The sequence below is a fragment of the Rhododendron vialii genome, chromosome 4a (genome assembly GCF_030253575.1).
Source record: "Rhododendron vialii isolate Sample 1 chromosome 4a, ASM3025357v1".
Taxonomy (NCBI): domain Eukaryota; kingdom Viridiplantae; phylum Streptophyta; class Magnoliopsida; order Ericales; family Ericaceae; genus Rhododendron; species Rhododendron vialii.
This window is the reverse complement of record NC_080560.1, coordinates 36,792,828-36,847,579: the sequence shown is the minus strand read 5'-3', so window position 1 is coordinate 36,847,579 and position 54,752 is coordinate 36,792,828. Positions and strand designations below refer to the sequence as shown.

The following is a 54,752-nucleotide window of genomic DNA, read 5'->3' as shown; positions in this document are numbered from 1 at the left end:
TGTCAAATAATCTAGCAATCTGGGGTGTAAATGAAACCCAAGTTTAGCTCATGGATGATGCACATTTTGAAGCTATGTCGTTGCAACGAGGATACATAGAGGTGGTGCAAAATTTTGTTGGTTTTTCTTTAACATGGGTGCAGAATTTTTAATTCTCAACTCAATGGTAATGCCCAAAGGCTCCCTTGGTGAAGGTCAGAGTTCAAGCCTCATAAGGGGCGTTTCGGGTGTGATTTCTCTTTCACTAGAACGCATGTTAAAAAGCTTGACACCCTTCATTATTATTACTTTTTCAATATGAAAAAGAAAAAAAATGAAAAGGTCATCACGAACCAATCCATCGTTCAAATTAGACTCAGTTGATCAAGTGGTTTAAGCAATTCAATCGGTTCCAACGGCAATTCAAGATCAAGTGGCTAAACAACCTCTGGGGGTATTCAAATACTTTGGGCTTTTAATTGGGCCAATTTATTTGAGCTGATGATAAGTAGAGTTGTGAACAAGAGAGACAAGCCAAGCTCCATTTGAATTCGGCCCAGTTGAATGGGCTGATGATAAGTAAGGTGGACGAAAGCCGAGTAATTATTCAGTGGTCTTGGGGTAACGTCACGTGATGCCACATAAGGTTGGAAATGGGAAAAGGACAGGGTCAAGGCTGAAGGGTACTATCCCGATCCCCAAACCCCTTACCTGTCCCTGTCCCCCACCCCCAACGGGGATTTGTTTTTCCCCTCCATCCCCACCAAATGGAGAATGGAAATCTCCGTGGAAATTCGGGGATCCAAAGTTTTTACAAAGACAACAAATTATAGGCGAGCATAAATACTAAGACAATATCTAGCATCCACACAATATTATACGCTATTTGCTCACGATTCTATTTTATAAGTCAATTAACATTCATACGAAAGATTCAAAACAGCGACCTCATAGGCTTTCACTTTCGCATCTCCCTAAAATTGCAGTCATGGTAAAATCTTGGTTTATTTCATCATTGGGGACTTCCAAGCACACGGATTTTCATAAATAAAAATAGATAACGGAAAACTTGTTATTCAACAATATAACATGACTTATATGCCCGTGTCAACCAATATCTACATAGATCTTTCATAGTAATTTTTAATTTCAAACCGACTCATTTACTATCTATTATGTGATTGACTAATCCCTTATACCTTTTTTGATCGGGACTAATCCTTTATATTTGACACGGTAAATGGTCAAATGTTTTTGCAATTTCTTATGCCTACGACGTGGTGAATCCAACGAATTTTGAATCAAAGCTCGGATTTTTGTTCATCCTTGGTGTAATAATATCTCGTGGTTTGCAACGATAATTCTGTACATCTATTATACGACCAATAACTATAACATATGTATGATTAACTATAATGGGCTTATTTCTTGTATTGATTGAGTTGTTGGGCTTGGTTATCTCGTGGACGACGTAGTGTCTCGGGTTTGTACTCTGTACTTCATATCTGATGTAAAATAATCTCTTCTATCGATTGACAAAAAAAAAAAAAAACTAATTACCGGTCTCCGAGAATAGTCGAAGCCATACCCAATTTCAATAATTGTAATAAAACTCGACCGGTTGGCCCCTCGGCTTTTCCGGCGATACAAACGTATCTAGTATCTAGTAGTATCGTTATGTGAGACCATAATTAATTGTCGTTCTGTAAGGCCATAATTGTCGTTCTATATGTTGTACCGAATGCTCGTACGGAAAAGTCGATCGACACCCGGGTTTCTTTTAGATGTGGTTTTTTTTACAGCATCTTTGTCAATTATGCAAACACGAAAGATAAGTACTAATTGAGAGGTCCATATATAGCTTGATGAATTAGTCTAATCAGCCTAGCTTGGAAAGATATACAGTATACGAGAGAATAGAATATGGTCAAACTTTGATGTTACTCCATGTTTGATTTCTTTACTTTTTCGTTTGTTTGAAGATTTCTTTATATGCACAGTATAAGTATATATTGAGAGATCTTGTTTGTTATTCTACTTTAGACTTTTGGGCAACAGTGCCTTGTTTAGCTGTTTTTAATGTTACTTATATGGCACATAGTATATCTCATATTATATACTGTAATCCATACGTGTGTGTATACTTGTAATTTCGAGGAGAAATATGTTTGTCTAGTTTGGGGGTTACAGCTCAATAATGGATATGGAGACGTGATGAAAAAAAATAAAAATGAAAATAACCGGATGTCCGGGTCAGCTTACGCACACTTTGACTAATTTTGGGATCCTGAAATTAACGACAAGGCAAACCCTCCTAGCACCCCAAGGTTTGGAATGTTTTGCTTATGTGGGATTCAAAAACAAGCAACGTCATGGAGGACAAACGAACCAGCCCTCAACTTTGTGAAAAGGCCAAATCCTATTATTTTTTAACTCCGAAACGTAAAACAGATAGTTGCTTGCCGAGTGGAGCTCTGCTCGTTCGAAAAAAGCTCGGCTTGTTAAGTTATGCTCGGTTCGATTAAAGAGGCTCGTTTAATAAATGACTAAGCTCGGCTCGTTAAGGCTCGAGCCGAGCTCGAACTCAAATTTTTGATTCGTGTAGTAAACGAGCCGAACTCGAGTTCGACAAAGCTCAGCTCGTTTCTACAGTACAATAACAATATATATACACACACACTAAACTCAAGAATATGTAAGAATAGAATGAGGACCACTCTAGGTGGGGGATGAGTCAAAAGACAGCCATTCAAAATCTTTTGTAATGCAAGGCATCCTGATCTTTTTGAACACTTTCTGTGAATTCAATACCCCATTTATCTTTTGTTTGTATTCCTAATTATTGTCATATCCTTGTTTTTATATGCTTTTTTTCTCTTTCTATTTTTTGCTTTTGTCTGAGTATGGCCATTCCAATCAATTCAGACCAGCTTGTTGATACGTATGGCTTGCGATAAATTACAAGTTATATCGATCATATCATAGTGATATTTGATTGTGAAATGATACGATCTCATTATTTGCGACGGTATTTATATATATACTCCGCTCTTGCTTTTGGTAACTGATCAAGGTACGCCGCACTTCTTGTTAGTTTTGCGTTAAGGCTTTTGTCTTGACGAGAGGACTCCCAATATATATATATAGTAGTACTGAAAACTAAAAAAGTGCGTTACAGACCAAAATAATTTAGAAAGACAGTTTTTCAGTCTCAATTTTTTTTCCTAAAGTTTTTTGAATTTCAGCCTTCATTTTTTTTTCCTAAAGCTTTTTTTTCTTTTGCTCATGTTCTTAATTATCCACCTCATATGGCAAATTTTAGGTGTCCTACCATTTTAGGCTTAAATAGGAAGTTGGACTAGCAACAACATGCAGAACGTGGGGTGCCCAAGGGGGTGGAAGCTGCGTCCTACGCATCCCTGTCAGCCAAGAACGTGGCTAACTTCATTTTAACGAAACATCATCTGTCGATATGGTGTCCCGTACGACTCTATCGAGATCTCATCGTCAGGATTTGAATCATTCAACTTGCAGAGTGCGTTGAATACTGCTTCTATAAAGAAAGTGAAATTTACCCGATAAGTGGCATCCATATGGCCGTTATCGTTAATTTTGTAAATCATACTGACCATCCTTTTCTTTTAGATATTAAAGGTCATACGATCAAGTCACTCATGATATCTGTTTTTCTAAATGTTGTGCTCAATGAATTCTGTAAATTGAATGGTTTGGATCATAACGATGTGATTTCGATGGAGAGTCCATGAGGTGCACTACTTTGTCGTAGTGCATTTGCGCACTCAAGAAGCCTTTGTCCATTTTGAGTCTTTGACCGTTGATTTCGTCCTTATTTGCATTCTGGATGTTGGTATTCCTTCCTTGTTTAGTTTTTTTGGTATTGAGTCTAATGACCAATTTTATGTTATTTTGATCACCAATTTTTTTTTTTTATTGATCTTTGGATAGGAATCATAGGATTACATCGATTAAAAGGATCACGGGCACATCGATATATGCCATCCTAGAATCAAAACCAAATGAAGGTAAGATGCTAACTAAAATACCACAAACAAAATACGGAACCCAAACACCCTCTAAAAACAACCCAAACGAGAGCCAAACCAAAGCAAAACTAAAGCCAAAAGAACAACCCAAAAGAGCAGAACCGAAGACCAAGAGAACAAATCAAAACCGCCAAACCACCAAATTAAAATTCCAGAGAAAGAGAGGCACATTCCTCGAAGTTCTCATCATCCTCTGCGAAAACATCTTCCTCCAAGTCGTAGGCTCCACATGAGTGATATTCATTTATAAACATTTCATAAGCTCATAAATCCACCTAATAGTTTTGTAAAGCCACAAGTCCACACAACCTAAACCCGAGGGTACCCTATGAAAGTGCCTAAAACCCTAAACCCTATGAAAGTGCCTAAACTACTAAAACCGAAAAGTGCACCCTAAAACCCTATAAAAGTGCCTAAACCCTAGGGTACCCTATCCTATAATAAAAAAGTGCACTCTAAAATCTCATGAGAGTGCCTAAACCCTAGGGTACCCTACCATACTCTAGGGTACCCTAAAATGGACTTGAGACCTTACAAAATTAATAGGTAGACTTGTGAGCTTATGAAGTTCACATAATGGACCTAAAGACGTCTAATTTTCTATTTATTTAAACCATTCATAACATCTACAACGACCTTTCATGTGAACCTAAAGACTAATTTTCTATTCATTTAAATCATTCATAACATCTACAACGACCTTCTCACTATCCTCATCGGACTCCGCATCGAACTCAAGACGAACCTCGATCCCCGATGGTCGCACCGCACCCTTTATTTGCAACTACAGCTTTGCCTTCGGGTAGTTAACGACAACAACTTGCTCCTCGATCACTCTAGTTAGGCAGGGTAAAGAGTTACCGATTGATCAAAGTCCAAAACGATCACTTTTGATTGACTGCTTCAAAGACATTGGTTAGTTTATACACTTCAAAATTGACACATTCCATAGGCACATGTGGCGGGCCCCACAAATTATCTTCCAAATTGGCCTCTATCGATCAGTTAAGTTATTCATTCAGTCAAAGAAAAAGAAAGAGATTTGATTGAGGCTTTTCCGTTTTTATGTGCGAGACTACTAAATAAATACTATTACATAGAATTTGACTCTTAAATTTGTTTATTGTGAAATCAAGGATGATGTTTCAGATCAATATTGTTTTTACACTATGACTCGATACGCTTATTCATGGAAAATAATGGTTCAAACTTTGTAGGGGGTTCGATTTGACGGAACCTTGACCTGAGTTAAGGTTCTCCCTCCGCTAATCCGTTCTCCTACCTCTGGACCTGCAATAAGTCACGAGGGCTATGGAACCCTAGTGACCCTCCGACGATCAAGTTAGATTTTAGGAAAGAGTGTAGATCTAGGGTTAGGGAAGATGGCATACCTCTCAAAGATGAGTATCATTTTGTATTTATAGACCTAGGTTTGCTTGGCCTCCAAGCTAGCGCGTGGAGGTCAATCTCGGGTAACCGTCTCGGGTGATGTCATGGATGACGCACCGGGTAAGGTAGTTGCCGAGCATATGGCCAAACCTGATCCCAATGATTACACCTGCTGCATGATTTTGATGGGACCCGTCTGGGGTAACTGCCTCTCTCACAGAGCCTCGGATAAACCGAAGCGGGAGGTCTCGTTGATAGCATTCTCCGAGTTCAGTCTCGCTACCGATCGATTCCCCGAGAAACATAACAGGCCCATAGGTTCCAACCGACTCGTTGACCGAGCTCCCACGGGGTTCTGGCTCGAAACACCTGGCCAGGTTACCGAGATGGTAACCTAGGCCACCACAAACTTTAAATAATCGAAGTTGTTACACAGGGTAGCCAATAGTTTCTTTCTTGGAAATCCATAGAATAAGTCATCGTTTTTTGGATTTTTTTTGTTAAGTTACGAATAAAGGTGTACGATAAATGCCCAAATAGTTACTTATATCTTTCATTTTGCCTCTATCAGTTAAGTTATGCATTGCTTTTTCGATGATTATGTGATTCAAGATATAGTCCCACAATTCCAATCTAACAACATCAGATTCTCCTAAATCTTAGGTTTACCATTTCTCTAGTGTAGAACGATGGAGTGATATCTTATGCGATGTATGGATACCCCACTCTTTTTTTATAACCGGATGTTCGAGTCAATTTATGCACACTTCAACTCATTTCAAGACCCTAAATTTATTTAACGACTGGGTAAAATAGCCACAATTTTATTAAATGAATACTTGTGGTACAAAGATGAAGCTTCGATATTAGCCTCGCTATAAAAGATAAAAAAATTAAACTAATGTTCCTAACTTTTCGCTAAAATTCTTATTTTTTAAGTACTTATTTTCCGTCTTACGAGACAGATCATTCAAACAATAACTTTTCGCTTCAATCCAAACAATAAGTACTTATTTTCTTTAGCAGAATGGGGCCACTGTTTCCTTTTTACTTGTAGATCACCTCTTTAAACTAAAGGGAAAAATAATTGTGTATCATTTGTAATTTTGTACACTTCTTCTTCTTCTTCCAGATTTTTTAAATTTTTTTTTTTTTTTTTTGGGGGGGGGGGGGGTGGGGCCCGTGGGGGGGGCGGCGGTTCGGTGTGATTTGTATTTTGTACACTTCATTGTCACTCCACACGCCAGATCCATTGCGGTGGCCCCACAACTCAGTGTGCATCTTTCAATTCGCCTTCGATCAATTTAATTATTTAGTCAAGGGAGAAAGAATGAGATTTGGGTTGAACTTACCATGTGTCTGGCTGCTAATAAAAATTACAAAAATTTGACTCTTAAATTTGTTTATCGTGAGATCAAATTCAAGGATGATATATATATATATATAAATAAAATCAAACTTGTTGCATGGAGTACCCACTAGCTTCTTAGAAATCATATATAAAACCAAGGAATCAGTCATCACACTTTGCATTTGGTTTTTTACGTACCTTATGAAAATCGTAATCACCGTATACGTTTTTGTGGACTTGTAAATATACTTACGTTATTAAAAAAGACATTCGGACTACAGATTATTGGCAGATTACCATAGGTTATATCTCACTAAAAGTATACTGCAAGCAGGCGCGACGGCACATGGTTGAGTGCGGGGGACAGGGAAAATAAATTACTATACTACTGCTATATTGATATTTCATTTTAATTAAGCAATGACCCATAATATATAGTTGAGTCTTGCCAAGTTGCCACCACGCTACGTTATTTTCCTTCCTACCCATGGGTCTCGCTTGTGAAACAGGCAGATCTATTAGGAAAAAAAAAATGGCTAAACACAGCATTCGCAAAATCGCCTTCTTTATCATCTGACATATCTATTCTTTCCCGTAATTTGGTGCAACTATCTTGTAGTCTTTAAAAGAAAGTCATTGCGAAAATTGCTTTTGTAATCTGAACCATTTATTCTTTAAATCTCTATTTCCTCATCAATTCTATAAATAAATAAAAAAAAATTACTCTCTCCGTCCTAAAAAAGATGACAATTTTTGAAACTCGTGTCATTTTTCATCGCTTATATCTTTCAATCTTTAATATTTTTCATGAGTTTGAAAACTTTGTATAATATAACTAATCGGAAACTATCAAATAAGATTCATATTGCATATTTTTGAAATCCATATTGAAATATATAAGAAATTAAAATTAGCATGGATATCAAAAATTGACATCCAATTTGAGACGGAGAGAGTAAGTTATTCGGTTACCGAGAAGTACTTAATTGACTTCTCATAAAGTACAATTTGTTTTTTCCAAAACCGGAGATAGCATTTGTCATACCCATCCGTGCACCTCCGCCCTTGTTTATAAATCACCCCAAGCTCATAAGTTCCTAGAGTCGCAACTGACTACCAGGGCGGGATGAATTTTAATTTCTATAAGGAAAATAATTTTTGCACTTTATTTTACAATAAATGCACCTCAAAATGTGTCTTTAGTACTTGCACGAATTGTGTGTATTTTTTAGCACTGCAAGGCAATTTTAAAGTTTATTTATGAAAACGCGGAGTGTAAAAATCATTACTAGTAGTAGCTTTTTTGCAATGGAAAGTATTCAAATGCTGTTGGAGTTTATGCTCAAAAAAATACTAAATACGAGTGGAGTTTATGCGAGCCCACAGTAATAACGTATAATCTGGATCAAATCACCTAAACAATCAGTACTAAACTCATTCTGATTTTTTTTTTTTTTTTGAAAAGAAAGCAAAGTGTTTGAATTCTCTTGAATATTCAATACCTAATAATTCTTCAATTGACTAGCTTTTCAATCTGACCCAAGAGAAAAATAATTATCGGACCCAACTTCTCTAATTGCATTTCAATCGTTCATCTCGGCCATTAGTAATATTTCAGATTTCAACCAAAAAAAAATTCCAGAAAAATCTTTTAACAAATCTAAACTATTGAAAACACTTATAAACAGTCGAGATTTATCTCGAACTGCTGAGAAGCCTGATTCAAGATTATAAAGCACATTATTGCAAATGTGTTTACACAAACCCTTCCAAAAAAAAAAACGAAAAGAAAATCGAAAAAGCAAAAAGTACACCGTTAGATGTAAAATTCTAGCACTCCACTACTACTTCCTCTTTACGGCCCCTCCTGTACAAAATAAGGGCACAAACGGCGCCGGCTCGTAGGAGAACGGCGCCGCCGGGTGCTGCCACTTCTTGAACGCCGTCGGCTTCTCCGCCTCATTATGATGGTTTTTGTTGTTGTTGTTGCTATTACCACAAGACTGGATCTCGGCCGCCAGATCGTCCGACGTCGGCGACGTGATCAACGGCGATAAGAGGGGTATCGCGGCCTTCCAGTCCGTTGCCGGGCTGATCTGTATCGACGCCGGCGCCCGCCGCTGTAACCGGCTCGGCTGGCGGAGGTTGCCTGAACTCCTCATCGCTGCCTCGGCCATGTACTTATTTAGGTCGTTAGAATATGTATATGAACAATCGCGTATTCGTGTGGGTGGGTACACAGAGAGAGAGAGAGGGAGGGCGGAGAGGGGGGTAAGTGATGTTGGGGGAGAGAGAGAGAGATGAGATTTGTGGACAGAGAATTTGGGGGCTATGTTGCGGTGATTATATAATGCGGAATGTGGAGGACACACAATTAGGGGTGGAACGGTCAACAGAACGGGGGAGAAGATGTGACGTGGCTCGGCTTCTTCGGAGCCGTGTTGACTGAAGCCTGTGTGAAAGATAAATTAGGAAAATAATATGCACTCCAAAAAATTGATGCAGACAATCCAAAATCAGCGTAATTTCAAAATCTACTTTTCTTTATTTTTTGGAGTGCTTCCATCAATTTTTAGAGTGTAAATATCATTTTCCCGATAAATTAACAGTTTCGTACTTTTTTTTCTTTGACAAATGTGAGAAGTTGAATATACACAGTTTTGTACTTTTTGAGTGGTTTTTTTGCAAGTGGAGAGAAGTGCAGTTGATATCTTCCTTATATTCACGTGCACATGGGTAGAATTTGATTCCTATAAGCAACTCATCCCCCTTCCCAAGTCCCTTAAGATACACTCTCTTCGTCCCATTTCGGTTGTACATTTTTGATATTCGTGTCAGATTTCAATCATTTATATTTTCCAATGTGAATCTTCAAAAATATGTAATATGAATTTTATTTGATAATTTCAATTTGTTCTATAAAACAAAGTTGTTGAAATTATGAAAAACATTATAGATTGAAAGATACACGCAATAGACATAAAAGAGACAAAATGAATAATGAATAACAAAAATGGGACGGAAGGAGTTGTAAATTAGCTTTAACGAATGAAAGAAAAATAGAGTTTTTTTTTTTTTTTTGCATTCCACAAATTACTATCTCCATTCGACTGTGGAGTGTAGATGGTAATTTGTGGGGTACGAAAATCAATTCCCTTCCTCTTATCCTGTTTTTTTTTTTTTACATTTGATTTGTACTTATCTTTTTGTCAATTCATAATGTGCATTTATGAAATTATCCTTTCAAATGTAAAAAATTCTACTCCTAAAAGGCTAATCATATATACATGAAGAAAAAAAAGGGGGGGAGTGTTGTGAAAAATGAGAAGTGCGAAAATCACTTTCCTTTTTCTTTCCGTTGCTTATTTTCTTGAAAAAAGTTACATCAATGCTACACTGACAATGATCATAAAAAAATTAAAAATTAAAATGGCTACACAGGCCAACGCGAAAAAATCTAGATACTATGCTTGGAACTGTTTAATGCATGTAGTTTGGCACTTGCAATGTGGGATCCACGTGCATCAGACGATTTCGGACCATTTATTTTGAATTTGTTCGCTTCTCCCCATACCATTTTTGAAAAGGTTATAGCTAAAAAAATGGTTGTTCCAACTCGGACGGATGATAAACAATCTTGTTTTTTTTTTTTCCGGAAATTATAAGTACATACTAGTATTCATTATGTTGCACACAGGTTAAAAACTCGGTCCAAGTAGAGCACAAAAATAGGCAGAGAATCTGGTAGACTTTTCTTTACTATCTTTTCTAAAATTAGTCTTGCATTCATTTATTTAATAAAAATTCATTGTCAGATCATACTAAAATGTATGTTCATTCCATTAATACTGCAAATGTTGTTTTTACTACAACTTGGAGTATTAATTAATCAAAACCTAATGATATAATATTTGTGATTATACAATGCTGCTGAAGCATCTTTCGGGACAATTTGTTTATCACCATCCCAACTTCCTAGATTACCTCGTGTGCTCCTCGAGGCTCGAGTATGGCTCGGTCTATGATATATTTTAAAATATTTTATTTACTTTGAAAACCTAATGAGTCACATCCTATGTTATTTCTCTTTTGTCTCTTGTTCTTTTAGTTAAAGTAACATCACTTAAAACTCAAAGGGGTACGTTTCTTGAAAAGTTGGAACTTTACGACGGCAATAATTGCATTTTCTTGAAAAGTTAAACCTAGAAAAATAAATTGGGAATGAGAGAATAGCAATTTGTTTCTTCCACTATTTTTTTTCCCTTTTCAGTTCTTTTTTACCTAGAGAAAAATCTACGCTCAACTTTTACTAGTTTACCTCCCTACAGGTCCTGTCATTAGAGCATTTACAGCAATGCTCAGGTAAAATTTCCAGTCATTCTAACTAATCATTTTTTATTTTTTATTTGCATCCATACGCTAAGCAATAAGTTGTGGATCATAACTTATTGTTAAAAAATGTTAAGTTGTTTTCATTAATCCATGAGTTGTGAGTTAGTGTAAATGACTTGCCAGAATTCAATAAGTTGTAGCCCAAATTATTGTTGAATAATGTCAAATTGTTTCCACTAACTCATAAGTTGCGAGTTAGTATTAAGTTGTAAGTTAGAACATCTCCAATGGGAGATGTCAATTCCTACGTGGACATTTAACGGTAAAAATTGACACCAAAATTCAATCCAACCTAATAGCATTCCTTGATGCCAAATACACGTGGATTTGAAGGCAAGCCTTCTCATGTCAACTTTGACAGCTACCCTCCTCCATGTCAAATTTCAAAAAATGACCATTTGTATTTTGGACATAAGGGTTGGAGAGAAATAATTTGATGTCAAATAAATAGAATTTGACATAAGGGTTGGAGAGGAGGTTTTAATGTCAAATTAGAGATCCCAAAATGCTACATCAGCCTTCAAAAAAAAATTGGCATCCCCAATTTGAAGTCGAGGGTTGGAGATGCTCTTAGTGTGAACAACTTGTTAAAATGCCATAGAGAAAAACTTATTCACGATTCTGCGCAATCTCAGCCGTCTTTTTTGGTAACCAATGGTCTGGATTTTAAAAAAACTCTTCCAGCGATTAGAATTTTTAAAATCTGGACCGTTCAAAACACTTTTGGGCACATGGGATTGAACGCTGTAAATTATATTCACGGCTCTACCGTAAAAAAATAAATAAATTCTCAAATGACATAAGTTGTTGCCCAAAATACTAAGTGCAAACACCCCAAATCATATTATTGTCTATTCTCCTCGTTTTCTTTTAACACTTAATATAATATGGTACATTTTAAGAGGACTTAAAAGTAATGTACTTCGGTAATTTTTTTTTTTACACAAATTGAAAGAATTCCTTGATACAAAAACGTAGATTTCTAAGTTATCGTTTGGCGGATTGGATAATTTTTTTGGGATGGGAGTAGTAGTTAAAATAGCTTAAAAAAAATACACATTTAACTAGGTTTGTTCATGCACTTTACTTTTCTCTCCGAAAAGGATCCAACATTTTAAAAATATTACTAGTAATAACCTGAGCCAAACATATATAAAAATAAAAAATAAAAAATCTAAGAGACGAGCCATAAGCCGAGCCAATTACTTTACAACTGGACGGCTCAGTCAAAACCAGCGAGATCCCAAAGTGGGGTGAATCTTTGACGCCTCCGTAACCGCCCTTTATTTCACATCCCTGGATCTTGACCAGATGCTTCAAACGAGCGTTACTTTCTCCGTTAAATATAACTCTGACACCACAATCGACCCCCACGTGGCATCACGTGCCCAGTCGATATTATAATGCATCCAACGGTTGCGATCAAGTTACGTGGCTGTTTCTAGTCCTTTAACCAACCAGAGGTCTATGATAGACAAATTAAAAGCCTTTGGTTTGGGCCCAACTTACGTGGGCCCAATTTACGCGTACGTTAACTATTTTCCTCTCTGGTTCTGTCAAAGATAAGTCATCTATGCCGGTACTAGCCGTATTAGAAAATTTACAAGAAATTTCTTTATTGCAGTCTGATCCCAAGAAATTGGCTAATTTCGAATTCAAGATTTCTCGATTTACAATTCATCTCTGTTGCCAATTGAGCTACCTCAATACCCATTGATGTTGGACAAATTAAAACTGAAACATTAGTTCATATCCCTTGTTGTCTGAATCTGACTTTTTAAACCTAATAATCACAAGATGCGGGTGTATCTTTTGTCAAAAAAACAAAGCAGTCAAGGGTTTTAAGTGTCTTTTCCCTCTAGAATATTCTGGATCATGAAGAAATTTATTGCTGGCCTAAAAGTCAAATATTAAGTGAGTGAGTAGAGAAAAACAAATACTACTATAAGTGTTGAATGAGCTTTGACAATGGAGTACTAGAAACCAATTCACCAAGTGGGAAACTTCAACAAAATTGAGGGTGGTCTAACTGGCCCTAGTAGGACTCGCGGCTCCAAATTCATAGAACAAGCTTTACAAGAATTTTGAGAACCAAAGATCGCCTCCCAAACTCCGATTTAAACGTGATTTTGAAGTTAGCCTACTGGTACCCGAGTAGGAATTTGTAATATGAAAGTCCTATTTCGCAACTCAACCAAACAATAAGCAATAAATAGGAAAATGAAGAACGACAATGAATACAAGATATACGTGGAAAAATTCTAAATGGGCAAAAACCATCGGAAGGAATCAAACACTAAAAATAACATCATGCGATTACAAACAATCTTAACTCACAATTGAGAATCCTCGCAATTGACTAAAGACCGAATGCCAATCCTCGTTCACCGCATCAATTGTTTGATTGCCGATGCTTCGAAGCCTTCTGAAATACTTTAAAAAATCCATTGAAAGTCTACTCACGTAGATGAATCAAAATTTGTGATAACTTCTTGGAGTTGTATTTAACGCACACCGATCAACCGATCTTCTTCGGACTCTTAAGAATCAATCAAAATGAACCACTGGAAAGTTTCCCCTCACAAAACTAAGAATGTCTTTGGCTGCTCTCTCATACTCTACATCGTTGCCACGCACGGACAATGAATAAAGGCGTGTATTTATATCTCCAGCTTTTCACAAACACACTCGGTCGACCAACCTCCTATGGAACTCGGTCGACCGACTTCCCAAATTCAAGCGAGCCAATTCTGGACGGTAGGTTTCGATGGAAATTGCCTTACCAATTCTGGACAGCAGGTTGACCAACTTTACTCTTGTAATTTACCTTTCCAAAACACCTCAAACCAATACAACTCTCAACTACAAAAAAATATGACTCTTTCCACTCTAGCCATTTACAGACTCGCTACTTACTCAAAGAAGTGAAAAAAAAATTACAACTCAACAAATAATGGAATACACATAAATGTATGATTTGCCAACCGAAAAGAAAGCGCGGCTTTTGGAGCTAACATAATCTTTCAGCTATGGACACCTTTGGAAGATGTAATACAGTCTCAATTTGTAACACCATATGCCAGATTTATAGACCTAGTGGGATTCTATTGTGTCTCTGAATCATCCAACCAAAAAAGCCCTTGAGAACAAATTTACAAAATTGGGGGTGGTCTCATTGACCCGAGTTGGATTGTCTTCCCAAATTCATTGATGGAGCAACGAGAATTTTGAAAATAGAACATGGCTCTCCTATACAAAAAAATGCTCCTCCCCTTAGAGCATCAACTTGCTCTCTAATTTAGTCTAAATTGTTGATAAGTGATAAGAACATAACACAATTTACACAATGACAGATTTATCTGAAGAGCATTTTAAGTTCTTCAATCCTGGCTGATCGGACTTCCTCATCGGTCAGAGCTCCGGCTATCATCCGTTGCTTCCTTGCTTGAACTTGTTGCATCCTTTCCTCCACAGTGTCCTGTGCGCAAAATTTCGGTGTTACATTCAGTACATAATGTTTAAACAAGCATTATGAGTCGGAAAAAATAAGAGTTTCAAAGAACACAAATTATACAGGAAATGTTTATTGTAGTACATTGTCTAGTATAGAGTTTGACCAATCTTTAAGCAGATCAGAAACTACAGGAGGTTGAGTTACCTTGACAATGAATCTTCTAACTGAGACGGTTCGTTTTTGACCAATGCGATGAATTCGCATTATTGCTTGCTCTTCTACCGCCGGATTCCACCATGGATCCTGCATATTGGATGGAAGAATTTGACCATCAAAGAGGGGGAAAGAACATTGGAAAGGACAAAATGGTAAAAGCGGGAAAAAAAGATCATAGTAGAAGCGAAGGTATGTTGTGTACCATAAGAAAGACACTAGAAGCTGCAGTCAGATTTAATCCCACGCCTCCTACCTTAAGTGACATCAAGAGTACCTGAAATGGGAACAAAATGGGATTCAGTCTTTGATTGGGAAAATGTTCATTTGGTATGTCTCAACTGCCAAACTACAATCATCAGAAGAAACAAAGAAATACGACTTTTAACTATTTAGGCCCTTATGCTACAATCCTATCCTTCGAAAACAGAAACGGATTTTGAAACTTGTTTTCGGTAAGCTTTCAAATGATATTAAAACCACTGTTTGTCTGTGAAGCAGTTTGATAAGGTTTTGGAGAACTGTTTTCTCGAAAAAGCAACTAAACAAGGGGTTAGACACAGAAACTACACTTACCATTTTCTCATTAGTCTCATTGAACTCTTTCAAAACCCTCTCCCTTTGTTTCTGCGCAAGCCTTCCATCAAACCTCAAAAACCCAATTTTTTTCCTCCTCAATGGTATCTCAAGCAAATCCAAAAACGAAGTCCACTGGCTAAAAACAATGCTCTTCTCCCCCAAGCCAGACTTTGCTATATTTTCCAGGCATTCCAAGAGCTTTGTAACCTTAGAAGACTCTTTCCAGTTCTTCTCCACATCAATACGAAAACGGTTTTCTGACGGACAAGTAATGAGGTCAGTCTTCTTTAGTAGTTGGCGGCATATTGGGCATACTCCAGCTGATGGGGTCCGCCAGCTTGAGAGAAGGCATTCCCTACACATTCTATGTGCACAAGGTGTGAGGACTGGATCATCTGCTGATTCTAGACATATGGGGCATTCGGTGTTTTCACCACGCCTGATTTCCTCCACCACCTCTTCAACATATGCTCGAGTTGGGAGTTTTTGGTTTGGAGTGGCAGAATCAGGATCGGTTTCAAGGAACCTTCTTGCGAGCTTGTTTAGGTCTGCATACTCCTGTGAATCCCCTCGGCTGCAGATTTCAAGGAGAACAGTATGAGTTAGGAAATTCACAAAAAATAATCCCTGTGGTATCACTTCATTTCTGTTTCAATTTTCTGACAAATGCAAGAAATTCCGAAAACTGTTCAAAAAGAAATGGGTGGTATCGCTTCATTAGTATGAGTTAGTTATCAAGATTTACGGCTGCATTCTCACCTCATGACTAGAAACGGGTGGTTGCAGCATTGCCTCAATCGAAGTAGCAGCTCAAGAATATTTGCATAGTTGTGAAGCACTTTGCCTTGTGCGACAAATTGGTCAAATTGGACCTGGTGACAATTGCAGAAAAGATCTAAGTTGCCTTGTTCACAATAGTATTAATGGCTTCAAGAATTGTGCAAACCAACACGTGAAGCATTTAAGCAGCACAACAACATCCTGTAATTCCCGTCACCATAAAAATCATATTAGAACATAACTCACTTTAGATCTCTTGAAGAGAGCACTGTAAAAGTCGTGTTCAGCTTCCGACTGTTCACATTCGATGATTTGGATGTCGGTTGGTGGGAGAGTAAGTATGGGCCTAATGTCACACAAATCAGTTATTAAACGGCTAAACATGACAGAATTTGCTCACATTAAATTCAGTAGGTAAAAGAAATGGAAAAGTAACCAGAATAATCATTCACCTTCCTTCTTTATCCTTTGTCTCCTTTGTCCTCCTCAGCATCAGTGGCCTCAGAATTGCTTTAACCAATCTCAGTCCTCTCTGGTCACCATTCTCATAGGGCCTTTGAATCAGTTTCGACCACCTAAGTCGAGGAAAACAAATAATTAAGGGTTGTAATTGTATATGGTGCATGGAAATCAGAAGTCAATCGTGCATTGTGACAATCAAATTGTTTTTGATCCATACCATGCCCAGTTGCACCATGGCTCAACATGCAAAAAGCATAAGAGGCTATAGAGGTCTTCCAAATTATTCTGCAGCCATTATCAATGACATTCATTAGTAACTAGCAAGTAAAGATGAATTCCCATTAAGTTTTACTCATTCTCTTTGCAGCCACAAAACATACAATTTCCCATCAATTTGACAACTGTTGATCATTAAGACTAGCTTGACAAATGACTGTTGCAAAAGACATTTCGCCACGTTTGGTTGCAGAAAATTTTCCAAAAAGCTTTTGAAAATGTAAAACCCTTATCATTCAGTCATGTTACCAAAAATTTCTAAGGAAACTAGTTGCAAAAACCCTCAACCAAACAAGTTTTGTTTATGTTTCAAAAACAAATCCAAAAAACGAATGATGATAAGTGACAACTTAACATGGCCTTGAGTTGTTTGTCGAAACAATAATGAAGACGCATAGAAAAAAGTGATACAGGAGCCTATGGTGCTATAACACATGGAAAAAGTTGAAAGAGAAGAAGCATACCTGAAGAGGGGTACCTGTAAGACACCACCTACAATGAGAGGACAATGCAAAGGCAGCTTGGGCACCTTGGGTCTTTGAGGCTTTGATAGTATGAGCTTCATCTAAAACCACCCTATACCACTCAATTTTATGGAAAATGCTGTTTTCACCATCCTATATCACCATTCATACGAGTAGTTTAACAACCATATAAAAACAGCAGCAAAATATATAGAACAATAAGTATTCTCGAAATGATGGGACTTTTGTTAGTAAAAGGGATTTCAGGGTAATTTACCTTCTTATAAGCTGCAGTCAACACACCATACGTTGTCAAGACCACATCATGTGATGCAATCACCTTGGGATCATTGGTTCTATCCCCACCATAGTGTACAAAAGTTGAAATACTTTCTGGCTGTGAATGGTTATCGAGCTCATCCTGCATGCCAAACATAAGTGATGGGACATTTATATCATCTGAGGATTAAATCTATAGCACCAATGAATTTAGCAACCATCAAATTGGTTGAAACATCACGAAAATGGGTTAAATTTGTAAGATTAGCAAAAACAAAGAAACCAAATAATTCAGCTCCTTTCTTAAGTCATTACGGAGATAAAGATTCCCACCTTCCACTGGCCTAGCAAGGCCATAGGACAAATAATTAGAGTACGGCCTCTTACTCCCGGCTTGTTTGTATCAGAATCTTTCTTTTTCTTTACATGCTCATCTTCATCTGAGGCTTCTGAAACAAGCTTTTGGTAGTCAGAGCTCCTACCAGTTCTTGAAAGTATTAGAGCAATTGTCATCACAGTTTTTCCAAGCCCCATTGCATCTGCTAAAATCTACACATAGTATAGTGAAGTTAGAGAAAGTAACATCTTCACCTCAGTTAAGCCAGAACAAACTACACAGAATGAGAGTGTTGGCAAATCTTTGTTCAAGGAATAAAAAACACCAGTTCCAGACACTAACGAAGAAATGGAGAAACTCACTCCTCCTCTTGCCATCTGCATTGCAGTTGGAAATTTCGTAGTTGCTTCACCGGAAAATATGTTCACATAAATAGAAGAAGCCCTCCTGTTACAAAGTGTGTTTGGTCAAGTTGCACATTCAACACCATTATAAGGACAAAGCTGTGATAAAAAATCTAGTTATTTTACCATGCTGCTGTTGATACTTCATTTGTACACCGGATAAATTACAAAGCAAGTGCAATGAGTGTGTGCCCCCCTCAACACTTGGTATGGGGCCTACAAATGTTGTGTCTAGTTGTTACTTTTTGTGGTATACAAATTACATCCACTGAACATTTTTCTTATTGTTTTCATTGTTCTCTCTTTCGGATATTTAGTGAAGGGAAAAAAAACAGCATACCCATCACATATTTTGTATGCTGCCCAGCATGGATGAAGGGTTTTTCCTGCTTTCTCAACATCCACTCCCTTCTCCAACTCTGACATCCAGTAGAGAGCCTGCTTCTGGTATGGCCTTAAGTCACACATAAGAGTCTCAGGAGGCTCCATCTCCTGTAAGGATTTAAAACCCAAAGGGCATGATGAGAGAGAAACAAACAGACCTCCCCGAAACAATTTTATTCTTGTATCTGAAAAGGAAGTGATAATATCTCATATGATGCTAATGCTACCTCCAAGTTATACACATCTGCAGCACCAACAAGTTTGTTCAAAGATGATTCAGAGAGAGCTTGTTCATCCTTATTCTGTTCTGGGTACTGCTCGCAACCCTTCCTCCGTTTCACTATGGGCATCATGGATGCTGCTTCATCTGAGTCAACCTGTTTCAATCAATCGCCAACAATGTCAATTTAACTTGGCTTGTTATTTGGAGCTTACAGTCAATCATGCCGATTCAATTTGCGCATCTGTGTGATTGGATAAAATGTGGGGATAGCGGTATGTTAATAACTGCACGAGGAATTCAACCTGACATGCATCCGTCAAAAAAATGAAATAAAAGATTGAATGTTTTGGTGAAATGCGGTGTATACACAGCTTTAGCATACTTCATAACAACTCGTGAGGCCAAGCGTTGCACCACCTTGAGCATTTAAGATGACAATAATAATTAGAGAAAATGGGAAACTGATATGACACGTACTTCTAGATTCAGTGACCGTTTCCGAGAATCAAGTTCCTCTGGTGTGAATTCAGCCTGGTTCAAGCAGTGACAGAAGCATAACAAATAAGTAACTATGCATAACTACAAGTCCAAATGTTCATCCAAAATTGGATTTCAGTGGAACTGAAACACAGAAATAAAGTACCTTCTGAAATGGATTGTTCTTCAACAATTTGAAAAGTGTTAGGAGAGGGTAAATTGTGGTGTCAATGTTTGAGGGTGAATCCAGCCTCCATGAGGACTTCTCACACGCCGTGAAAATGGACTTGTGAATATAAAAGCTACAAATTTTGGATAAAAAAACAGTTTAGTATGTAAATAACAATACACGATCGAATCTAATAGCCTAACCAATTAGCCAAAGCAAATTAACTCTCAAAAGAACTACAAGCAAACATAATAGGACTTAAGTTTAACGAAGGTTTGTAATTTACCTGACATATAACATTATCTCTTGCATCAACTGAAGATTTGCAGGTGCAGCTATACACCGGGCAAGGACTTTAACCTTTGTAGAATTGACTAGCGGAATGAGGCATTTTGCCCACTCCATTGGCAACCTTCCAATCTGTAGTTATAAATCACATCTACATCCTTTCAGTACAATCTAAAGCACAACCATGTATAAATCCACACTATTTTTTCTAGTTGAAAAGTTAGTATGAATGAGCATACATCAAATAAATACAAGCTATATAACAAAGTTATATCAGATAAATCTAGAGCTTGCCTCCCCAGACCGTTTGGTGGAGAAGCGAACGATTTCTGAAGCTGCAGACCTTGCACTCAACCACTTTGAGCCCGACCTATTCCTTGCATCCAAGGACGGGAAAGCAAGATGAACAATCTCGTTGTTCTCTAATTTCCTTCCCCTAGTAGTTGAAAGCCCGGTAACCATATTCCTCCCCACCAATAACCAATCCGGGTCCTCTGGAAAATCCCCGTCCTCAATCACAACTGTACTCAACTGCTTCCTATCCTCACCCATTTCTTTCTTCACTTGAGCCGGCTTTTGCAAACCGCGCTTAGCCTCCATTTCCAACCTACAATGTTCTTCGAACTTCTCGCGAAAGCTTTTCGATGACCATCTATCTTCCTTTGCCTCTTTCATAGGAGCCTTATTCTCCAACCCCAAATCAGGCTCCACTTTAACCACTGGTTCTTTCTTCTCAGTACCAACAATTACTTCCTCCTTCTTCACACCCCCCTCTGACCCACAATCCGACTCACCTTCCTTTGGCTCTTTCTTCATCTGAGCCTTGAGATACTCATCATCAGCCATAACTTTTGTATTCGTAGCCTTGAGAAACTCGTCAAACGACATCTTGGGCCTTGATTTCTTAATAGAATCAGACCCCACATTTTCAACCTCCACAATCTCCTTACTCACAAAACCCACGTCAGGTTCTTCCTTAACCCTAACATTCACTTTCAACTCATCATCCAAACACACTGTTTCTACCTCCATATAGTCCTTACCCACAAAACCCACATCAGATTCTTCCTTAACCCTATCACCCGGTTCCATCCCATCAACCGATTCTCTAACACAATCAGAGAGCACCATTTTGTCTTCCTTATCCAAGAACCCCATATCACATTCTTCCTCATTCACTCTCACCCCATCACCCGACTCTTGAACGCAATCCAAACCCACGATTTCTTCCTCCATATTAGTATCCGCGATTTCTCCCTCTACATCAAAAATCACGGGGTTTGATTGCAAAACACAATCAGAACCCGCGATTTCTCCCTCCACACTACACTTATTAGCCAAACCCACATCAGATTCTTCCTTAAGAACCCTAACATCAGGTTTCAAAACACAACCCAGTTCAGATTTACCTGCTCCCTTGATGGGTGCGGAAACCCTGGCTCCAGTGCTGGTAACCGTCCGCTTGACGTCTGAGGGAGGCGGTAAGAACCCGGGGGTGTCGAGGATGTAGTTGATTGCTGCGTCTGGGCTGTTTCCGCATTGAGAGAGGGCTTTGAGTATGTCTGAGTCGGTTAACTCGGAGCCGAAGAAAACAAATCTTATTTTCTTTATGTTCCGATTCTGGTCTTCCCCTCCTGTGGCCATCGTCTCCATCTTTTACAAGGAGAAAATAAAATAACGATTGAAAGAACTGGAAGCGAATGTTGAGAGAGAGAGAGAGAGAGAGAGAGAGGGAAGGAGGAATGGTTTGGGAGGGAGGGAAGTGGAGGGTTTTAGTGAGATAGTGGGAAGTTGTTTTGGCGGGCGGGATTTGTGGATGGATTGCGCGAAAGATTTTCAATTCATCAATTGAACTTTCGCGGTAAGTTTTTTTTATTGGTTTTGGTGGTAAAGAATTTGGCGCGAAAAGGAGGGGAAAACTCGGAAAAGGCCACAGAAGGTGAAAGTGTTCATGGTAAAGTGGGGGTTATCGTAAAGGGTGTTTTTTTTGGAGAGAAAAACTTGTTTGTGGCTGCGACGTAAAAAAGTGTTTACAGTAATTAATCGTGACCGTTCAAAAGTATTCTGGACGATCCAAATGTTAATAAAAAAATTTCGGAAAAGAGTTAAACTTTTCATTAAAATTCAGACCATTCAGAACACTTTTTGACAACTGTGATTAGTTGGTACTGTAAACAGATTGTTTATAGCACAGCCCGAAACAAGACATTCTCTTTTTTGGAAAGGATTTGACAACTTTCTTCAGACAGTTAGCCCCAACAATAATGATACGTACACAAAGATTTATCACAACCAGCTACAACTAATGTTAACGCAGCAGAAAAGTCATGTGAGTCAACTCATTAGTCGACTCATCATGTAATTGCAATTGGTTGTGATAACATTTGTGTATGTAGCATTATTGTAACCCCAATGGTTAATGCAAAAAACAATTTCTATGACCACATCCACTTACCCACACCTTTCATGTGAGTATGTGTATAAGTGAGTGTGTGTTTAGGTGTGATTTTAGAATTATTAATGCAACAATGTTGTGGACACGGACCAATGTGAACATATTCGGATACACGTATCTGGTTATAGTTAATATGTAGGACCCACGTGCATCAGACGATTCTAAACACATTTGTGTCTGGCACTGGAGAATTTCGTCTATGTCTGCTGCATTGCTCATGAAAATTTAACTTTAGCAATAAATAAAAATCTTACGAGGAGCGACTTTTGTTAGTATTATCTTTTATTTGTGAGATTTATTTTTTAAACAACAAAAAAAAAATATTTTATTAATATTGAAGAGAACGCAAAGATTAAACGGACTCAGAACACAACACCACCGCAACATTGAGCATACAATCCAACATTGTTACCAATAGGCTCCTGTCCCGTTTGATAACTCCTGTCCTCCCCATGTGGGAGGAAAGAGTTCAAACCCCATCATGTGGCGTTTGAGATTCTACTACCCCAATGAAGGTGGTTTTGAAAGAGTTTCGGTAGGGTGCATTTCTCTAATAGTCTAATGTGTGTGGGATGGTGGAGGCCGTGAAGCTAGCTACTCGGAGTATAATTTTGGCAAAGGTTCAGAGATTTTGCCTGGCCTATCATTTTAATTTTGCTCTGATTGACTTGGAAGAGAGTTTGGTTTCTTAAACGAACCAAGTCTATACAAATGAGTCAAATCAAGCTTTTAAGTGTTGAGTCCAACTCGTTTACTAAACGAGCCTTAAATTCTAGCTAAAGATTGATTTGACTCTCGATTACAAAGCGAGTCGAGCTAAACCGAGTAAGAGCTTACTCGGTTTGTTTGCAACTTACTCAATTCACTATACTGCTTGTTTGTAAAAATGAGCCATTTGAAGCACGACTTCTCTGCACTCGTTACACAGTACTTTTCTGTTTAATTGTGTATACATGTGGATAGTTTTGTAAAGAAAAATGATTTTGGCACTCCACCTCCACATCTAACCATTGACATTTCACTTTTTGTCTTCATTTTATGTAAAATTACCAAATCGCTCTTTTATTTTGTTAGTATTCATCCACTTTAAATAATATTATTATAATTTTCAATAAAAAAGGACAAAAAAATGAAAGTATCAATGACTTTGAAATAAAGTGTCCATCTACTTTATTTTGTTAATTAATATTCATCCGATTTTAATAACGAATGCAATTTGTTATTACAAAGCATTTGTTTTCTTGAAATGGAGGGTCGGCCAAAGCAAGCCAACCCTATTAAAATTCCACAAATTATGAATATTCATCCAATTTTAATAACGAATGCAATTTGTTATTACAAAGCATTTGTTTTCTTGAAATGGAGGGTCGGCCAAAGCGAGCCAACCCTATTAAAATTCCACAAATTATGTCGGCCATATGTCTTGATAGCCATACAGCACCCACCTAACTAGGGCGGGAGTGGCATATTTAGCCAACCGACCCTTTTTAATCCTTTTAGCTCCACACCGCCCTTATTTTATTAAGAGCACTCACTTCTTCTTTTATTCCCCCTACCGATGTGGGATACAAAACCAAGGCTACTCTTCTATATCTTCTAGTCCACTTTCCAACTCTCTTCTTCTTCTTTGTGTCTTCTTAATCCTTAATTAAGTGGATCAAATTCAAATCAACCCAACCCAAACTATCTTCGAAGGGAAGAATCAAGCTGACCGGCTTGTAATTATATCCGTAATGGAGAATGAATGATGGAACTGAAAAAGTATATGTTTCTCGGGGCGGACGGAGCCAGAGATTTTGATTAGTAGGGTCAAAAACTAAAAAGCAATGGATTTATACATAACAAATAAGTTGCTTACTGAAAGTACATTAAGGGCCCCAAGTCTTCGACCAAGCTTTTTCCTGATTTTTTTGGCACGGTCTTTTTTATTGTTTTCTAATTGTTAGTATTAGATTTGGATTGAATTTGATATTTTTTATTGTTTTCTAATTGTTAGTATTAGATTTGGATCGAATTTGTACGTCACATTGTTTGTCTGGAATAAAAAAAGTACATAAACATATACCAAAGTTGAAAAACTGGAATCAGAAAAGTACATAAACATATACCAAAGTTGAAAAAAAATCGATATAAAATGAAGTAAAAAGATCGAAAAAGACTCTTTATAAATTTAGTACAATTAAAAGAAAACAACCAAAAAATCGTTCGAAAAAATCAGAAAAACGTTAGGCAGGGTCTATGAAAGTGACAAAACAGCTAAAATTTATAGGTAAAAGAAACCCAACATTTGGAAATTCTCTTGTACAGTACTGTAATAGTAAATTCTACTTGATCGTATAGCTTTAAATAATCCTTTCCTCTGCGGTTGATTCTCTGCAGACAAGTGTATTCATGTGCCATTCCTATCTCCAGAAACATGATTCAAACTGCTCCTCCAGACACATGAACGACTCCTGCTTTCAGATCATCAATAGAGGAAGTAAAGGTTCTCAAGCTTAATAGTAAAAATTGACCAGCGTGTTTAGGTTGTCACCCAAAAGTCTATCGAAGGCGGTATCCTACTTTAGAAGAACAATTCACTAAAGCGTTTTTAAGATTCTATCAGCAGATTTATACATCAGATGTGGCAGCAAGAAGGAAAGGAGAAAAGAACCCGAGCCATACATACGAATGACCGTCAAAAGAACTTTTTTTTTGAACGGCCCATCAAAAGAACTCCTGATATAGATTCACAGAAAGCGGGAGAACATCTATAATTTCAAGGGCCCTAATTTTAATTATGTATAGTCGTCAATGTTATACTTGATACGATCGAACTTCATTGCTTCCCAAGACATGTATTTCCGAAAGCTCTTCATCATAGAGGTAGCTGCTCCCTCACCCTTCAGCAAAATGTTTCCTTTTATCACCAGGGCCACCTCGTAGCTAGATTTCAGTGTAAAGCCCCATTATCGGCATATGCATGCCAAGCCAATTTGTCTCCAACATCAATTACTGCCGAATTCCAATCGTGTATATGAGTACTTCTCTAACCAGAGGTTTCTTCCAAGAATGGGCGTCTCCATTGAACACCTAATTATACACAAATGGATGCAGCCATCTAGAAGTTTTATTATCGGAAAGAGAAGGGGGAAGTTAAAACAGATCAAACTATAATTCGCGACACATTGTCACATTGACAACGTAAATCAAACCGGCATTCTGCCAATTTAATACTATAACCAGTGATATGCACAAATAAAATCGTGAGGCCCCAAAACAACCAAAAGTAGGCTAGGGAATTTTCACCGAGAATAAGATATCAAGTTGGCAAATTCAGCAGTAGAAGGATTACTTAAGTCAATCATCAACTCATCACCCTTTTTTTTTTGGGTAAGTCAATTCATCACTTTATACATCAAACAAACCATTGCATAAGTCAGCCTAAGAGATCCCCGGAAAAGAGGAAGGCGGGGGGTAAAGACCCTACAATCTTCGCCGTTTGTGGAGATGAAGATATTTTTTAACACTGAGACATAAACTATGGATATACAACTTCAGACTAATGCTTTTGATCTGCTGCAACTCACCAAAGGAGCAGAAGCACGCGAATAAATTACTAAATAGCTCCTACCTCTTAGTTGGAATTAAGCTCCTCTACAACACCAGGGGAATTGGAGGATCCACCTGCTCTAATCTGACGGCCAAGAATTTAACACTAAACCAACCCTATTTAAAGGCCATGAGGATTATCACCCATAATTATGCACCCCTCTCATTACCACCATTCGCTGCCATTAATACTCCCTCTGTCCCAAATTGCTCAACCTTTTTGGATAATCGTGCATTTTGCATGTCAAAAATTGGTCCATTTTTTCTCCTCAATGAGATCTTTAAATTGGTCAAAAAATTCAAGCTAATGCATTATTTTTGCTCGCAAAATGCACGGCTACCCAAAAAGGTCAAGCAATTTGGGACGGAGGGAGTAACATTTTTATTCACCAGCCAGCGCTTCATAGGCAGATTGGTCTTTTGTCACTGGAAAACAAGGTCATTAACTGGTCTTCTATCAGTGATGATTAAAGATTTGAGACACAGTGATTAAGGCTAGAGCTGGCTATGGTGGGCATTGGCATGGAGGCGGACAGCAGTGGTGATGGCTACTGGACAGGTGGAGGGAAAGGGGGGTTGATCGGCGGTGTCTGTAAGAAAGAAGGGATGTGAAACTATTAGGTGTTTGACTGGATAACAAGGATTCTGAGGCCATTAGTGATCTCAGCCATTTGAGTTTATAGTTGCCATGTGTCACGTTAGTAATAGGACTTGTGGATCCTCCAATTTTAGGAGGATTGGAGAGGAGCCTCTTAGTTGTTCCTTTCAGTTAGGTTAGTAATAACCACTGAAATCACCTCGAAATGACCCCATAACTAGGAAAAAAAAAAAAAACAAGGGCATGCTTTCTCTTCTCTATAATTCACTGTACTAGTAAGATCTCAGATCTCTTAATATAGTCATCAACACCAAAACTAAATGCCCACTATGAAAGAATGCTGCTTTATATTGCTTCTGAAACATTCTTCAATATCTCTGTTTACTTCTACCTTCCATACCTTTCAAGAATTCATGTAACACATTGCTTGTGCTTGAAGAAAGTACGAATCCTTGTATTTTCTGCCACTTCCAATGTGGATCCCATTGCGAATCCAGTCCTCTCGATGTATCCAGGCCTCACGGCCGAAATCAAGAACACCAAGAATCTGCAGGAACATGAATTGTAACTATATGCACAGTAAGTGGAAAATGAAACAAACAAAAACCAAATGCAAAAGAACAGAGATTGTTCCTTTAAATTAATCAGTGCAGATCTCTAAGTGCACAAGTCTGACGGTTTTTGAGAAGTGGTCAATGATAAATGGATCCAACGAAACCAATCTCTGATATTGACATTAACTTTTAACGTAACAATCATTATTTCCAAACCTCACTCCAGAACAAACATTCTCATCTAGTTTATCCGATTCACCATTTCCAAACTCCTCACAAGGAAAAAAATCGCATTTTAAATCTATATTAAAATCCCAATCAATTAAGTCAGCTGATGAATCTTTTACAATCCTTCTATTTCAAGGTCTATATCCTCATAATTATCTTCATATCCATTTTTATCCCCTTCATACTATTACCTTTATGTAAGCAATGCAGCCCCAGTTTGAAGACACGATTTACAATAATAAAGGACAGATAACATTACTCGGTTTCAAATCGGAGTGATTGCATAGAACCCTCAACTAAGAGTATTGAAGTACATTCGAGACATAGTGAATGATGATGCTGCTTCATATCCACAACAAGCTTACCTGATACATTCATTGGGTTTGAATTCTCAAATATTTATATACCATATAAGACCTTACTTCCTATTGCTTCATATCGTCAGGAAGATGATTCTTTCCAACTATCCACAGCCTCATCACTGGATGACATTGGAGCTTGTATGTTGGTTTTCATCTTTATGAAATTAAGATCACGAATATGATGGGGTTTCACAATTATACAACATGAACAAACCCAATGTTTATAAGCCACAAGGGGCAAAACGAGTTTTTTTTTACCGTACTTGTCTTCTGTAAAAACTGAGCCAACTGCAAATCCAACAAGTTTTACATATTATAGTAAAGCAAGACCTTCCTTCATGTCTCCCCATCTTGTCAAGAGGATGGCTCTTTTTAACTATTCACACCCTCTATTACTAGATGGCACTGGAGCTTGTAACTTGGTTTCATTTGCATGGGATTTGGAATTCAAATATGACTGAGTTTAAAAATCATGACAATAAACAAACCCAGCGCTTACATGTCCCAATGGACAAAACAAAGTCCTTTTGACCGGACCTGTACTGGTTTTAACCTCAGTCAACCGCTTCTCCAACAGTTTTTGGTTTTCCTATTCTAGTCTAGTAAATGCACGGTGTCACACCCAATTCAGTTCCGTTATATGGAACCTCATGGGGTAGCGATCTACTTTAAAATGGTCTGTGCTCATGGACGGGACACACCCCAATGTACTTGTTTAGGAACTACTTCTAAGGAGCCCGGAGGAACTTTGCCAGATGGGCTTCAAAAAATGCACTTATAACTCTTTTGAATTCGACAACAATAATCAACACCTACTATAGTTTCAAGCTATACCATTGTCAAGCCGATGAGAAAAGGTAAGTTTAGTTACATGTGACTAAAAATTATTGAGGCAAATGCCTACTCCAATTGGAGTTACAAAAAACTGTAACTTACAACAACAACAACCAATAGAACCCATGTAGTCCCCAATCATTGGTGGTATGGGCGGGGGGAGGATTGAAGACAGACCTAACCTTTGGCAATATGCACAAAGTGGCTGCTCTCAAAATACCACTAAAACAGTGGCCCTCCTATACCTGTTTTACAACATGTTCAAATATTAATTATGAATGCGTAAAGTGTGCTTCTATATCTCTATATGTGCAAAGGATCCTATTAACTATCTGTATATACATATCTACAAACCCTATACTTTGTTAGTCATTATTGACAATAATCGCAAAATTACAAACAGCTTGCTCACAACGTCAGAAAATTATAAAACTTGCTCCCCAAAGGTCGGAATCCTAGATTCGTCCCCAATAGTCGCCCATTAAGGCTCCGTTTGTTTCAAAGTAAAATGTTTTAATCATTTTCCGGTGTTTGGCTCCCCAAAAAGTGCCAAAAATATTTTCTTATGTAAAATATTTTACATCGCACGGGCAAATTTGTTTTACCGTCAAAGGCCCCGTAAGTCGTTTTTGGGTGATGATCTTCGTCAACCTTCATGTCTGAGTTGCCCCATCCACCTCAGTAGCGGTCCAATACTTGACTTGTTTTGCAAAAGAAACCCTTTAACACGAGTGGGATCTAACAGATCAAACATCAAATCTCTCTCTCTCTCTCTCTCTCTCTCTCTCTCTCTCTCTCTCCATACAAAAATATATGTATACACAATCACACATATATGTCCCTATTCATGCTTATGTTTTTATGCCTATTATAATATTATTCTGCAAGGATATTTTTTTGTTGGTGTTCGGTACTTTAATTAAACAAACACTGGAAAATGAATTTGAGAAAAATTGTTTTCTCCCAAAACATTTTACATAAAAATATTTTACTTCGTAAAATGTTTTACATCAAAACAAACGGAGCCTAACATTAGCGGCTACCACTTGTGGATTCAATTAATGCCTAGGGGATATGTACCCCCCAAACTTTTTAAACATCTGCACCTCAAGTGGTAATAGCATCTGCCACTTATGACTGAAGTTACTTAACCCCTTAAGAAGTTGTACTGGAGCCCATCTAGACTCTATATACATTTTTGCAAGTCTGTATTACAATTTTGTGCATTGTGGGTTTGTGGAAAAGCATTCTAAAGCTTAGAACTAGCAATAGTGCTATGGTCCTATTTTTCATCATTGTTCGTTCCCCACATAATGTGGTCACTGGAGTGAACATGTGAGAAACATCGTCCCAACTAACTATTGTTGGTGCACCACATGAGATGATCAACAAAATATGCTTAAAAAATAGGGCCAGCACAGCATTACTATACGTGTAATAGTGACCCTTCTATGCTCAATTCCTGGTTCCACCCCTGGCTGTTTGCATCACAGTAAAATGCCACCAGCTACGTCTTCCTAGGTTTGGTATAGCCTAATAGGTCCATCAGTCATCAACCATGTGATCGATAACACTCACAATGTTGTACAACATAGTCGAACATCAAGTCATCAACAGTGGTTAATTTTAACCGTCAAAACACATATGAGCCTTCGCAGCGTCTACACTCATTGTCAATTGATTATGAGTTAGATACTTTAACATGGTATTTTTTGGGGAGAAGAGAAAATTCATACCCCAGTATGATGGACCTAACAGAGAAACTGCACGATTATGGACCGATAAGAGTCCACACATAACAGAACTAAAATCTGTGGGGTGTGCGTGGGTGTGCGCGCGCGCGTGTTGGGAGTTCAGACAATATTGTATGACATGCCTTGGGTTTAAAATGGATGACACCACTTAATACACAGTGTGGCATCACCATCCAATAGCTTAAGCTTTTGGGTTAAATTCACATAACGAAATTTCTTTATTGTATCACAACTTGGCTACCGGTAGTTTTGGTCAAGGCTCTCTTGATTGATTTTGCATAGTTGGGGTGGCACGTGAGGGCAACTGTTGGAGATGAGGTGGATGCTATACACACGAACCTTTCTCCTACATATCTGACTATTAAATACATAAGCAATGTAACCCTAATCTTTCTTTTACAACAAATGATCATCTCTTACTTCTTATTTCCACTAAGAAAGTCATTTAAGAACACTACTCATTATGCTGACAGTTTTTTTAACAGGGTTCTCTCTTATGGTTCTTTAACTCATAGTTTACATAGAATTCACCTACAGTTAGTTTAATGTCTTCCAACGAAACATTCATGTAATCATAAGAGGTAAATGTTGAAAATAACAAGACTCACAATAAATTTCTCTCAATTGAGTCATAGGTAAAAGAATCACAAGAAGGCAAATAAAGAACATTAAAATCAGGAAAAGTAATAGTAGGTGCATGACTTACTGCCCCGCCTTTCCATGGCACCATAGCTGGATTTGCTCTCGACTGCAAAACCTGTACAAGTCATATAAACTTAAAAAGGCTGCAGCGTAAGCAGGGAATAAGGCAGGCAAAAATGCTTTGAATCGAATGAACAACGCTATACCAAACAAAGAGCTCGTTTACCGAAAGAATGGGATCCAACCCATGTGAAAATTCTCGGTGACCCATGGTGGGATGATCACAGAGAATTGAAGGATCTCTGAATCTTCATTTCCATACATATGAACACACAACACATACACAAACGAATTTTATTAGGAAGGCAGAAATGCCTGGACCCGTTCAAAAAATTGGGTTGTATTTTTGCTTTTTCTTCCTTGTGTTGAAATATTTTCTTCCTTTCTCCTTCGAAAGATGGAAGTGCTACTCCGAGACGAATGAGATAAAGAAAAATTATTTCATCTGATCTAACATTGCAGACATTTGATTCACAAGAATGGCATCACATAAATCAGTCATACAGTGATCTAAATATAAGAAAATCTATAACACAAATTTACAGATCATTACACCTATACATGTATGTATCAATGCCATTTGTTGCCAAGATAGGTGCTATCCTTAGGACGTATTTCCTAAGTCAATAGTACGGCATCTCTATCCAGTGGGAGTAAAATAGCATCTGTGATCCATGCAATTAAGACTCGGCACTAACGTCAATCAATATTGTCAATTAAATTTTTGAACCATTGAATCATATACTGCTTCCAGATAGGGCTAGAACTAACTAGTCACAATCATGCCTCTGGTAAGAAAATGCATATTCGTGAGTTTTTTTTCTTTTCTGTGCTCTTGCTGGTCAGAAAGAATACATATTTAATTGGTAAGCTGTAACTTTCAAATTTTAAATTCAGTACATTGCATGTTAACAATAATTTTTGACACGATTGACACCTTAATATCTTGAAGTTCATGGGCCTGCCTTTCTTTTGCCGGACTACATAAAGATTGACTCCATTGTAATTCATGTGTTTACATATCTATGCGTACACACACACATACATACATATATATATATATATATGTATATATATATAGAGAGAGAGAGAGGGAGAGCAAATTAACTTTTTCCGTATCTGTTCTAATGCCAATCCAAAAACGTTGAAAAACGATATCTTTGCAGATGCTGCAAGTGATTCTGGATCATAATCCATACTAGCGTTAGACCCCGTTCAATGCATGGGGCAATAGAAGAAAGTTTACATCAATATTCTTTCATGTTGTATTGGGCACCGAGCGGGCATAATGCTAGTAGGGAAAAAATTTAAATGCATGTAAAGCAATGTCGAGAAATTAAGGCGGAATATTTGAAATTGAGTACTACACATGCATATGCAGATTTCCAGCACACACAAATCAGCAACAAAGTTAAATAAGTAAAATGGGACGTAAAAATTTAGAGAAGCTTAAAGATTTCACTGGTATATATAACAATACCCCACTAAAAACTAAACACCAAACACCAAGGAACCAAAAATGAAAATAAACGCCAAAGTAAGTTGCAGTTAAACAAATTCCCTTTAAAAGAGGAAGTGGGGGAGAGCAGTTGGTTCCCACTCCCACGTTGCCCTTTCCTCTAGCAATTTCAAAGAATTACAAAAAAAATCAAAAATCTAGAAAATTAGGAATGAGGGTTTAGAGGCTTTTGAAGGAAAAATACATTTTTATAGAATATGTATAGCGTTTGTACCCGTTCAATGCACGGAATAAAAAATAACATTGGTTTTTTCAATCCCGTGTATCCCACGTTCCAACAACCCCCCCCCCCCCCCCCTCGCTCTCTCTCTCTCTCTCTTAAAAAAAAAAAAAACTCAAAATTCTAGGAATTTAGGATTGAGGGTTGAGAGGCTTTTGGCTTCAACTACATTTGTATAGTATATTGATAGATGTCATGCAAAATCATCCATGCATTCAAATAAAGAGCTTTGGTCAGTTTTAAGTGAATTGACATTCAAAGTCATGCAGTGGTGAGATATTATACCATATATATGCCCCTGAAGTTATAGTCATGCAATCCCACTGAATGGGCGAAACCACCCCGCAGTTACATGTTATTCCTACATTACAATATCACTATACAGAACTGACGCAATATAGTCCATCACATGTAAAAGAAGAAGGCCTATTTTACATAAGGAAACCACTGTTGCCAGCCTCCATAAGACTCGAATAGCAAAGCAGATCTTAGTATTTTCTACGAGCAGACTGTGAGTGAAGCGTGGGCAGGCATTATTTTAGGGAAGAACTATTAATAGCAATGCTAACAGAAAATATAAGTGTAAACTACTAAACTGACCTCCACTGTGTCAATTGCTTCATGTGAAGGAATCGCGTGTAATACTCTGCAACAAAATAAGTGATGTTAACATTTCTACAAGACTGTGAGGCATTAATATTATTCATGGAAGCTAAGTCAATCCATAAAGTGCTTTCAAATCCAAGTTTCCTCAAGAGATATTTCTACCTCGGCCATTCTAGACTGTCAAAAAATCACTCCTTCTGTAGTTCACTTCGGTTATCATGACAATGGGGTCAACACTTGTCATTGCAAAAGGTAGGGGCACCCCAGAATATTAAATAGATATAAACTTTTCATAGAAAAAAGGTTCAAACCAAAAAAATGATGTATTGATGTGTTATATAACATTACCATTCTCCACTTCCCAAGTGTAATATGCTTTAATAATAAAGGCAATAGTGATACCTTTAATCTCGGTGGCAAAGGCCCAAATACAATGCATTGCTGGTAACAGGTAATTAGGTGGCGCTGTACATCATAATTTCCATATCTTCATATGGACATTATGAACTGCCAATCATTATTCCATGGAACTTGAAGGCTTATAAACCAGGCAGGCTTGGTAGCCTGCACCTGTTTTACATTACAATCAGGTCAGTCGGCCAACAATTTAGCCAGTATCCTCAGGTGTCCCCATGTCCATTCAGAGCTTCCGACTGACTTAAATTCTACTCTCTCAAACTTAGAAGCAAATTTCAGATTCAAAGAGTACGAGTGCCTATTACAATGTGTTTCTGCTTGTTTATCTCAATATATGCTCCTCAAATCATGTATGGCATAAAGGATGATGACATATGTCACATTTAAGCTGGTACTAACCTCTCCTCCACAGCAGAAATCAGACCAGCTGTCAAAGCCACACCACCAATCTAAAGCAAATAACTGAGTCATTTATCCCACGCTAAATAGTACCTCATACTGGTAAGTTAAAAATTTACAAATGCTCCAAAACCAACCAGTTGTATGCTACAAAACAGTTTTCTTTGGAGATCGATACGCCCTGTACATAGAGAACAAATTATCAAACCATATTTTATCAATGAGAATCTTCCCAAGATAAGAGCATAGCTTCAACAACCAATCTACCTGTTGAAAGAATGCTCTTTGTTATAGCTTCTGCAAGGCCAATGTTATCTTCTTTCTTTGGTTTAGTTTGGAAAGATGGGTAACTGTCCCACATTGGGAACCCACCATTAAGGCTGGGATAGAAGCCATCTGACAAGTCTGTTCTTCTTGGAAATTCCATATGCCATGTATCTTCCAACATATCTTCATAGTCATTAAACCTAGTACAGTAAAATCATCATATTCGAAGGCAGAAAGAAAATGGATAACGCTGAATAATGTAAATACATAAAGCTCATAAGTTACACACCAAGAACGAGGAGGTGGAGGGTAAACATCTGGAACCAAAAGCATGGGGTAGAAGAGGCCCATAGGAGGAACCTATTTTAAACAGCTATTTAGTTCCAAATACTACAGAGTAATATAAAGCCAGCCAAGCTGAACATTTAACAAGGACACATATGCAACCATATTATGGTACAAACAGGTATCAGCCATACATTCAGAGCTGCTAGTCTTGTCTTATGAGATCCAGCAGGCATGCCATCTTCATAAGAATGAACTACAGCTAAAGCTTCAACTTCCCCCTCCTGGATAACGAGAAACATGCCAAATTAGTGGAGACCAAAACCACATGTAGCAACTTTTTTATTAAAACAAACCTAGTGACACCTACGCTATCTATTGCGTTCCTCAGCATAATCGATAGGACCCAATAACCTGTCTTGATGCCAAGGTTGTCAACGTGACAAGTTTTCGGAAGAATGAGTAGTTTTTCCCTGTCCTTTCTAATGATCTATCTCAAACTCATTAACTCTTCAAGTTCATTCTCATAATGATTTGTTTACACCAGCTAGATAAAATTTCAGCTCTTCATAGAGTGTGTGTCATATGCAAGTTATGATCCAAATTGGTGTTAACTATGCCAGAAAGCGATGTTGATAATCAAAGTCCCTTATATGGACTTCCAAGTTCTTTTGTTAGTAGCTTGTATGGGAGGGAATCAGGGCATCATTATCCTTTTCTCTCTCAATGTCTTGATAAGATAGATCTTTTCGGTACCCAAGGGAATGTATAGGGTCTTTTTGTTTTGGGCTTCATTTTGAACAGGGTGGCCTCCAATCAATGCCTTGTTACATGATATTATTTAATTATTGAAAAAAGAATGGGGTAAGACTACGGCAAAATCAAACTGGGGCCAATCTTGATTGTGACCGAAAATGGTTTTGGTTATGACTCAAAAGTGGCGTAGGACACGCCCCAAAATAGGTGAATGAGGAATCCACCCAAAAGGGGTCAAAGAAAAATGGGTTCAAGTCATAAGTACCATCTTTTTCTTATTAATACTTCCTGTATCTCATGGTTTCCCAACATAACTGGACAAGAAAGGGTAATTCCCTTAAATCTTGTCGTTTGTTTCCTTAATTCCAACTTCCCATGTTACAGATGCAGCAAAGGGGTAGAATAAATAAACAAAAGTTTAGGCAGGTAACAAAAGCAGCAATATCCCTGAAGAAAGCAGGTAAACAGGATGAATAATTCTGACAAGTAGCCCTAAATTGCATGATCTGACAAAACATCCACACAACTCATCAAGGGGTAATAAACAGATCGTATGATCTGACAAAACATCCATGAAACTTAAAAGGGGCAATAAACAGATAAGTCATATTAAACTTGAGAAAACATACTCACTTTAATCTGACAATACGCCTCTTTAAGTCTGTTAAGCATTAACAAATCCACAGGCTTTGCCAAGGCATCAGTACGAATCGGAGGCCATGTCTGATGATGCCTTTGTGTCCAGAGAAGGCATCTTGATATATCCTGGACATAGAAATCATCAACTAAGCTAATAATGGCAAAAAAATTCGCCACTATGAAGGAAATGGATATGTACGGCAGCATACAGATATGTGAGTCATAAGTCTCACAACTGACAACTAAACTATTTTTCCAAAGATTTTCCACTCCAAAAGTTTCTAAGAGATCTCTATCACTTCCATTTTATAAAAAATCCCATGTTATAAGTCATAACTTGACGAAACTCAATATCACAAATTTTAGAAATTACAGTTATCCTCCATCGACAGAAGCAACTGAAGACTCATGAAAACCACAAAGGGAAGGGAAGATTGAAATTACACGGGATGTTTTGATGACAAAAATTATGAGTTTACTTAGTTTAACTGTTTAATCGAACAGACAAAAAGGAATGGTGAAAAAGGTTCTTGTAATTGACCCCAAGGGAATAACAAAAACAAAAAACTTAGCTTTGGGTTTTTCTTCATTTCAGAAGGTGCAGGCAAGGGGGGAAGGAGAGGAAGAAAATTAGGGCAGTGAGAGAAGGTAAGGAGATAGGATTTCCATCTTGGAGAAGTTCTAAGATGTGAGATGCTTTTTTCAAACGTCATGCCGGTGTGTCTATATCGTGTCATATCTATGTCCCACCCCTAATTTCCACAAAAACAGAAAACTACTCACGAAATAAGAAGTGTAGAAGAAGTCATAAAAGCAAGCATCCAGCAATTTGTTCACATATATAATTGAGATGAAAACAAGTTGAAATCCGAAACCATAAACTAAACCTCTCCGCCAAAACGTAAAGTCATTTGTGTAGTAGGTAGAGCCACTCCATCCTGAACAGAACCACGTACAATTGCAAAAGTTGATTTAGCCAGACCATTTCACACAAAGACAGAATTAACATAGTTACTGATGTAAATGGAAGCACTATCTAAGAAGCTGAGAAGGATGCATTTGCCTTTATTGCTCTTTGCTTTGGTAAGTTAACAAGTTTGATAATGTTTCAAATCAAGGCAACATTTGCTGAAAGCACTGAAGCGCATGCTTGCAGTACAGCATGGATCCGGCGGTGATTAAGGTAAAAAGGTTAATGCTGGAGAGAGAGTGACACCACGAAAGGTGGCTGCAATGACTACTTAGAAGTTATGCTCATGAAACCCAATTGAGGTAAAGGGTAGTAGCATTCCCACAGCTAATTACATGCAATCACACAGTAGTTGGTGGCAGATTTTTTTTTCCCTTTTGAATAACTAAAATGTTTATGGTTTCACAAGTTGTGCCATTTATGGTGGTGAACTTGGTAATAGTCATAAGTAATGAATATTCAGCAGTGTTATGAAAGATGTTGGTGTTGACTATAATAGTAGCGGCAGTGTGTTAACTCTGCTCATGCTGGGGTACAAGGAAAAATTATCAATTAACAATTAATTTCCACAACCATACATGATAGTTGCTTTCTCAAAGGACTATTTTCCCTCTTTACACTTCATAAAAAATTTACGTTAAATTACCAACCCAAACTTTTTTGTGCATAGTTCCTTCCTGATGCAAAGGAGGAACATAGAAGATAAAACGCGATAAAGGATTGAACTTGCGAGGTGGTGCACTGTTCAAACAGCAAGGTAAGAATTATCTGCTACAAAGTACGTCAAAATGAAGTATTACCTCAATGCATATGACTGAAGTCACCTGGGCACCAATATTTACGGCACATGCCGTTGATAACCCATTTCCGAAAACTGCAGCTAGACCTTCCTGTTAGAAGCCGTTTTATGTTATTTTATGATAGCAAATACTGAAAAACAACTCCATGGAATTCTAATTATAGCCTTGCAAAGACCCTTAATACACAAGGAAAATAGGAGAGTAATATACAACAAGATAACAACTATAAAAAGCAATCCAAAGCTGAAAGCAAGGGCATTACTAATACGATTATACAAAGATTTGATAGCATATCCTACAATATGCAAACATAGAAATTGCCAGATTGAGGAACTGTGTAAGCAAGACATGATCATGTTCATACAAACTTATTATCTATAACAAGAATATTACAAAATCTTGTCCTTAAGAAATTAACAGACACAAAAGCGAACAATGACTGAGCACCAAGTACAAGTCAAAGATACAAGAAGGTACGATTCACAAGTACGATAATCACATTCATAAATAACACATTTCGGGTCTCAAGTGCTAAGCAAGCAATTCAAAGGCCATTAAATTGGGCATTAGCAGGAGTTAAGTAATCACTTCCTTTAATCTAGAACCGGGGAAATTTCTACCATATCATCCAAAATACGTTATGGTTTTTGCATAATCTGACGCAGAATGTTAACGTCCTAGTAGGAAGATATTGGTCCAAGGAATATTATCGAAAGTAGTAAGTTATGATAAAATTAGATAAGACAAGACCATGATAAGTAGATATTATATATTTTGTTATGAGTATGTTTTCTAGTTTTACTAGGATTTTAATTCCTTGCTGTTAGGATTTTAGTTCTATAAATAAGAGCTTCTTTTATGTATTATTCAGAGTTTACAACAACAACAACATAACATAACCCATCTAGTCCCCAATCATTGGAGGTATGGGCGGGGAATGATTGGAGACAAACCTAACCTTTAGCAATATATGCACAAAGTGGCTGCTCTCAGAATACCACTAAAACAGTGGCCCCCCTAAACCTCCAAGAACCGAGGAGCTACAAGGACGTTTTGTTATAAAACCATGCCCCCAAATCAAAGCCAAATGGCATCAGAGAGGGTAGGCCTAGAGACCCAAATCAATTTATGTGCACATTACCATGCTTCCTTCATTGATAGTCCAAAGTATCGGTATGCACAATAATGTATTATTCAGAGTTTGATTGATGAAAATTGAGTTTTAAGGTTGTGGCCCAATTGCGCTACCCTTCTTCCCCCTTCTCATCCCTTCACGTCCTGTATCAACTTTTCCTCCCAGTTCTTGAGCCACACATTTGCATTAACCATTTAACCAATCTCTCCTTCTCTTTGATGACAAAGGGAGTCTTTAGCCTTATTTTTCATTTCAGACCACCTTTCCGCCCTTGTAGTTCGAGCTATCTGTTGCCAGATCAGGTTTCTTGGTTGCTAGCGGCATGAGGCAGACGCGGTTCCCTCTCCAGCGACTGGTACGAGTGGGGTGCGCATTCCAATCATTCTCTCTTTCTCTTTTTCTTCTTCTCCCTCTCTGTCTCTGCTCGTACCAGTTGCCGCCTCATCCGCATGGAGAGGGAGAGAGGGAACCGCGTCTGCCTCACGCCGCTAGCAACCAAGAAAACCTGATCCGGCAAAAGATCGAACTACAAGGGGAAAAGGAAGAAAGGTGGTCTGAAATGAAAAATAAGGCTAAAGAGCTCCCTTTGTCATCACATAACAAAATATATAATAACTACTTATCATGATCTTATCTTATCTAATTTTATCACAACTAAATACTTATGATAATCTTATCCTACCAAATAAAAATAACGATAATACCTATAATAATAAAATATTACTTATTGGATCATATGCTTAGTTCCGATGGGAAGTCCAGGACATGAAACTGACAAATGTTTTAGTCAATAATAAGACTAATTATAACAATGATGATAATATTTCTTGGACCAAAATCTTCCTCCAACAACTAGGACATTAACATTCTTCATCAATCACAACACCACAAAATAAGAAAGTTTGAATATCTCAGATATATTCTAATAGTCCATTAGAGTGTTTGAAATCCCTGAATCCTTACTCTGTACATATTTGAATAGGTTAATGAGGCACCCAAACCACAAACATAATAACATTTTTCTTCAGGCCAGTTTAAAATGCTAGTTCCAGTTGCTACATGGAGGACACGGGCAAGGACAAGACTGAGCTTAGAGCCAGTAGGCCAAGCTGAGCCATGGGGGCAGGTCAATTTAAGCCCTCTACAGGACCGACCCATGTCTACCCTTGCAAGTTCTGGATATGTAGGAAAGAGGTTCGAGGAACAGGATAAAATAGATTTTATTGGTTTCGGACATTTAATACCACGCACATAACCAAGAAATAACCCAAGTCGCTGCTACTGTTCTATGTAACAAATGTGCAATATTAGTTTGGCGCTGGCATCTAAACTAAAACAGGACACCTTGGAAATTTTCACACCTGGTGGACCACAGCCGAGCTAAAGTGCAAGTCTCTCAATATGATAGACAACATCTCCTTTATTTCTGCTCATAAAAATAAGACAAGTGCTGAATTATGTTAGTATTTAGAGATTGGAGTTATGGAGATTCATAAAATCAAAATTTGGAAGAGCCCTATATTAAAAACTAACCATTTATCCCATCCATTTATGGGCAAGTGAGCCTAACCCATGCTCAATAATTGACCTTGGGCTGAACTACGGCCAGGTAGATCAGGGGGGGAGGTCAAACAAGAGCAGGCATCCATGCATCTCAGAAAATGCAAGTCATATGGGAAGATGAGCTATCTCATGAAAGAATTAACAAACTCCCAGTCCCAGCAAGTTATTCTTATATGTTACAACAGATAAATAAAGGGAAACTAAAAGAAGTAGAATCTACATCATACCGCGACTATCAAATGTTTCTGGCACTACCAGAACAACGGAAAACATGTTCCTTTCGCTATGAGGGACATGCAACTTCTCAATCAAAATCCAGTCCCAGATGGCTTGAAGATCTTCAAATACCTGCAGGGTACATTAAAAAGTACTTGAAATACTAATACTTAGTAAGTACAAAGCTTCAAATTTTGCAAGTCCACCACCATATTACTGAAAACCAACTTTTTTCCTGATCAGCTTAGCTCTAATGACCCCTTTATCTGAAAAGCAGTTCGGATAAAAACCAATGAACAATAAGTTCATTTACGTCAATGATGGAGCAGCACTCCCAATAATACTAGAACCTTTTGCAAAATTTAGATAGCTTACCATAAGACTATGACTGACAGGAAAAATAATCAAAAAGAAAAGACCAAACAACAATATTCTTTATGCTCAAGACAAGACCTAGCTAGTATTCACACATTAGTAATCTCTTCAAATTTTTAACCATGATGTAAAATGTGGTACCTGCTGCATAGGATAATATAGAGACACATTAAGGTGACCTCTGCGAATTGGACGGCGTAGGCAATAAGGCTCAGTAGGTGATATTCTTAGAGCTTCCTCGCCACAGATATACTCTTTTAATTTACATTCACTTGAACCAAGCTCCTTGCTGGCAGTACCTTCCTTCAGGTCTGTGGGCCCGCCAACCTCACCTTTGTTTGGGGAACTGTCTGCTGAAAATTAATCATTACTTATCAAATTCATTTTGTTGAAGGAAAGCATATGCTCTAATAATGGCTTCCTTAGTATGAGAGTAAGGAGTTGTAGTCATAAACTTGCCAAACTACTGCGGCCAATCGTGAAGTTGACCAAAGCAGTATCAACATAGGTTCAGGATTCAAAGGTACCAAATATGGCAACCTTCTTAATAACATAATATAACGCAAGTACAATCATTTAAATTATTACATGTAACTTTATGATACCCAATGTCCGACTGCCCCTATGACCTGTAGGCGTCACATTTCCTGTGGCCCAATACTCAGCAACAAGTCAAAGCTCTGTCAACCAAAAGCTCGTACGTGTGTTTGTGTGTGTATGTGAGTGTGCACGTGGGAGAAAAGGATAGAGAACTTGTGAATGCATCCACCAAATCACTATGATGTCCAGAGTGAACCAATTTGCTTTCTTTCACTTAAGGAACGATAACTTAAGGTTATCATAGCACAGGGAACAGCAAAAAGGGACTCTTGTAACTTCACTGAAACTCATAGCCTAAGTTTGGACACAACTGGTGAATTTTTGGCATTTTATATTCAGATACATCAATATGAACAAGGTTAACCTAAAGGCTAATTGCCTCACCAACAGTACTTATGCGGAAATGTCTATCACATATTCCTGTACTCATATGCTAGTTATAGGGCCAGTCCTTCGTGTAGTGGTAAGGTAGTAGTTCATCACAACTGTTTTTTAGCTAATAAGACATTTAATCGAGGTGTGTATTTTTGAACAATTCTATTGTGAAACCAGACAGTCTTGATTCGCATGCTTGTAACGTGCATCATATATCATGCTAAAAATTTAAGACAAGTTACCAAATACTTGATCAAGGGTTACTCTTCTCTTATCTAATTGTTCATTTTTTCTTGATCGAGATAATTTCTCTTTTCGAGTCTATGATGTGGGGGTTGTCCACATTAACTTCATAGCCACATGCTAGTCACGCAATCAAGTAATTGACTTTCCACTTGAGACATCAGAATTACGGCTTTACGCTCAAGGGAAACAAAATTTGTTTCTTTCTTGTAGGTGTGTTCAGTTGTCAGATGAAGATGTGTCCCACTATAACCATTTCCTACGAAGAAACACTAGTCCATAAAGGACAAACGGTGCTCTCCTGTTCTCTCTTCTATTACTGCTACTAGCCTACTACATACTCTTCTAGTCTTCTTGGTGCTGATGTTTTCTCCCTGCTGTAGTGGGTTCAATTGTCTTCCAAAAAGACTGGGTGAAATCAATCCTGTAGAGGGATGTACAGATATAAGAAGGAAAAGAAGAGGGCTAGCCGCCATCTCCTATGTGGTGAGGTGGTTAGAAAGTTATGGCGAATTTTTTAGGTTGAGTTGGTAATGCCTCATTCTATAACGGATTTTTGTTACATTGAAGTGGGGGCTACCCTTGGGCTGTTAGAGGAAGGCTGGAGATATCATTCCATTGCGTGATGTGATGCATTTGGAGGGAAAGAAATAGGAATTCTTAAGAGGTCAGAGCTTCAAATTCCTATAGTAACCAATCTCCATCCTGGCGCTCCAACTCATACATTTAGATTCACATTGGCAATATTAATAAATTCTAACTACGTTCAACTTGACTCCATATGTTTATCTTGTATCACGAGTTACCAAGAACTGTCACACGTACTGCCCTAAAAAATAGCACAAAAAGTACTATCAATGCAATTTGATAAACAAATGCAATCCAACAAAAGAAAGTTACAAATCAGCTACTTCTGCAAGATATCTATACACTAAAACAGAGCGGTGTCTTTTTTTTAGAATGTCTAAGCATACAAAAGAGAGCAACCTCTCCAGGCATGGGATCACTTCTTTTTATTAAGATTACGGCCGTGTGAGAAAAAAAGATTCACAAAAAGAAAAACAGAATCACCTTTTCTCAACCAAATCTACCTTTTGTATGTATCCTCATTTTTTTGGTAATATTCCTAATCACCATTTCTCCATATGTCTTTTAATGAGAAAAGGAAAAATTCTCTACATTTTTGGAACCTCTCTTCTCACTTTTCTGCAATACCCATTAACACATCACTACACATTTAAATTTACAACATTCTCTTGCTCTCTTCTCCGCAATACCCATCAACACAAGTAACCCTTACACAATTAAACTCTATCACGATAGTTCTAGAGGATTATGATTGGTGTGTTGATTGTTTTATTCTCGTTCTTTAACAATGTAATTAACAATCTGAGAAAAAATATTTATGTGGCTTTAGATTTGTAGGGATAATTTATATAAATCATCTTCATTAGGTGGGCGTTTGCTTATATGTAGACAGAACAGAACAAGCATTAGGAGAGCCAGAGTCTATTACGTAATGTTGAAGATGAATCAAGTTTCTTCTCAAGCACATTGGTCCAAGTGAATGCAATCTCCTTCCTGTTGCTCTGCGGGGTATTAGCGTATCCATCAGCACGCCCCATCTGCAAGAGAAATTTGTTAGTTTGTACATTCATAGGGAACATTTATTCTCCTTTCCTCAAAACCGCTTACTAGGAAATTTAAAAACTCTACTGACTTGGAAATTTGAACAGCCCTGAAATTTTGCAAAAGCCACAGACCAATACATTATTCAGTATGATATGATACCTTGACATCTATACTTCTAAGAAGCCAGGAAAGAGAACAACAAAAGGAGAAAAAGTATCTGTCTGCTGTATTAAGGGAAAAAAGTTGCTCTCTGTCTAGACGAATGGGGGTTGTCTGAATGAATCAATTCCACACTGTCAACGCCTCTGCGTGAAGAACAATTAAACCAATTCATGTCTTCTTTCAACATCTCTATCCAGGTCCTTCCCTCTGTGGCCTTTCTATTAAGAGTAATCATACCACTCTTCCTAACTGTCACATTTATTGATCTTTCTCCAATTTTCCGAAATACCCTAGTCAACTCTCTCTTATCTTCAATTGCCACTGCCCTCACCATTTCGCGACTATTTCATCTCTAACTCGATCTCTTCTAGTCTTACCGCATATCCATGAAACATCCTCATCTAAGCTCTACGCATTCTGTGTATATGTTGTTTCTTGGTTGCTCAACATTTACCGCGTAAAGCAGTACTGGTTTTACAGTTGTTCTACTTATTCTTCGTCCAATTTTGAAAGTACACCTCCACTTGAGCCAACCTAGTTCGATTCATGAAATACATCCTCCTTCATCTGTCCATCTTTCTTAACAAAATAAATCTACATAGAAAGTTTTGTTCATGTTTTTAGCATGTCATGGTTCATTCTCTACATCTTCACTACATAACTTTTCTATTGGTAATCATTTTACATCTCATATGTCCTATTTTAATCTACTAACATCAAACAATTATGATTCCAATTCCCTCCAACTTTCATATCCAGGATTAACTCATCTTCTAGTTTAATTTCATCCCTACAGCGATATCAAGTGCAAACAACATTAACCACAAAATGTAATCCCGAATATCTCCAGCCAGATCGTCCCTAATTAGGGAAGAAAAAAAAGATAAGAAGGAAGCGAGCAAGCAGGGAGCAGGAAAAGAACAGCTTTAAAAACAAAAGCAAATAAGAATAACCTCAGACTCCCGACTAGCAACATCAGACTCCCGACTAGGGAGTAGGGTGAATCAAAATTGCCTTCAGAACCTAGATTTCATTTTTTACATCTCTAAACTGACTTTGACAACTGACATTACTAATTGAAGAGCAAATAAAAAAAGACCCCCAATAAAAAATTGCTCCCTCTAGCAAACAACATTCGACATCAAAGTGCCAGACTACACAAAGCTGACATTATCATAATTTTTTTTTGAACGGCCTGGTATTATCATAATTGTGTAGCACAGCCTTTATCACACTCCCCTTTTTACAATCTACACTTCCTTTTTTGTCTTTATCCACATGAATTTACGGTTTTGCCCTTTTCTCAATACATTTTTTAACACGTCCAAGGGCAAAACTGTAAATTCATGTGGATAAAGACAATGAAGGGAGAGCAGATTGTAAAAAGGGAGTGCGAAAATCATTTCCCAAACTTTAAACAACCTCCAATTATAAAGACCATCTTGAAGATTTCAATAACACAGGAAGAACGGGAGGCTTGATAGGCTTCAATCATCAAGGATGATGGAAGGAACAAGAGAACCATAATCTCTTACGTAAAGACACTGCGCATCAAGACTTAGACCTTATAAGACATCTAAGCTAGTTAGGGATAATCAATCGCAAGTTTGGTCAACCATTTTTGTCAAGTGATACAACCCCCTGACCTTCCAAAGAAGGATCTAGTAGGAATGTATCTTTGAGACTAGAGACTTCAACAGCTTCATTTGGGCACATAGTTCACCTATGCGCTGCTATAAGAAGCCCAGCATGCAGAGTTAGCAAGGAGATAAGCCTGGCCAACCAGACTGTCCAAAAAAGAGAAGTGTTGGTGGTCGGTTGACAATTTTAAGCCGTCAAGCATAGCACGTTAGACTATTTCAAGGCTTGACAATACCAAGAAATCTCTGGTTTAAGTTGCAACTAGGTAGTTTTAGGCTCAATATCACTTGTACATATGTGAGACATTCTTTCAGGGATTCGAAAAGCCATTAGAAATTGTTAATCACCAACTCGCCATCAACAAGCGCTCCAAAGTTGACTATCCTAGTCTATCAAAAAAAAAGTTGAGTATCCTAAAGAACAAGCTTAGGCAACATTTGGCGCTCCAATCCGAGGTCTAAGTTCTTTACGTTACCATACTTGAAACGCATAGTGTAACCACGCATTTTTAAATTAAGTTCCTACTTGTTAAGAACTGAGGGTAAAGGCTGAAGAATCCGAGGTAGTTGTTTGACAGAAATAAGTTGTAATTGAAACGATGTGGGTGAGCCTAGAAAACACATTATAATTTGTTTTTGTCTTTGTTTTTTTTGATAAGTAGAAACAGCATTATGATTTGTGACATTGTGAAAGAGTTGGGCAAGTCTGGAAACCCAATGCAATTTCTTTGTTGAGGAAAAGAGAAATTTTACATATCTAAGATGTCAGGACTACATATTTCTTAATCCAACAAGCCCGAATAATAAGATTAAACTAACATAAATAATGGACTAATCAAGCACCATGTACCTTCCGTGTGAATGAGTTGTTTGCAACCTCTTCATCTAAGAAAGGAATCTTCAACAGTGATGCAATCTGAGAAACAAAATGCACAATTAAACAAACCTAATATGCACTAATTGCTTGGAAATCTACTACCTTGTCAGAGAAACCGTAAACAACAGGCATTCACATACACTATCATAAGCCTTCTCACGCTCCACGTGTTGAGCTGTGGTAACCTGAGAATTAAGCAACTGAAAAACCATGGGAAACAAGAGTAGTCAAAAAATTGTACCAAATAAATTTCTAAGTAATATGATCAGCTGTCAAGAATTTGTGCAGGAAAGTCATTCTTGTGAAAAGTAGAGGAAATGGAAACTTATTTTTTCTTTCCATATTCATTTAAAGAAAGAATCGTAACAAAGTGCAAAATGCATAATAACTTTCAAGCGACTCGATGTGGAAAATTGTTCCTGAGAAAACTTTTAGTACAACATAGCGAAAAAATATATTTTCTCTTATGCGATCATTTGAAAGAAATTTGTGAGCAAGGTGAAATGCAGTAGTTTAACTGTGCGAAAACCAGCTTAAAAACACGATTCCTGCAAAATCTTGTGTTCTGCAAGACAAATTTTTGTGTTTTTCACAGGTACAAGTTTTGAGAGAGCACTAATCCTAGAGATAAAGTTCGAGACGTGGGTACCGCGATTTTCCAGCTAACTGAAGATATGAAATATGCAGAGCTGTTAGACATTCTTGTACTTCACTTTCCTTTTCCTAGCTAGAAGTGGAAGTGAAAAGACACAATCCCAAAAGTTCTAGGCCAACTGAACACTAAACAAATTACGAGATATATTTGTACGTCCCTTTCCCAACAACTTGATGGGCCTAAACAGGAAACCCGTAAGTTCTAGTCCAACTGAACACATGAGTAAGTTCTAGTCCAACTGAACACATGAGATACGCATAAAAGTTGGACATTCTCGTACTTCACTTTCCTTTCCCAACAACTGAACGGGGCCCTAGCAGTGGAATTGAAACAACGCAATCCCACAACTTCTAGGCCAACTGAACTCTAAATAAATTGCAAGATATATTCTTACTTTCCTTTCCCGACAACTCAACAGGCCTAAACCGGAAACCCAGTTTTAAAACTTCTAGCAATGGGAATAAAGGGGTTCATGGATTTGAGAATAGCAAGTAGTACTCAACCTGATCTTGCACTATCTTTTTAGGAGCTTGGTTGGCTCCAGTGGTGCGTCGAGCAATGCAGTGAGGGATGTTGAAAGGAACGTCCTGTTGAGCTAGACCTATCCGGATGTTTGCAGAACCTAACAGTAACACAAACAAAAAGGCATAACCATGAATAATGAATTGCATAATCTTAACATATACCAATGCATGTACGTAGGGGGAAAAAACGATACAAAGCAGAGGGGTTAGGGTTAGGGTTTTTAGGGGGACCTGGATTGATGACGACGAGATTGGAGCCTCTTTCGGAGAGGAGTTGAGAAGCAACTGCTGTCTTTAGGTAGTCTTGATAGTGTAGATAAGGAGCTGAAGCCGACATTTTTCATACGATGTGTGTGTGTGTGTGAGAGAGAGAGAGATTTGTTAAGAAGAGATGTGTGTCGAAGGTAGAAGGGGAGAAACGAGGAGGAAAAAGGAAACAAGGTTTTAAAGATCACTTCAGTTTCGTGTCTAAATAGTAGTAACAATTTCAAGTTCGCGGCCAATTGTAAAAAAGTGCGGCCACTTGTAAAATTTTGCGGCCAAACTGTTAAAGTTGGCGGCCACATGGTATAAGAATGCGGTCACACATTTGGAGTTTACCGATGATATCTAAACCGTCGAATGGCCGAACAGACAGCCCATATTGTGCATTGCAGACCCCGGGGTTCCACAAGGTTGAAGTTTGCAGCCACAATTAATCCAACTATTTTCTTCGGAGCTTGTTGAAAGTGTTTCAAAACAAATGACTTTTTTAGTTATTGTATGTTCTTAAACACCTTTTAGAGTGGTTAGATCTTTCGTTCTGGAGAATTTATATTCGAGATCAATTTTTTTTCTCTTTTTATCTCAAAGCAATGCCTTGATTAATAGGCCATAAACCCTTTTTCAAGGTAAAATTTAAGACAAGAAGAGTCTGAAGAGACGCAAAGATCTAGGTTGACTAGGATTAGCTCCCTCCATTCCTCATTCCCAGTCTCTCCAGACTACTATTTGGAAGTTTTACATCGAATCCACAATATGGATTCGAATAGTTATATTTCACAAAATTTGTACGAAAAAAACATCTCTGCAGAAAATTAACTGCATCAAATAGCAAGGGACACGTGAAAAAAATCGTACTTGCAACAAACATCAGAGCAAATCACCATAATCCAGCAATTAGACATGTACTTGTAACATACTTTTCCCAAAAAATAAACTACTAATATTTTTGCTACCCTAAGCAATCCAACTACTTGTTCATAAAGCTTGGCCACAACCTTGACAAGGAATAAAGATCACAACTTGTTTGGCTAAAAAACAACTCCAGGAAAACGAAAGACGATTACAACTTCAAATTTCTACACTAAAGGACTTCAAAACAAAATCAACAATGCAAGAGCTGACACTGCAGGGCAGCCACTTCCGGTCATGATTTGAACACCAGCCAAATAACCTACCTTCAACTACCGTGTCTTTGATGTATCTAAACTGTCTTTGTTTTGGGGATCTTCCTTTTGAGTTGTTTCCTCGGAATTGAGTACTTCATCCCAAGGAAGAAGATCAATGCACCAAAAAGTGCAATGCACTGCAAAGAAATGCGGTTAAATGAAGTTAAAAGAAGTTAACTTCAGCGCATAAGAGAATAAACAAATCCGGTATGAAACCAAACCTGCAAGAACTCCTGTAGGAGGGCAGAAAATTCTGGCTCGCCATAGTTATAGTTGTAGAAGTCATGCAATAGTGGAGTGGTATAGGCCAAGTGGTACAACTAGACAAATATAGAGGAAGAGAATTAAAATATGATTAGCAATAAATAAATAAATAATCAGAAGAGGGCTGAAGGCAAATCTATCCAAATTGTGTACTGATAAATAGTTGAAAGACAAAATTTTGGGAAGGCATATAATCCTAACCAGTAGGTAAGCACCGAGGGAACTGCCAAAAACAAATAGAAAGCCACCAAGCCCCTTTAGAAATATAGAGGCCGCAACGAAATGCCTAACCTGAATAAAAGAACCTCAAAGTTAGTAAACTATGTTCAAAGCAAGATGCTAGAAAACATCTTCACTTCATGATAGAATAAGAAAACCAAAGATGAAAACAAAAGCCTCACATCAATCTTCAGTGCCCCTTCCCCTAGCTTAGAAGTAAGATATTTTTCGACAACGGCTAACTTGGGAGCTAACTCCTTCGCTGCAGGCCCACCATCAGTACCAAAATCATTGAACCTACGCGGATGCATGCCACGTAAACAAAGGGAACCATAAATTACCAAAAGATAAATCAACAGAAATAGTAAACTTTAACAATACAAGCTACAAGAAAAGCAACACAGAGGGGAGCTAATGGAGACCATGGATATGGCCTAAAACCCAAAGCTTGAGAAACAAGCTCCAACAAAAAGATAAGGTATGTAAGCAAAATAAAGAGGATGAATAGAAAAAAAATGGGATAAGCAATCACGAAAACAAAAGCCCTAGGAAGGGTTGTTACTTTAATTCTCCATTCTAACATACTTCAGCAATAGAACTACTATAGGATTCTGCTTCATGAATCTGCATATCCTGAAGTAACTTAATCAATTTACCAATTCCATGCAGCGGGAGATTGATTCCTTTCAACCATCTTGCCATTCCAAATGTAGTGATTTTTAAATAGATGGGAGGTAAGAAATCTCAGAAACCCAAAAGGATTGCTCTATATTCACTTGATAGGGGTAAATGTAAGATCCCTTTGAAGACATTCACTAAACCCATTGTCCGAGGGAGAAGCTTACAACAACATTTCCAAAGACATCCACATCCTTCTTTTGTCCACATCCTTCTTTTAAGAAGTAGATTCCATACTCAGACAATCATGCCTGTTTGACCACTTCAATAAAGACCTTCAAAGAACTATTCTCTACTTCTCTCTTCTTGTGGAACTTATTCAACCTATAACATGGGGAAAAAAAGAAAAAGATTTACGCTAATGGAAGTTTCTAAATGTATAAACTACGAAGTACATGTGTCGAACACTTGACACGCAAATAAGGATAGGGGTCTGCCAGACATTTTTAGCTAGGATTCACCTAGGAAGTGGATTTCATAAACCAAGTTTACCATAGAACTTTCACTAAGCTCCTATATTATGCATCAAACATGCTATGAGTACCTTGTAAGCACCATCTAACACTAGTAAATAAAAGCAATACATTAAGGAATATGAATGATGTGTTGTTTCCGCATATCCTTGAGATGAGAATTAGTCAATTAGAAGAACCTCAACCACTCCCGACATCCATATACGAGTCCATATAACATAGAAGAAGATATTATTTATATATCAATCTCCAATAGAACCTTCTACTTGATCAAATCCCAAAGCAGAATTTCTTTGTCTTTCCTATCTTTCTTGTCAGATAAAACCACCCATGGATATTGAATGAAAAGCAAAGAAGTTCAGCATTAATGGTTGCTTTCAACATGGTTTAAATGCATTCTTGCTCAGCGTGTGGTGGTTTCGCATTTGGACAGGTCCCAAATCCCAAGTCAAAATTGGAGTTCAGCGGACCAAAAAAAGTGGTAAAGTGGTAAAGTGGCAGTTTAGAGAGCAACATCTCAACAAGTTTTGCTTACCTTCCCCTAAATCATTTAGCTTAGTTTTCAACACTGAATGAAAGATATTGCAACTGGGCCGAGTTTTGTAAGATATTGCAACTGGGATGAGTTTTAAGAAGTTGAAAACAGTGGGCATATTAAAAATTTATGACCTTTAAGGTGAAGTTTCAAAACATACACCCATTACACATGTACACATGGGCATTCTGTCGGATCCCAAAAATACCATCGGGAAAAATCCACTTCTTCTTCAATGTGAATGCGTTGGATCCTGAATATTAATTGCTAAATAGATATTTATTAATATCCCAACAGTTGTATGTCCCTTACCAATTTTCTGGTACAAGTCCCAGTATCTTCTTCTTCCAAACTTCTTGCTTTGTGCTCTAAACAAACTCTCATACAAAGCTTTATAATTTCATACCCTTTCGATTACTTTCAAAACTCAGTTTGAGACTTGGTTCATAAACTCTTGGTGGACATGACCCCTAGATGAGGAAGGCTACAAGTGACAGGGTTGAATCTTGGAGTCGCGGTAGTCCAATTGAACCTTCACGTACAAATGATCTACGACTGTAGGACAGTGTGATCATGCCTCCCAATTTCTCAGACCTGATTTCTCCAATTTTCCTTTGCTATGTTCATTTTATTTTTCCTCTTGCTTTGTGATTATCTTAGTCCAATCATTTCTAACTAGCTTGTATTTGGAATTAGTGCTATTGAATTAACATGGCATTCCCAGCAACCCAAATTAAACAAAGAAAGGTAAATGCATTAGCATTTAGCAAAGTTGAATTTTCTCGAGATGTCTACAGATATTTTGCTGTATTTTCAAGAGATATCTTGGGTATGCTACAGCCGTAGTGCTAGACATAGCTTTGTTGCTTTGGTTCAATGAAATTGTATTTACCCAAAACAGAAAAAACCAAAGATACTCGAACTTCAGTCTCTTCATTCAGCAAATGCAGCATACGAAACGACCTAAAATAAACTAAATCATCAACATAAAACATTCTAAGCACACGGTAGAGGATAAACCACAGCGGTGTACACGAGGCAAGCAAATCTAAGAAGAAAAGGAGACCTGATAAATCAAAATCCTTCAAAACCTCAACCTTGTAGAGCTATTTGGCCTCATCTCAGGCCAGTCTTTCCACATTTCCAAGCTTTAAACACCAAAGGGCTCAAGGATCCGAAAATATAACCATCCTAATTTTTTCCAACGGATCAGTAGCTCGAATTTTTAATTTATGGCAAGTGGTGAGCGATTCATAAGCAAACAATGTATGGAGAGATTAAGAAGAGCTGGATCTGATAGCAGTATGTGTTTGTAACCATGTACAGACAACATAGCAAACAACTGATCTGACCTACGCAGTTATTGTAATGTATCTACAAATGGAGAGAGAGAGAGAGAGAGAGCGAGCGAGCTTACATCAGCCAAGCTGAGAGGATGAAGAGAGAGGCGAAGAGGACTCGTCCGAGGAAAGAAAAGAAGCCCATTGTTGGAGAGAGAGAGAGAGAGAGCAAATCTGGGGCCTCCTCGCCTGGGGGCGCTGTAAAAGTGGAAATCAAACGTTGTCCGAGCGTGTTTGAACTTTGAAGTTTGAAGGGTGGGGTTGGTGAAATGTAAATATAACTGGAAACATAACAGATGGCTACGTTTGGAAGTTAGCGAAAAAAGAGAAAAAGAAAGGAAAATTAAAAAAAAAATTCCTTTTATTACTTGGTTGAAAGAGAAATAGTGAATAAAATAAGATTTCAAGTTTCGTGAATAGTAAATTTTACCACCTATTTTTCTCCTATTTTCCTTCTATTTTATTTTCTTTTTCTTTCTATAAGTTTCAAATAGAGCCTAAGTTTCAAAGAGTTAATAATAGATTATTTTTCGTATATACATTATTTTTAAATTTAAAATTTTTAAATTAATACTTTTTTTTAAGAAGGCTTAGTAAAATCAGGCCTAAATGGATCCGAAGCGAGTAAATTTCAGAAGATTATTTTTTTTGAATAGTCGTAAGGGTTATTTTAGGGGAATTATTCCTTACAGTTTTTTGTTTTTAAACAAAAATGAATGGACAATATGATTTAGATTTTAGAGAATGAACTATGAGACAAATGTGTCTCAAATCTCAATCATGCGTATACCAATGTCCGATCATGTGTATACCTAACTTTTCTTTTCAGTATATATATTGTTTAACAAAAAAAAATGACGCTCAACTCTGATTCTGCATTGATTGTTTTTGTTGTAGACTTGTGGTGTGAGGGGGAGGTGGGAATTTCCGAGTCCAATGTTCCCCTGGAAGTGATTATCCTTTGGTAGATTTCACCCTTTTGAATGGAGATCAATTCAAATACAATATGGACAATTCAAGTACAATTTAATACGGTCAAGCACTCTGCGATTGACATGAAATAAAGTCGAATTGAGGGTGAACTTTATTTATTGAAAAATCATTTCAAACCCCATATGATAAATCTATGGGCATCTGCTGGTAAAGCTGGATTAGGATCCCTAAACTCTTTCCATTCTAGGATCTTGGCCCCTACATCTGGGTAATTTGATCCGTTCTAATTAATCTTTTCATTCGTGCTTCTGTTAATTCAACATTCTCTTGAAGTGTTACTGTTGCGTCAGACCATGCTTGTGTTAAGATGAAAGACATCGATTGCCTTATGATTTATTTGTTTTGTATTTGTTTGATGATTTGTTTTTTTTTTTTGAATCGAAGACCATTTCATTAACAGCCAAAATAGGCTAAAACAGCGAATCCATCCTAGAGCAGAGATAGGGATCCAACAGCAAACCATCACCGAAATAAAATACTAAGCACAGGTGACCCAGGGGCAGCGATAACAACCGTGAAAACTAGTGACCAGACCTGTGCACGATTCACCGCCACAAAGGGTCGGGACACGAGGGGTCAGCCATCTAACCACTAGCCACCCCGGCTTGATAAAAGAACCCTATTAGAGATAATAGATACAAACCGATGGAAACAGGAGTAAAAATCAGACAAGAAAGACAATCACAACCACCATGGAAGGATACCACAAGCACGCCGGCCACCTCCAGCCGAGGGGAACCACCCGGAACCGACTGGATCTCGAACTGAAGGGATGGAGAAACATCTCCGGCAAGCCTACGCTGGCACGACAGGCTCCAGACACGGAGATCGAAGTAGGAATCCTATGCAGGATCTCTGATCACCGGTCACACGGCGCCGATGACTGAGAAAACTCCCAAGCCG

At 37.8% G+C, this 54,752-nt stretch overlaps 4 protein-coding genes and 2 non-coding genes across 9 annotated transcripts; all 6 read right to left on the bottom strand.

Moving 5' to 3' along the window:
- Positions 1-8,461: 8,461 nt before the first annotated feature.
- On the bottom strand, positions 8,462-9,126 carry LOC131324139 (uncharacterized protein At4g14450, chloroplastic-like). Its single transcript, XM_058355973.1, has one exon. The coding sequence runs from the start codon at positions 8,958-8,960 to the stop codon at positions 8,628-8,630; it is 333 nt and encodes a 110-aa protein (XP_058211956.1). The 5' UTR covers positions 8,961-9,126; the 3' UTR covers positions 8,462-8,627.
- Positions 9,127-14,331: 5,205 nt separating this feature from the next.
- On the bottom strand, positions 14,332-21,748 carry LOC131324137 (DNA repair protein RAD5B). Its single transcript, XM_058355968.1, has 18 exons — positions 20,259-21,748; positions 19,963-20,096; positions 19,674-19,809; positions 19,508-19,561; positions 19,035-19,184; positions 18,764-18,915; positions 18,382-18,466; positions 18,016-18,231; positions 17,681-17,824; positions 17,404-17,556; positions 16,881-16,948; positions 16,654-16,776; positions 16,448-16,547; positions 16,181-16,293; positions 15,419-15,995; positions 15,048-15,119; positions 14,834-14,932; positions 14,332-14,653 (listed from the first exon to the last, which is right to left on the bottom strand). Exons 1-18 carry the CDS (start codon positions 21,615-21,617, stop codon positions 14,531-14,533), a joined length of 3,858 nt encoding a protein of 1,285 aa, XP_058211951.1. The 5' UTR covers positions 21,618-21,748; the 3' UTR covers positions 14,332-14,530.
- Positions 21,749-23,779: 2,031 nt separating this feature from the next.
- Positions 23,780-23,908, bottom strand: LOC131324899 (U11 spliceosomal RNA). Its single transcript, XR_009199485.1, has one exon. It is a non-coding gene; the product is annotated as a U11 spliceosomal RNA (small nuclear RNA).
- A 1,053-nt stretch (positions 23,909-24,961) lies between these two features.
- On the bottom strand, positions 24,962-48,361 carry LOC131324138 (actin-related protein 9). Of its 4 annotated transcripts, none has more exons than XM_058355969.1 (20): positions 48,149-48,361; positions 47,897-48,015; positions 46,879-46,938; positions 46,712-46,777; positions 43,944-44,052; positions 41,351-41,562; positions 40,846-40,966; positions 40,417-40,481; positions 37,921-38,010; positions 37,038-37,088; positions 36,145-36,276; positions 34,950-35,039; positions 34,760-34,830; positions 34,471-34,670; positions 34,341-34,384; positions 34,204-34,253; positions 33,382-33,427; positions 31,047-31,097; positions 27,009-27,155; positions 24,962-25,519 (listed from the first exon to the last, which is right to left on the bottom strand). In XM_058355969.1, exons 1-19 carry the CDS (start codon positions 48,252-48,254, stop codon positions 27,012-27,014), a joined length of 1,827 nt encoding a protein of 608 aa, XP_058211952.1. In that variant the 5' UTR covers positions 48,255-48,361; the 3' UTR covers positions 24,962-25,519; positions 27,009-27,011. The 4 variants fall into 4 exon arrangements, with proteins under 4 accessions (XP_058211952.1, XP_058211953.1, XP_058211954.1 ...); XM_058355970.1 differs by having other exon boundaries at positions 24,962-25,491; XM_058355971.1 differs by having other exon boundaries at positions 24,962-25,413.
- On the bottom strand, positions 38,970-39,077 carry LOC131324910 (small nucleolar RNA snoR100). Its single transcript, XR_009199496.1, has one exon. It is a non-coding gene; the product is annotated as a small nucleolar RNA snoR100 (small nucleolar RNA).
- A 675-nt stretch (positions 48,362-49,036) lies between the features above and the next one.
- LOC131324136 (uncharacterized) lies at positions 49,037-53,103 on the bottom strand. Its single transcript, XM_058355967.1, has 5 exons — positions 52,934-53,103; positions 50,013-50,127; positions 49,813-49,902; positions 49,569-49,667; positions 49,037-49,484 (listed from the first exon to the last, which is right to left on the bottom strand). The coding sequence occupies exons 1-5, from the start codon at positions 52,999-53,001 to the stop codon at positions 49,383-49,385; spliced, it is 474 nt and encodes a 157-aa protein (XP_058211950.1). The 5' UTR covers positions 53,002-53,103; the 3' UTR covers positions 49,037-49,382.
- Positions 53,104-54,752: the final 1,649 nt, after the last annotated feature.

Bases quoted from the DNA above. Each gene is read 5' to 3' on its own strand.
- LOC131324139 (XM_058355973.1), bottom strand. From the start codon at position 8,960: ATGGCCGAGGCAGCGATGAGGAGTTCAGGCAACCTCCGCCAGCCGAGC.
- LOC131324137 (XM_058355968.1), bottom strand. From the start codon at position 21,617: ATGGAGACGATGGCCACAGGAGGGGAAGACCAGAATCGGAACATAAAG. The intron at 18,916-19,034 runs GTAGCATTAGCA...AAATCCTTACAG, and splicing joins CAGATGTGTATAACTTGGAG to GAGATGGAGCCTCCTGAGAC. The intron at 15,120-15,418 runs GTAAGTGTAGTT...TTCCCATTTCAG, and splicing joins ATGAGACTAATGAGAAAATG to GTACTCTTGATGTCACTTAA.
- LOC131324138 (XM_058355969.1), bottom strand. From the start codon at position 48,254: ATGTCGGCTTCAGCTCCTTATCTACACTATCAAGACTACCTAAAGACA. The intron at 46,939-47,896 runs GTTGAGTACTAC...ATGGTTTTTCAG, and splicing joins AAAAGATAGTGCAAGATCAG to TTGCTTAATTCTCAGGTTAC. The intron at 34,254-34,340 runs GTTGGTTTTGGA...TATTTGCTTTAG, and splicing joins TGTTTTGTAGCATACAACTG to ATTGGTGGTGTGGCTTTGAC.
- LOC131324136 (XM_058355967.1), bottom strand. From the start codon at position 53,001: ATGGGCTTCTTTTCTTTCCTCGGACGAGTCCTCTTCGCCTCTCTCTTC. The intron at 49,903-50,012 runs GTGAGGCTTTTG...TCTTTTATTCAG, and splicing joins AAGGGGCACTGAAGATTGAT to GTTAGGCATTTCGTTGCGGC. The intron at 49,668-49,812 runs GTTAGGATTATA...ATATTTGTCTAG, and splicing joins CCCTCGGTGCTTACCTACTG to TTGTACCACTTGGCCTATAC.